The sequence below is a fragment of the Symphalangus syndactylus genome, chromosome X (assembly GCF_028878055.3).
Source record: "Symphalangus syndactylus isolate Jambi chromosome X, NHGRI_mSymSyn1-v2.1_pri, whole genome shotgun sequence".
Classification (NCBI taxonomy): domain Eukaryota; kingdom Metazoa; phylum Chordata; class Mammalia; order Primates; family Hylobatidae; genus Symphalangus; species Symphalangus syndactylus.
The window spans coordinates 156246162-156313559 of record NC_072447.2 but is presented as its reverse complement, the minus strand read 5'-3'; the positions used below and the strand labels follow the sequence as shown (position 1 = coordinate 156313559).

The 67398-nt window shown below is 55.2% G+C and overlaps 3 protein-coding genes across 12 annotated transcripts in view; 2 read left to right on the top strand and 1 right to left on the bottom strand.

Moving 5' to 3' along the window:
- Window positions 1–7248, top strand: part of ARHGAP4 (Rho GTPase activating protein 4) — an 18132-nt gene extending 10884 nt beyond the window's left edge. For 3 of the 7 annotated variants that reach the window (XM_055267803.2, XM_055267802.2, XM_063635107.1), the window contains 15 exons: window positions 731–832; window positions 1001–1192; window positions 1299–1383; window positions 1533–1560; window positions 1801–1903; window positions 3432–3492; window positions 3622–3699; window positions 3787–3921; window positions 4011–4116; window positions 4217–4450; window positions 4537–4610; window positions 4698–4884; window positions 5099–5191; window positions 5467–5566; window positions 6677–7248. In XM_055267803.2, the coding sequence (XP_055123778.1) occupies window positions 731–832; window positions 1001–1192; window positions 1299–1383; window positions 1533–1560; window positions 1801–1903; window positions 3432–3492; window positions 3622–3699; window positions 3787–3921; window positions 4011–4116; window positions 4217–4450; window positions 4537–4610; window positions 4698–4884; window positions 5099–5191; window positions 5467–5566; window positions 6677–6910 (1812 nt within the window). In that variant the 3' untranslated portion in view covers window positions 6911–7248. The remainder of the gene's footprint in view (window positions 1–730; window positions 833–1000; window positions 1193–1298; window positions 1384–1532; window positions 1561–1800; window positions 1904–3431; window positions 3493–3621; window positions 3700–3786; window positions 3922–4010; window positions 4117–4216; window positions 4451–4536; window positions 4611–4697; window positions 4885–5098; window positions 5192–5466; window positions 5567–6676) is intronic. The other 4 variants (XM_063635109.1, XM_063635108.1, XM_055267806.2 and 1 more) reach the window with 2 other exon arrangements.
- A 371-nt stretch (window positions 7249–7619) lies between these two features.
- On the bottom strand, window positions 7620–9502 carry AVPR2 (arginine vasopressin receptor 2). The gene is made up of 3 exons (XM_055267807.2): window positions 9478–9502; window positions 8219–9103; window positions 7620–8111 (listed from the first exon to the last, which is right to left on the bottom strand). Exons 1-3 carry the CDS (start codon window positions 9500–9502, stop codon window positions 7906–7908), a joined length of 1116 nt encoding a protein of 371 aa, XP_055123782.2. The 3' UTR covers window positions 7620–7905.
- Window positions 9503–31990: 22488 nt separating this feature from the next.
- Window positions 31991–57038, top strand: L1CAM (L1 cell adhesion molecule). 4 transcript variants are annotated; one of them, XM_055267999.2, is made up of 29 exons: window positions 31996–32105; window positions 42569–42752; window positions 45259–45273; window positions 45809–45914; window positions 46152–46354; window positions 47344–47466; window positions 47563–47733; window positions 48024–48135; window positions 48278–48462; window positions 48584–48715; window positions 48855–48998; window positions 49568–49679; window positions 49793–49959; window positions 50062–50218; window positions 50398–50522; window positions 50610–50720; window positions 50975–51172; window positions 51404–51474; window positions 51657–51879; window positions 52696–52811; window positions 53015–53216; window positions 53305–53427; window positions 53521–53694; window positions 53810–53929; window positions 54037–54192; window positions 54505–54639; window positions 54973–55045; window positions 55143–55154; window positions 55645–57038. In XM_055267999.2, the coding sequence occupies exons 2-29, from the start codon at window positions 42677–42679 to the stop codon at window positions 55874–55876; spliced, it is 3774 nt and encodes a 1257-aa protein (XP_055123974.1). In that variant the 5' UTR covers window positions 31996–32105; window positions 42569–42676; the 3' UTR covers window positions 55877–57038. The 4 variants fall into 4 exon arrangements, with proteins under 4 accessions (XP_055123977.1, XP_055123974.1, XP_055123976.1 ...); XM_055268001.2 differs by lacking the exon at window positions 45259–45273 and having other exon boundaries at window positions 32002–32105; XM_055268000.2 differs by lacking the exon at window positions 55143–55154 and having other exon boundaries at window positions 32008–32105.
- Window positions 57039–67398: the final 10360 nt, after the last annotated feature.

Here is a 67398-nt window from a genome sequence, read left to right as displayed (position 1 = left end):
TCACTGCAACCTCCGCCTCCTGGGTTCAAGCGATTCCCCTGCCTCAGCCTCCCGAGTAGCTGGGACTACAGGCGCACGCCACCATGCCCAGTTAATTTTTTGTATTTTTAGCGGAGACAGGGTTTCACCATGTTGGCCAGGCTGGTCTCCAACTCCTGACCTCAGATAATCCATCCGCCTCAGCCTCCCAAAGTGCTTGGATCACAGGCGTGAGCCACTGCGCCGGGCCACCATTCTGGTTTAAATAAAGAGTTTTATTAAGGTACGATTCATATACCATAAAATTCACCATTTTAAAGTGTACAATTCGGTGGTTTCTCGTATATTCAGAGTTGTGCAGCCATCACCATGTAATTCCATTAGCCACTACTCCCCGTTCCCCTCTCCAGCCCCACTCTGCTTCCTGTCTCTATGGATTTGCCTGGCTGGACACTTTACATAAGTGGATTCATTCCTTCTCGTGGTGAATCCTCTTCCATTCTGTGGGTAGACCGTGCTGAGTTTAGCCATCCGTCAGTTGGATGAGTGGTGCCGCCATGAACCTCCGTGGACAAGTCTTGGTTTGGACGCGTGTGTTCAGTTCTGCCATTCTTCAGCTGAGTGTCTGGGCTGGTGGTCCTGTGCCCGGCCGCCAGGCCACAAAAGGGTGCTTGCTTCCCTTACGCCCCGGGGATCTTGGCACCTACTGCCCAAGCCCAGCCCTTAGCCCCCTGGCCGCCGCCCTCTGCAGGTGGCTGAGATCTGCGTTGAAATGGAGCTGCGGGACGAGATTCTGCCCAGAGCCCAGAACATCCAGAGCCGCCTGGACCGACAGACCATTGAGACAGAGGAGGTCTGGGCAGCCCACCGGGGGTTAGAGGGAGACGAGGGCCTGGAGCCTGCTGTTGGAAGTGGCTGCCCTGCCTGCCCCCCTCCCTTTGGCCCCTTCCTTCTGACTTGGACTTCCTGTCTCCCTCCCTGTCCCCTACCTCTTACTACCCTGGTGTGGTCTCCTCTGCAGGTGAACAAGACTCTGAAGGCGACACTGCAGGCCCTGCTGGAGGTGGTGGCCTCGGATGACGGGGATGTGCTTGACTCCTTCCAGACCAGCCCCTCCACCGAGTCCCTCAAGTCCACCAGCTCAGACCCAGGCAGCCGGCAGGCGGGCCGGAGGCGCGGCCAGCAGCAGGAGACCGAAACCTTCTACCTCACGGTGGGGAGGGCTGGGCTGGTGGGTGGGACCCGTGGGGGCGTTGCTGGGGCAGAGTGAGGGGCTCAAGACAGGGCTAACACTTCGGGCTCTTCTTGGGGCTGCCCAGAAGCTCCAGGAGTATCTGAGTGGACGGAGCATCCTCGCCAAGCTGCAGGCCAAGCACGAGAAGCTGCAGGAGGCCCTTCAGCGAGGTGGGCCCAGTGCTGCCCCCTTCCCCGCCTCTCCCCTGCCCGGGACCCTCCCCTCCCGCCTGCCCTTGGCTCTTATCCACACCTTTCTCTCTGGGATGCCTTGAAGACCCCTGGCCTGAGAGGCAGACCAATGTTCTCCCACCCCACAGGTGACAAGGAGGAGCGGGAGATGTCTTGGTGAGTCCTTCCTGAGGGGCTGGCATGTTCTGAGGAGCTGGGGCCCTGTGACAGTCCCCCATCTCTTCTCTCCCTGGGGCCCAGCTCAGCTGCCCAATCCCCTGGGCCTCAATTTCCCAGTTTTCGCACTGGATTGTGGAATAACTTCAGAGAATTAGAGGCCTGCTTGGCTGGGCTAGGGGGTGGGGCACCCTATTCTCCACACCTGGCCCCCTCAGAGCCAGCTCCCATTCACCGCAGGACCCAGTACACGCAGAGAAAATTCCAGAAGAGCCGCCACCCCCGCCCAAGCTCCCAGTATAACCAGAGACTCTTTGGGGGAGACATGGAGAAGTTTATCCAGGTACTTGCTTTGCCCCACATGCCAGCTCACCTGTACATGCTGGTCTTTCTTCAGCTCTGGGTCACCTCAGTGGCCAGAGCAGCTGCCTGATCCCAGGGTCCTGCACTCTCAATCAGTCATCAACTGTCCCTTTCTGGGTGGGCCTCTTCCAGGCCGCAGTTGGGCTCCCCTGTAGCCTCCGCTGATTGAATGGAGCATCCTTAACTAGTAATGGGAACGTATAGAAAACCTGGGGCAGCAGCATTTTTAGGGGCGAGATATTGAGAGCTTCTCCCCTGCTACTTCTGGCCAGCATGGTACTGGGGGTCCTGGACAGTGAAATAAGGGGAAGCAAGAAAGATCAGAAAACTAATACTGAGATCAGAAAGCATCAGAGGGGGCCAGGCACGGTGGCTCACACCTGTAATCCCAGCTCTTTGGGAGGCCGAGGTGGGCAGATCACTTCAGCCCAGGTGTTCGAGACCAGCCTGGGCAACATGGTGAAACCCCGTCTCTACTAAAAATACAAAAATTAGCTGGGCATGGTGGCACGTGCCTGTAATCCCAGTGAAAGAAAGAAAGAAAGAGAGAGAGAGAGGGAAGGAAGGAAGGAAGGACGGAAGGAAGGAAAAGAGAGAGAAAGAAAAGAAAAAAGAAAAGAAAAGAAGCAAGCAAGCATCAGAGGGGGCCAGGCATGGAGAATACCAGAAGATCAGAACTGATATCGTCATTTTCAGTGATGTGGTTATGTGTGTAGAATATTCAAAAGAATCAACAGATTCTTTAAACGAACACTGTGAGTTTCTTTCTTTTTTCTTTTTTTTTTTTTATTTGTTGAGATGGTTCTTGCGCTGTTGCCCAGGCTGGAGTGCAGTGGCACGATCTCAGCTCACTGCAACCTTCACCTCCCACCTGCTGGGGTTCAAGTGATTCTCATGCCTCAGCCTCCCAAGTAGCAGTGTGCACCACCACACCTGGCTAATTTTTATATTTTTAGTAGAGGTGAGGTTTCACCATGTTGGTCAGCTTGGTCTCGAACTTCTGACCTCAGGTGATCCTCCTGTCTTGGCCTCCCAAAGTGCTGGGATTACAGGCATGAGCCACCACACCCAGCTTGAGTTTCGAAATGTTACTTGATTCAAGGTTGGTGTACAGAATTCAACTGCATTTTTATATTCCAGCAACAATTTGCAAATAAAATGTAAGGCACTGCCTAAAACCTCATCAAAAATATCAGACATCTAGGAGTGGATCTAACAGACGGCGTGCTAGGCCTCTATGCCGACAACGATGATGTGTTCTTGAGAGAAAATAAAAGCACTCAGCCTGGTGCGGTGGCTCATGCCTGTAATCCCACCATTTGGGGAGGTTGAGGCAGGAGTATCACTTGAGCCCAGGAAGTTGGGGCTGCAGTGAGCCGAGATCACACCACTGCACTTCAGCCTGGGTGACAGAGTGAGACCTTGTCTCAAAAAAAGAAAAAAAAGCAATTGAATGACAACACAGGGCATGCTGTGTCTATGATGAAGTAAACACCCTCTGTCCCCAGAGCTCAGGCCAGCTTGTGCCCCTGGTGGTGGAGAGCTGCATTCGCTTCATCAACCTCAACGGTAAGCAGGACCCAGCCCCTCCTGATGTCCTGGCACCCAGCACCCACCTCCCAGCACCTGGCATGGGAGGCCATCCTGGAGGGGCTGGGGAAGATGCTCAGTGCCCACCAGCTCCTTGTCCTCCCACAGGCCTGCAGCATGAAGGCATCTTCCGGGTATCGGGTGCCCAGCTCCGGGTCTCAGAGATCCGTGATGCCTTCGAGAGAGGTGGGGATGGGCAGGGCGGGCGGGGGTGGGGGCTCGGGCAGATGTCACCAGCTTCCTCCCCCTACCGCACCACTCGCCCATCTGCAGGGGAGGACCCACTGGTGGAGGGCTGCACTGCCCACGACCTGGACTCGGTGGCCGGGGTGCTGAAGCTCTACTTCCGGAGCCTGGAGCCCCCACTATTCCCCCCAGACCTGTTCGGCGAGCTGCTGGCTTCTTCGGGTGAGGCTGGGGCCTGAGGCCGGCGAGGGTAGGGCACTTGCTAGGGCAGCCCCACTCACGCGGCTCTCTCTGGGCGGCTTTGGCCACAGAGCTGGAGGCCACGGCGGAGAGGGTGGAGCACGTGAGTCGCCTGCTGTGGCGGTTGCCCGCGCCGGTGCTGGTGGTTCTGCGCTACCTCTTCACCTTCCTCAACCAGTGAGTGCTGCGGAGCGAGTGCTGGGGTGGGGCCAGGGGTCGAGGGGACAAGGGGACTCGGGGTGCGGGCTCTCTGCTTGTGATGTGCATGTCCCCCCAGCCTGGCCCAGTACAGCGATGAGAACATGATGGACCCCTACAACCTGGCCGTGTGCTTCGGGCCCACGCTGCTACCGGTGCCCGCTGGGCAGGACCCGGTGGCGCTGCAGGGCCGGGTGAACCAGCTGGTGCAGGTGCTCATAATGCAGCCCGATCGGGTCTTCCCGCCCCTGACCTCGCTGTCTGGCCCCGTCTACGAGAAGTGCATGGCACCGCCTTCCGCCAGCTGCCTGGGGTACACCCTTGGTGCTGCCGAGGGGACTGGGGGGGTCCACTGGAGAAGAGCCCCCCTCATCCACCTCGCTCTGCCCTGAACCTCAGGGACGCCCAGCTGGAGAGCCTGGGGGCGGACAACGAGCCGGAGCTGGAAGCTGAGATGCCCGCACAGGAGGATGGTGAGAGCGATGGGCAGAGAGCCCCACCCTGTCCCCACCCTAGTGTCCACACCCCCTCCCACAGCTTGGACCCCCTCTCCTCCCCAGACCTGGAGGGGGTCGTGGAGGCTGTGGCCTGCTTTGCCTACACGGGCCGCACAGCCCAGGAGCTGAGCTTCCGGCGGGGGGACGTACTGCGGCTGCACGAGAGGGCCTCGAGCGACTGGTGGCGGGGGGAGCACAACGGCATGCGGGGCCTCATCCCGCACAAGTATATCACGCTGCCACCCGCGGGGTGAGTGAGCCTCGCCCTCGGGCCCTAGGGCTCCCGGAGTGTCTGCACCTCCCCTTCATCCACCCCTCCCCCGACCCCAAGTTAGATTCTGAAGGTCTGGGCTGGGCCAGAGAATAGAGCCTCTCTGACCACTTCTGGCTGGCACGGAGGCTTATGGCCCTGGACCCCGTGCAGGGAAGGAGCACTCAAAACAGGCCGGTCCTTCCCACTGCAGGACGGAGAAGCAGGTGGTGGGCGCAGGGCCGCAGACTGCAGGGGAGTCTGGGAGCAGTCCCGAGGGCCTCCTGGCATCAGAGCTGGTCCACCGGTGAGCAAGAAGATGGGGCTCGGGGGGCCCACACGTGTGCTGTTCTAGGCCAGAGGGGGACTGGGTCAGGCTTTGGCTCCGTGGGAGTGGGAGGAGTTGGCAGATGAGGACGTGACAGAATGACCCAGCTTGTGACAGGGAGAGGCTCTAGAGGAGCTTGGGGACCACTGGGCCAGCCTCCTTTCCTTGGCCACACCCCAGGATGGGAGGAGCCACTGCCCAGTTAGCTCAGGGACTTCCCAGGGCCCCCACCAGGCTCCCCGTCTGTCCTGCAGGCCAGAGCCATGCACCTCACCCGAGGCCGTGGGACCCCCTGGACACAGACGACGCTGCTTGGTCCCAGCCTCCCCAGAGCAACACGTGGAGGTGGATAAGGTGAGAATGGGTGTGTGGCAGGTGGGGGACATCTGTCCTGGGGGATCTCTGCCTCCCCTTGGAAGCCAAACTCCTCCCTCCTCGAGGTTCCAGTCCTTGCCCTCCCTGGCCTTAGCTCAGGGGAACCTGCCGCCAGACACACAGGCCCAAAGCAGAGCCTGTGGAGGGCAGAAAGGCAAAGATGTGAGGGCGGGTGGGGATGGAGAGGGACGGCTACGGAGGCAGGGATGAGAGGGACAGAAGACACCTGGCCTGGCTGGAGCCTGGGGCTTGCACGTTGGGATTCATGTTCGGCTTCAGAGCAGGGAGTGGCAGGGCTGAGTTAAGGCTGTTTACCTGGTAGAGGCAAGGGACTCCAGGGCAGATTCAAAGCTGGCATCTGTAGCTGGGCTAGGTAACAGGCGGTGCCATGGCAGGCGCTTGGCATGCCAGGGAGGATGAAAGGGACAGATGGCAGGGAGGCAGGAGGGGGTGGCTGGTTGGGGATTGGGGTGGGGCAGCAGCGGCTCTCGAAGGAGCAGAGCAAAGGCTCAAGATGTGGCCCTGGCAGGCACACAACCTGGGGGACCCTGCTCCGTGCTCTGTACCATGGGCCCTGTGAACACTGTCGGGCTGAACGTGGAAGCCCGGGGGACAGTTGCTAAGCCCAAGGAGGAGAGAGCCCGGGAACATGCGGGTGTCCCAGGTGTGGCCAAGCCCCCAGGCCTAGGGAGCCCAGGGAGAGTCGGGTAGACACGCAGGAGCAGGAGCGGGAGCCAGGAGACGCCATGGGAGGACATTGACCTGGGAGTCCCCGCATGCTGGCGGTCCCTGAGGCCATGGGCAGGGGGCTGTGATCTCTGCCAGGGAAAGAGTCGGGGCGAGAAGAGGGGGGTCCCCACTTCCGGGCTAAACCAAGGAATTGCTGTCCTCAGAGGAGACCGTGACAGAGACACCAAAAGGGGCAGGAGGGATGCCAGGTGCAAAGTGGGGGAGAGTGACCTGGAGGCTGAGGGACTGGGGCTGTTGGCTGAGGACTTGCTTTGGGAGTGGGAGGAACTCAGGTGGGTCTTGGGCAGGGTCAGTGGGGGGAACTCACTGGTCACCCTCCCTTTCTTCCCCCTCCACTAGGCTGTGGCACAGAACATGGACTCTGTGTTTAAGGAGCTCTTGGGAAAGACCTCTGTCCGCCAGGGCCTTGGGCCAGCATCTACCACCTCTCCCAGTCCTGGGCCCCGAAGCCCAAAGGCACCGGCCAGCAGCCTCCTGGGCAGGAGCAAAGGCTTCTCCCGGGGCCCTGGGGCCCCAGCCTCACCCTCAGCATCCCACTCCCAGGGCCTAGACACGACCCCCAAGCCACACTGAGGTGCTGCTGCTGGAGATGTGTGCCCCTGGCGGCTACCCGCTGGACCGGCCACTCTCCCCAGCCCCCTTCCTGTCCAGCAAGTGCAGGGTGCCCGCACTTCACCCTGTGCAGAGAGGTGGGATGGGGCCGCGCACACAGGGATGCCCGCTCCACATCCTGCCTGCCCTTCAGCCCTGGCCCAGGCCCCTTTTGGAGGCAGCTGAGGAAGGATACTGGGGAAAGCCCTCTTCTGCAGCTTTGTGGAGGGCTGATCGGTGGCTGCTGGGTGGAGGGTACCCTTGCTCAGGTGCCTGGCAGGGCTGGGTGGTGATTCATAAAGACCTCGTGTTGATTCCCCGATGGCAGCCAGCTCTCTGTCTCAAGGGTGGGCAGGTGGGTGCTGGAGGTGAGAACAGCTTCCCCGGGGGTCCTGCAGCTTTGAAGACTTGGCTGCCTGCGCCATGGATTCCAGAGCTGTGCACATGACTGTGGGTGTGTGTGGGGAGTCTGTGTATGTCTCTGTGCTGCCTCCACACCCACCGTTACCCTGATCCAAGGAGACCCCTTGCCATGTGGAAAATGAGCTGCAATTTTTATTAGGGAGAGAATGCGGAGGGAGGGAGGGATTAGAAAGGCAGAGACAGGAAGGTCCCCTGGCCCCAGCCTGGTCCTTCCTTTTCGGGCCCCTGGGACTGTGGTCTCACCTGGGGGCACCTGCTCCCTCTTTCCTGCCACCCCTCGGCCCTCTGCTGCAGCCCCTCCTACACCCAGCACAGTGAGCTGACCTGAGGGGCCCCCACAGTCCTGGGGCCTGAAGCTCTCCTCATACAGCTGGGGATGTGGAGACCCAGGCAGGGGCTGTGGCTTGTCCAGGGCCACACAATGTCCCAGCCTCGGGGTCACAGGCTCTGGCCAATTCTCCATGGGTCCGCCTCCCAGTGGTCCCCAGGACCAGCCCCAGGAAGGCAGCTGAGCTTCTCAAAGCCTCTAGAGGCAAAAGACACCCAACAGCTCCTCAGGATGAAGTGTCCTTGGCCAGGGAGGAGCTGGCGGTGGTGCAGGAGTCGTCTTGGGGACCCAGGCTGGGTGGGGTGCGCCCCCGGGCACAGCAGAGCAAGCTTCGCAGCTCTGAGGAGACGCTGCTGCTGAAGGACGCATAGATCCAGGGGTTGGTGCAGCTGTTGAGGCTGGCCAGCAGCATGAGCAGCACGAAGGGCGCCCCTGTGGAGGTGGAGGATCCGGGTTGGGCTCAGGATGGCTTGTGGGGCACAGGGGCACGCAGCCAAGCCTGAGTGGCCCCCGACAGCCCTAGCCACGGCTACACCCACCTTCCAGAGGTGCCTCCGGGTCCCACGCGGCCCACAGCTGCACCAGGAAGAAGGGTGCCCAGCACAGCACGTAGACGACCACAATCACTAGCGTCATCCTCACAGTCTTGGCCACAGCTGCTGACACATGGGCTCCCTCACCGGGGCTGCCTGTCCGGCGTCCCCTGCGGTGCCCCCCAGGCCTCTCTGACGGCCCTGGCACCAGACTGGCGTGAATCTCCCGGAAGATGAGCACCTGGCAGGCCGCGATACCCAGGGTAGGTGCCACGAACACCATCAGGGCGATCCAGGTGACGTAGGTGCGACGGCCCCAGGGCTCCGCAAAGCAGGCCCAGCAGTCAGTGACCCCGCTGCCACCTTCCACGTTGCGCTGGGCGAAGATGAAGAGCTGGGGCAGGCTGAGAAGGAGCGAGAAGGCCCAAGCCACCAGCACCGGCCGGTTCCAGTGAGCCCCACCTCCATGGCGGTACGCCAGCATGGGGCGGCAGATGGCGCGGTGGCGGTCCAGCGTCATGGCCAGGATCACGTAGGAGGAGGCATACATGCCCACCATCTGCAGATACTTCACGGCCCGACACAGGGCATCTGGCCCACGGAAGCGGTCAGTGGCCTTCCAGGCCAGCTGGGGCAGCACTTGGAACAGAGCCACAGCCAGGTCGGCCAGGCACAAGTGGCCAATGAAGACGTGTATGGGTGCCCAGTGGCCCCGCCGGCCCCGCCGAGCTAGGGCCGCCAGCACCAGGCCATTGCTCAGGGCCACGGCCACAAAGACCATGGAGAGCAGCGCCAGCTCCGCCTGGGCTAGCAGCGGGTCCCGGGTGTCCGGTGGCCTCTCCTGGCTGCTGTTGCTGGGCAGGCTGGGCAGAGAGGGATGCCCAGGCACAGCTGGGCAGGGGTCGGGAAGAGAGCCTGGTTAGAGAGGGTGCTGTGCAGGGGGACTCAGGCCTGCCTCCCGTGCCCCCAATCCGGACACCCACTTCCTGGTTCCAACAGAGGGGACTCCAGAAAAGCCCTGTTATGAGGGATACACACCCCAGGCTCATGCACTCCAGAAGGACGGGCAGCCCCAGCCCCAGCCCCAGCCCCAGCCCCAGCCCCAGCCCTGGCGGGGAAGTGGGGCTGTGCTTCCCTCCCTGCTCATTGGCAGCCTGGAGAGGTGCACCCAGAGGTGAGGGTGAAGGAGGTCTTTAGAAAGAGGGGCTTCCCGGAATCATCAAACCCACTCTGCCCACCGGACTCATGGCGGGGGCAAGCCTTACCAGAAGTGGTGGACGCCATGAGCATGGTGGGGCCGGGGCAGGTGTTCTGAGGGCCTGGAGGCGATGTGCGGACTCAGCCTCTGCCCAAGGGGCAAGCTCAATGGCCCAGGGTCTCTGGACTGGAGCCCTTACAGAGATGCCAGCACAGCAGGTGCCTGTTGGCGTGTGTGAACGTGTGCGGTGGGAGTATGGCCAGTCCTGGGCAGGGAAGATTGAGAGGGATGGTCAGACAGATGGATGCACAGAACCCAGGATCCCCCAGGCAGCCCATGAGTCCCGGGTTTGGGAGTGGGCGCCCCAGGCAGACACGCAGAACTCCCCTGCCCCAACCGAGGCCGAGAGAGGCCACCATCCAAGAGCTGGGGACTGGGCAGGGGGGCGGGCAGGTGCAGCCCCTTACCTGGCTGGGCTCCTGGGCTCCTGGGCAGCTGGGCGGTGGCGTGAAGGTGGCTGGGTGCTCAGATCTGCTTTCCATCGGCTGCCCCGCCCTGGCCCAGCCCAGCCTCTGGGAGTGACCTGGCCAGGAGGGGACTTCCTCCCCCTCCCCCTTTCCCCCAGGCCTCCCCTGGCCTCCCGTTTCCCTTCCTTTCCCCAGGGCCTCCCTGGTCCGGGCCCAGGACTCCCTCCTCCCGCTGCCATAGCCTCCACGCCCACCCTCACCCTACCACGCCCCCCTGGTTGGATTGTCTGGGCTGGCAGTGCTCTGGGAGGTCACTTAGTTCGGCATTCCCATTTTATAAGTGGGGAAACTGAGGCCAGAGAGCGGTGGGTCTGGCCCAGGACTGCGCTGCTTTTTCGTGGGAGCTTCACGCCCCCTTCCCAAGTTGGGGTCCTCCTGCTCCTCGTTGGGCCCAGGCAAGGAAGGGGTGAAAACACTTTCGCTGGGCCCCTCCCAGGCCCACGCAGGCCCCTCCTCCTTCCCAGTTAGGGCCCAGTTGGCAAGAGATGAGGGACAGGAAAGGGAGGAGTGGGGCAGGGGCCAAGCCAGGCTTCATGAACCCCTGTGAGATCCAGGGACACCCCCACCCTCTTACTCCTGCCCCACCTGCAACTACCTGTCCTAGGAAGAGGGGCTGGGGACCCCATATGCTCACGGGCTCCCTCCCACCACACACACCCTCACATACATGATACAGCCACACAGCCACAAACACACGACACAGAGATGCTCGCTCATGTTCTTGAACATGCCGTGAGTGTGGACGCACCTTCCCTGTACCTGGGCCCTCCTCCTCCCTCCCCCAACACCTCTCTCCTTCCCCTGTCCCCACACCCCCTCCAGCCCTCATCCCAGTAGTTCTCTTTCCACTCCCCCCGCACCCAGGCCTGGCTTGGCTCAGCTGAGGCCAGCCCAGCCCAGCCCAGCCCAAGGCAGCTGCTTTCTTCCTGTTTGTCTGTCTTCTCTGTTGCCCTGTGAAGCCAGAGACCAAAACAGCCTCACGGACCAGGCCCAAGTCCGGCCCTCGGCCAAGGCCTCCTCTTCCTGCCCAGGGAGCCTGTTAGGGTGGTGGGAACACAGGGTGAGCATTTTCCAGAGACAGCGCACACACCACACCACATACATACGTGCACACAGCCACACACCACACACACATGCACCCACCACACACCCATACGCCACACCACACACCACGCCATGCACACATATAGTACACACCACACACGTGCACACATCACACACTCCCATACGCCACACACCCACACATGCACCCACCACACAACCACACCACACACCTGCACGCACCTGCACACCATACCACACCACATACACACGCACAGCCAACACCACGCACCCACACACATGCACACACCCGCAGCACACACAGGTGCACATCACACCCCGCATGTTTGCCATGTTTTTGCAGAGCCCCTTGGGGGCAGGCTGCAGAGTGCTGGCACTCTGGGCCTGACGCTTCAGCTGCATCTCCTCAGCACATGCACGTCTTCATGCTGTCCCCAATAACCACATGCTGTCACTAATCTAGGAGCATAGAAAAGGCTTTCCTGATGCCACCCAGATTAATGGAATCGGAGATGGCTCCCCTCAATTGGCAGAGAATTTGGGGACCCTGGCTGGGGAATAGGCCACGCCAGCTCTTAACACCTCAGCTTCCCCTCCTGTGCAATGGGACTTGATGATTGAGGGGGACTATGGTGGTAAGATGGGCAGGGCTGGGGACTGGCAGGACCTTGGGAAAGCCTTTGTTCCCTCTGTCTAAAGCCGGCTAGGCCGAGGAATCCATGCCAACCTTTTGGGGTGAGCAGGCAACCATCTCCTTATCAGTTTCTCTGCCTGAACGAGGCTGTGCGGTGCCGGATCTCAGCGGCGGGCTGGGACCTCCCCTAGCAATGTGGCCAGGCCCATGGCAATCTCTGCCCCCTGGACTCCTCGCTTCCTGTTGTTAAACTGGGGAAGAGTCTGGAGGAAGGGCCCCATGGCGGTCTCCTCTGGGATACAAGCACTACTCTGCTCAGCCAGGACCCCCGGGAGGAACTGGGAGCCACATGGGCAGGCACTAGATGGAGCTGTGCCAGGAGAGAGGCCCTGGGCAGCCACCCTTCGGGGGCCAAGAAAGATGGGGCTGGGCAGCAGCTCCCATGGGAAGAAGGGCAGACTGTGCTGCTTCACGCCAGGCCCACATGAGTCACTCAAGCCCCTGCCTTTGGGCGTTAACAGGGGCAAGGCATCTACCTGGGGGTGTGCCAGGCCCCCACTCCCACCAGCACAGCCCCCCTGTCCACGCCTCCCACTGGTCCCTCTAAGACTTGCAGAAAGGGCTCTGTGAGTGCCAAGGTGTGGCTCCTGATCTTCCAGCCTAGTGTCTGGGCAGAAGAGGACAGGAGGCAGATTGGGGGGACACTGTTTGTCCCTCTCTATCTACCAGTTCCCCATGATCAGAACCCTCCATTCACCAAACTGCAGGTGCCACTGGCCCAGCACTGTGGCTGCAGAGATGGAAGGACCTGGGCTCTGCCCCAGGAGCACATGGGCTTCTGCAGAGAAGAGTGGAGGCAGGGAGGCTGGTGGAAGCTGTGCCTGTCACCCAGGAGAGAAATGGTGCGACCCACTTAACACTGGGCAGCGGGGCTGGAGGGAGCAGGCAGGTGGAAAAGGCATTTAAGGGGCCCTGAAGGATTTGCAAGGGGTAGAAGACAAAGAGGAGGCAGCCAAGGACATGGAGAAAGAGGCCCCCGATTGGGTGGGAGGGGTGCATGTGCAGATGGCGGAGCCTGTGGGCAGTGGGAAAGACGAAGGAGCCAAGCGCCTGTCAACAGGAAGAGCCCTCACAGGGACTGTGACCCGAAGGAGCAGAATATGTAGAGCCCAGGAGATAGGGAGGAACAACGGGTTGGAGGATGGGATTGAAGGGGACAAAAACAAATTTAATAAAAACTCAAGTGCACATGTGTGAATGTGAGGGTGTGTGTGTGAGGGTGTGCGTATGTGTGATGGTGTGCAGGTGTGAGGGTGTGTGAGGGTGTGCGTGTGTGAGGGTGTGCGTGTGTGCGACGGTGTGCGTGTGTGAGATGTGCGTGTGAGTGCGTGTGTGTGAGGGTGTGCGTGTGAGGGTGTGCGTGTGTGAGTGCGTGTGTGTGAGGGTGTGCGTGTGTGAGTGCGTGTGTGTGAGGGTGTGCGTGTGTGAGTGCGTGTGTGTGAGGGTGTGCGTGTGTGAGTGCGTGTGTGTGAGGGTGTGCGTGTGTGTGAGTGCGTGTGTGTGAGGGTGTGCGTGTGTGAGTGCGTGTGTGTGAGGGTGTGCGTGTGTGTGAGTGCGTGTGTGTGAGGGTGTGCGTGTGTGAGTGCGTGTGTGTGAGGGTGTGCGTGTGAGGGTGTGCGTGTGTGAGTGCGTGTGTGTGAGGGTGTGCGTGTGTGAGGGTGTGCGTGTGTGCGACGGTGTGCGTGTGTGAGATGTGCGTGTGAGTGCGTGTGTGTGAGGGTGTGCGTGTGAGGGTGTGCGTGTGTGAGTGCGTGTGTGTGAGGGTGTGCGTGTGTGAGTGCGTGTGTGTGAGGGTGTGCGTGTGTGTGAGTGCGTGTGTGTGAGGGTGTGCGTGTGTGAGTGCGTGTGTGTGAGGGTGTGCGTGTGAGGGTGTGCGTGTGTGAGTGCGTGTGTGAGGGTGTGCGTGTGTGAGGGTGTGCGTGTGTGTGAGTGCGTGTGTGTGAGGGTGTGCGTGTGTGAGGGTGTGCGTGTGTGCGACGGTGTGCGTGTGTGAGGTGTGCGTGTGAGTGCGTGTGTGTGAGGGTGTGCGTGTGAGGGTGTGCGTGTGTGAGTGCGTGTGTGTGAGGGTGTGCGTGTGTGAGAGTGTGCGTGTGAGGGTGTGCGTGTGTGAGTGCGTGTGTGTGAGGGTGTGCGTGTGTGAGTGCGTGTGTGTGAGGGTGTGCGTGTGTGTGAGTGCGTGTGTGTGAGGGTGTGCGTGTGAGGGTGTGCGTGTGTGTGAGGGTGTGCGTGTGAGGGTGTGCGTGTGTGAGTGCGTGTGTGTGAGGGTGTGCGTGTGTGAGGGTGTGCGTGTGTGTGAGTGCGTGTGTGTGAGGGTGTGCGTGTGTGAGGGTGTGCGTGTGTGAGGGTGTGTGTGTGAGGGTGTGCGTGTGTGAGTGTGTGCGTGTGAGGGTGTGCGTGTGTGTGAGTGCGTGTGTGTGAGGGTGTGCGTGTGAGGGTGTGCGTGTGTGTGAGCGCGTGTGTGTGAGGGTGTGTGTGTGTGAGGGTGTGCGTGTGTGAGTGTGTGCGTGTGAGGGTGTGCGTGTGTGAGGTGTGCATGTGTGTGAGGGTGTGCGTGTGTGAGGGTGTGCGTGTGTGAGGGTGTGCGTGTGTGAGGGTGTGTGTGGTGTGTGAGGGTGTCTGTGGTGTGTGTGTGGTGTGGGTGGTTGTGTGTGAGGGTGTGTGCGTGTGCCAGTGATGACAGGAAGACAGTCTGCGGATGATCATCTCGTTGTGTCCATTCACCTAAGTGAATAATTACTGGGAAAGCTGGACAGAGCCTGTTTATAGCTGCGAGAAGGCAGCCCATGGAACTGGATAGATTAAGAGCCCCGCGGAGTGGAAGGGAGGGCCAGGGTCTCCAGCAGGTGCTGGGGTGAGGGGCAGGGGGTAGAAGAAGGGTGAGCTTTGAGGGCTTGAGGGCTGTACCCATAGATGGCCTCCAGGTCATCATGTGAAAGTCAGGCAGGAGGCGGCTCCCTGGCAAAACTGCAGAGTTTTTTTTTTTTTTTTTAAAGGCAGTGGCCCTTCCCCCTTTCCTCCCCAGAGGTGGCCGACTGCAGTTGCTGTTAGTGGGCTGTTTGGGTAACTGCCTCGGGGTTTCCCAGTCTGACTTCCTCGTGCTGTCTCTGCCTGCACGTTCCTCCCCCAGATTATTGCAGCAGCTGCTCCGGGTATCTTCAGTGCTCCTGCACTCACCACCCTGGAACGGCCCTCCGCAGGCGATGATTTCTCTCCTCTCATTTCTCTTCTCCAGAATGACTTCCTTTTTTTTCTTTCGGCTTTATTGAGGCATGATTAGCATACAGTAAAATTCATTAATTTTAATTGTGCTGTTCAATAAGATTTGACAAATGTATACTGTCATGTAACCACAACCACAATCATGACATAGAATAAATATTTTCGACATTCCAGAAAGTTCCCTTGTGGCCTTTTGCAGTCAAGCTTCTTCCCCTACCTGAAAGCCTAGCAACCACTGATCTATCACTATAGATTTTCCTTTTCTAGAATTTTATATAAATAGAATCATAGAGTATGAGGTATTTTCAAAAATTAGCCGGACGTGGTGGTGCACGCCTGTAATCCCAGCTACTCAGAGGCTGAGGCTGGAGAATCGCTTGAACCCAGGAGGTGGAGGTTTCAGTGAGCCGAGATCTTGCCATTGCACAACAGAGCAAGACTCCGTCTCAAAAAATAAAATAAAAATAAATAAATAAATAAGTAAGTAAGTAAGTAAATAAATAAGAGTACGTAGTATTTTGTGTGTAACTTCTTTTTTAAAAAAATTTTTTTGGTGGGGAGGAGGCATAGTCTCTCACTCTGTAACCCAGTATACTGAAAGCTTTTATCACAAATGAGTATTGAATTTTTTTCTTTTTTTTTCGAGTCGGAGTTTCACTCTTGTTGCCCAGGCTGCAGTGCAATGGCGAGATCTTGGCTCACCGCAACCTTCGCCTCCCAGGTTCAAGCGATTCTCTCGCCTCAGCCTCCCAAGTAGCTGGGATTACAGGCATGCGCCACCATGCCCAGCTAATTTTGTACTTTTAGTAGAGACAGGGTTTCTTCATATTGGTCAGGATGGTCTCGAATTCCCGACCTCAGGTGATCCGCCTGCCTCAGCCTCCCAAAGTGCTGGGATTACAGGCATGAGCCACCGCACCCAGCCAATTTTTGTATTTTTAGTAGAGACAGGGTTTCATCGTGTTAGCCAGGATGGTCTCGATCTCTTGACCTCTGATCCACCCACCTTGGCCTCCCAAAGTGCTGGGATTACAGGCGTGAGCCACTGTGCCTGGCTGTTTATCATTTTTACATCTGTATTAATGATGTAATCCCCTCCCAAGTAGCTGGGATTACAGGCGCCTGCCACCACGCCCAGCTAATTTTTGTCTTTTTAGTAGTGATGGGGTTTCACCTGTGTTGGTCAGGCTGGTCTCGAATTCCTGACCCCAGGTGATCCGCCCACCTCGGCCTCCCAAAGTGCTCAGATTACAGACATGAGCCACCGTGCCCAGCCCCATTTACTCCTCATTTGTTGTTTTGCTTTGTGGTATTGTTTGGGTTCTTTTTTTCCAGTTTGGTTAGAGACAGGGTCTCACTCTGTCACCCAGGCAGGAGTGCAGAGGTGTGATGATAGCTCATTGCAACTGCAAACTCCTGGGCTCAAGCAATCCTCCAGCCCCAGCCTCCCCAGTAGCTAGGATTATAGGTAGTTACCACCACACCTGGCTAATTTTTTTTTTTTTTTTTTTTTTTTTTTTCTGAGATGGAGTCTTGCTCTGTCTCCCAGGCTGGAGTGCAATGGCATGATCTCAGCTCACCACAACCTCTGCCTCCGGGATTCAAGGGATTCTACTGCCTCAGCCTCCTGAGTAGATGGGACTACAGGCGCATGTCACCATGCCTGGCTAATTTTTTTTTTTTGTATTTTTAGTAGAGAGAGGGTTTTACTATGTTGGCCAGGCTGGTCTTGAACTCCTGACCTCGAGATCCACCCACCTTGGCCTCCCAAAGTGCTGGGATTACAGGCATGATCCACCTGGCTAATTTTAAAATTTTTTGTAGAGGTCAGGCGCAGTGGCTCACGTCTGCAACCCTAGCACTCTGAGAGGCTGAGGCAGGTGCATCACTTGAGGTCAGGAGTTTGAGACCAGCCTGGCCAACATGGTGAAACCCCGTCTCCACTAAAAAAAAAAAAAAAAAATTAGCCAGACATGGTGGCACACACCTGTAGTCCCAGCTACTTGGGAGGCTGAGGCAGGAGAATTGCTTGATCCCTCCTGGGAGGCAGAGGTTGCAATGAGCCGAGATCGCACCACTGCACTCCAGCCTGGGCTACAGAACAAGACCCTGACTCAAAAAAAAAAAAAAAAAATTAGCCAGATGTGGTGGTGACTACCTGTAATCCTAGCTACTTGTAGAGACAGGGTCTCACTCTGTCACTCAGGCTGGTCTTGAGCTTCTGATCTCAAGTGATCCTCCCACCTTGGCCTCTCAAAGCACTGAGATTACAGACGTGAGCCACTATGTACTGCCTACTTTTTAAATTTTTTTCTATTTTACTGATTTCTACTCTTTAACTTTATTATTCCCTCCCTTGTGCTTATTCTGGATTTAATTAGCCCTTTCTTTTCTAGTTTCTTTTTTCTTTTCTTTTATTTATTCATTTATTTATTTGAGACAAAGTCTCGCTTTGTTGCCACGCTGGAGTGCAGTGGTGCGATCTCGGCTCACTGCAACTTCTGCCTCCCAGATTCAAGCGATTCTTCTGCCTCAGCCTCCTGAGTAGCTGGGATTACAGGTGCACACCACCACGCCCGGCTAATTTTTTTTTTTTTTTTTTTTTTTTTGAGACAGAGTCTTGCTCTGTCACCCAGGCTGGAGTGCAGTGGCGCCATCTCGGCTCACTGCAAGCTCCGCCTCCCGGGTTCACGCCATTCTCCTGCCTCAGCCTCTCCGAGTAGCTGGGACTACAGGCGCCCGCCACCACGTCCGGCTAATTTTTTGTATTTTTAGTAGAGACGGGGTTTCACCATGGTCTCGATCTCCTGATCTCGTGATCCGCGCGCCTCGGCCTCCCAAAGTGCTGGGATTACATGTGTGAGCCACCGCGCCTGGCGCTAATTTTTGTATTTTTTAGTAGAGATGGGGTTTCACCATGTTGGTCAGGATCATCTCGATCTCTTGACTTCATGATCCGCCCGCCTTGGCCTCCCAAAGTGCTGGGATTACAGGTGTGAGCCACCGTGACCGACTCTAGTTTCCTAAAGTAGAAATTTAAATAATTATTTTGGGACCTTTCTGCTTTTCTAATATAAGTAGTTCATTTTCCTCTAATCAGTTGTTTTGTTGAATTCCCAAATTTTCATATTTTGTTTTCATTTCTATTCAGTGGAAAATACGTTCTACCAATAATTTTACTTGTGGTTCTTCTTTGGTTCTTGGGTTATTTGAAGTAGATATTTTTTCATTTCAAAATATTTAGAAAATTCCTAGATGTCTTTTTGTTGTTGATTTCTAATTCAACATCATTTTGGTCAGAAATCGTACTTTGTATGATTTTGACCGTTGGTAATTTATTGAGGCTCGATTACCCAGAAGTTGTCTATGTTGGTTGGGGTTCCATCTGCACTTGAGAGCAATATGTGTTCTGCTGTTGTTGGATGTAGAGTTCCATATATATCAATTGAGTCAATTAGGTTGATAGTGTTGTTCAAATCTATATTCTTCTGACTTTTTTCCTATTTGTTTTATCATTTACTGAGAAAGGAATGTTAAAGTTGGCCAGCATGTTTGGAGATTTATCTGTATCTAGAACCCTTTAGTCCTATAAATTTTGTTTCATATATTTGGTAGATTAGGTGCTTATGTATTCGAAATGGTTGTGTTTTCTTGATTATGTGTTCCTTTTCCATTATGACATGTCTCTCTTGATCTCTAGTAAACTCTTTGTCTTGAATTCTGCTCTACCTGGTATTAGTATGATGCTATGGCAGCTTTCTTATGCTCAGTGTTTGCTTGGTATATCTTTTTCCATACTTTTACTCTCAACATGTCTGTGTCTTTATGCTTCAAATGTGCTTCTTGTAAATAACATATAGCTATTTTATCTAGCCCAACAGTCTCTGCCTTTTAACTGGTGTGTGTGGCAGATTGTGTTTTTCAAAGGTAACCCCAACAATATCTCCCATCCCACATGCTCTCCTGGAACCTTGCCACTTCCCCATCGAGAGGTGGAATTTAACCCTCCCCCCTATAATCTGAGCAGGCTTGTGACTTTCTTGTACTCAAGATAATATGGTAAAATTGGTGCTGATTGATTTCCGAGGCTAGTGCACAAAAGGTAATGCAGCTTCTGCCTTGTTAACAGGGGCACTCACTCTTCGAGACTTTAGCCACCATGTAAGCATTCCAACTTCCCTGATGCTACAAGGAAGCCCAAATCAGCCATCATGGAAGGACCACACGAAATGGCTCTGAGGCCAGGCACGGTAACTCATGCCTGTAATCCCAACACTTTGGGAGGCTGAGGCGGGCGGATCGCGAGGTCAGGAGATAGAGACCAGCCTGACCAACATGGTGAAACCCTGTTTCTACTGAAAAACACAAAAATTAGCTGGGTGTGATGGCGTGCGCCTGTAATCCCAGGTACTCGGGAGGCTGAGGCAGGAGAATGGCTTGAACCCGGGAGGCAGAGATTGCAGTGAGCCGAGATCGTGCCACTGCACTCCAGCCTGGGGACAGGGTGTGACTCTGTCTCAAAAAAAGAAAAAAAAAAAGAGGGCCAGGCACGGTGGCTCACACCTGTAATCCCAGCACTTTGGGAGGCTGAGGTGGGTGGATCACTTGAGGTCAGGAGTTGGAGACCAGTCTGGCCAACATGGTGAAACCCCATCTCTACTAAAAATACAAAAAATTAGCTGGGGCATAGTGGTGCGTGCCTGTCCCAGCTACTCAGGAGGCTGAGGCAGGAGAATCACTTGAACCCAGGAGGCGGAGGTTGCAGTGAGCTGAGATCCCGCCACTGCACTCCAGGCTGGGCAAGAAAGCAAGACACCTTCTCAAAAAAAAAAAAAAAAAAAAGGCTCTCAGTTGCTCTGGCACCACACTGTTCCAGCTTCAGCCACCATCTGACAGCCACCACATGAAAGACCTGGGCCAGGACTACCTAGGTGAGCCCTTCCCAAATTCCTTTTTTTTTTTTTTTAAGGCAGGGTCTCACTCTGTCAGCCAGGCTGGAGTGCAGTGGCGTGATCATGGCTCACTGCAGCCTCGACCTCCCGGGCTCAAGGGATCCTCCCGTCTCAGCCTCCTGAGTAGCTGGGACTATAGACATGCACCACCACACCCAGCTAATTGTTGTATTTTTACAGAGACAGGGTCTTTCCATGTTGCCCAGGCTGCTCTCAAGCTCCTGGGCTCAAGCAATCCTCCCACTTCAGCCTCCCAAAGTACTAGAATTACAGGTGTGAGCCACCACACCTGGCCTATTTCTATTTTAAGAAGTAAATAATCATATATATTTATCCCTTCTGGGGTAAATATATGTAATAGAACAGTGGGGAAGATACAAATAAAATTATGCCCAAAAAAGGGCATGACCCTTCTTGTCAGGCCACTAGTGTGTGCGTGTGTGTGTGTGTGTTAGAGGCTGGTGTGTAGTTAAGCGGAGTCTGGGGTTTCTTGTTGCTTTGCGTAGACTCAGTTTTCTGTATACTTCGAATGATTTCAGAGCAGGATCAGAACATTCCCTTTGGCGGGACTTGTGATCTGAGTGGCTGGTAGACTTCAGCAGATCCCTGAGTGCACATTCCCGGGTGCCTATTGTAGGCCTTTTGCGTCCACTCGAACCACAGTTGGCCTCTGGTTTGTACTCAGTGTAAGGCTTAGAATCAACTGGAAGGTTTGTTTCAGTTCTTCTGTCCTGCCTTAAGACTTCCTAGTGCCGGGCGCGGTGGCTCACCCTTGTAATCCCAGCACTTTGGGAGGCCGAGGCGGGTGGATCACAAGGTCAGGAGATTGAGACCACGGTGAAACCCCGTCTCTACTAAAAATACAAAAAATTAGCCGGGCGTGGTGGCGGGCGCCTGTAGTCCCAGCTACTCGGAGAGGCTGAGGCAGGAGAATGGCACAAACCTGGGAGGTGGAGCTTGCAGTGAGCCAAGATTGCGCCACTGCACTCCAGCCTGGGTGACAGAGCGAGACTCCGTCTCAAAAAAAAAAAAAAAAAAAGACTTCCTAGAGCCTGGGGATGAACCCTGCTTCAGTCACCAGTTACAGCTGCTCTGTACTCTGTGGAAGGTCAGGAGCCCCAGGGGGGTTCCTGTCAGTTCCCTTGTCCTGCATCCAGACTTCAGCAGCCTGAGCACATGTCTACCTCGGAGAGTATCTCTCGGACCACCTGCTTTGCCTTCAAACTTTCTTGGTGAAGGCCCATGCAAAAGAGTTAGTGGGTGGATGTAAGCTCTCTTGAATCGGAGGCATTAGAGAGTCTATAGCCTCATGCCGTCACACACTCAGCCTTTTAAAATGTGTTCAGAGTTTCTCTGTTTCTTTTTTACACAAGTCTGTGGCAGCCTCCTCTTCCTGCTGCTGCTGTGCCAAAAATCAAAGCAGCTATGGGGCTCTTTTCTCCTAGAAAGGGATTTTCAAGATTTTGATTTTTTTTCCCCCAACCTCAACTTCCCGATAGCCTTAAAAGAAAAAAAAATTCTATGATTTGTAGGTTATCCAGCTTCTTGTAGCTAGGATGGGAGTGATGTTGTCTTGCAACTTTCTGTATTTTGTTAGAAGAAAAATATCCATCTATTGAATTTTTCATGTATGCTTCCACAAAAAACTCTTGTTTGTTCTCTGAATGTTCCTTTTTTATAGCATCCTATTCTTGTTTCATGGATATTTTTACATTCTATTATCTCCCTGAGTGAGTTAATAGCTTTAAAAATTCTTTTTTTTAAATTTTTTTTTATGAGACAGATGCTCGCTCTGTTGCCCAGGCTGGAGTGCCATGGCGCAATCTCAGCTCACTGCAAGCCCCGCCTCCCGGGTTCAAGCAATTCTGCCTCGGCCTTCTGAGTAGCTTGGATTACAGACATGCGCCACCACGCCCAGCTAATTTTTGTATTTTTTAGCAGAGACGGGGTTTCATCATGTTGGTCAGGCTGATCTCAAACTCCTGACCTCGTGATCTGCCTGCCTCGGCCTCCCAAAATGCTGGGATTACAGGTGTGAGCCACTGTGCCCAGCCTAGTTTTAAAAATTATTACCTCTCATAGTCGTGTTTCCCAACAATTGTTTTCCTATTTGTTTTGATCTTGATCTTTCCTGCTTTCATGCTAAAGGTTTTCCTCAGGTGTCTGGTGATCCTTGGTTGTCTTCTCATATTTAAGAATGGGGCAGGCTGGGCGCGGCGGCTCATACCTGTAATCCCAACACTTTGGGAGGCCGAAGTGGAGGGATCACCTGAGGTCAAGAGATCAAGGCCATCCTGGCCAACATGGTGAAACCCTGTCTCTACTAAAAATACAAAAATTAGCCATGCATGGTGGTACGGACCTGTAGTCCCAGCTACTTGGGAGCCTGAGGCAGGAGAATCGCTTGAATCCGGGAGGTGGAGATTGCAGTGAGCCGAGATTGTGCCACTGCACTCCAGCCTGGGCAACAAGAGCAAAACTCTGTCTCAAAAAAAAAAAAAAAGAATGGGGCACTAATGAGCTGATTGAAAAGGAAGGACATGTCAACTATGAGCTTCATCATAGGATGATCTAGCTGGGCTGGTTTTATTGGAGAACCCCAATTTTACTACCTTTTCGTTCACCTTGGGATGGCCAAATACCCAGAGATAGATCTTTAGCCTGATGCCTGAGGCTGGTTGTCAGCACTTGAGAAACAGAGTGGGCCAGGAGGGTCCAAAGTGGTCCAAATTCAGTAGGTAAATATTGACTTAACCCCTTCATTTTTAGTATGGTACCATCTAAGCTGTTCCTGGTACTCCCCACTTGAAACACTCTTTGTTTCATCATCTCTAAAGAATAAACATTCTGTTCTGTTGGGATGGGGAAAAGCATGTGGAGATCTAACTGTCTCCTCAACAGACTTTTAATGGCACTTCCATACTCACCCCCATTTTCTGGCTCCTGTCTAGGGTGTGTGTGGGTTCTGCAGTGAAATTCAGGTGGTGCTCAGCTTTCCCCACTGTCCCACTTTCCTGGGTCTGCTTCATCAGTTACTGTTCAGCTCCCATGATTTTGCTGCTGTTATCTATTTTCCCATTATTTCTGTCCTTGGGAGTTTTTCTTTTTAAAAAGTCATTTACTGTCATTTTGGTGGGATTTCATGAGGAAGACAAAGTGAATGTAGTGCTTAATCTGTCACTTTCTCCTTCCTTCCTTCCCTTCCCTTCCCTTCTTCGCTTCCCTCCTTCTTTCTTTCTTTCTTTCCCTTTCTTTCTTTCTTTCTTTTTCTTTCTTTCTTTCTTTCTTTCTTTCTTTCTTTCTTTCTTTCTTTCTTTCTTCTTTCTTTCTTTCTTTCTTCTTCTCTTTCTTTCTTCTCTTTCTTTTCTTTTCTTTTCTTTCTTTCTTTCTTTCTTTCTTTCTTTCTTTCTTTCTTTCTTTCTTTCTTTCTTTCTTCCTTTCTTTCTTTTCTTTGTCTTGCACTGTTGCCCAGGATGGAGTGTGGTGGCATGATCTCGGCTCACTGCAACCTCCGCCTCCTGGGTTCAACTGGTTTTCCTGCCTCAGTCTCCCGAGTAGCTGGGATTACAGGTGCCCCATCATGCCCGGCTAATTTTTTTTTTTTTTAACTTTTAGTAGAGACAGGGTTTCACCTTGTTGGACAGGCTGGTCTCGAACTCCTGACCTCAAGTGACCCACCCGCCTCGGACTCCCAAGGTGCTGGGATTACAGGCGTGAGCCACTGCACCCAGCCTGTACACTGAGTGGAAGGGAAGCATGGCTGGCTAGGGGCATGTGTCAAGATTGTGATATTCATGGGCAGCTTGTTTGGAGCCCATAAGTCCCTAGGGATACCAGTCTACACAGTAACATGATCACCTCCAGGCTGTGAGGAGGAGTGGTGAAGGCAAACAAGCAATTCTTTTCAAAGCATGGGGCTTTGTGGGCCTAGTATAAAGAAAAACAAGGGAATGCATGACTTCAGTGTGGTTAGATAGGAGAGGTTGAGCAAGTTGCCCACCAAGACATACTCCCTGCTGCAGCAGCACCACTAGCCAGTGACTTACCCATTGGTGGTGTCTTAGTCAGCTCCAGCTGCCATCACAAAATACCACAGACTGGGTGGCTTAAACAATGGAAATTTATCTTCTCACAATTCTGGAGGTTCGAAGTCCCAGATCAAGGTCTGGCAGGGTCCATTTCTGGTGACGGCTGTCTTCCTGATTTAGAGACAGCCACCTTCTCACTGTGCCCTCACATGGTAGGGGCAGTGGTGGAGGGGAGGGAAGAGTGCTTTTCTTGTGTTCTTTTTCTTTCTCTCTTTTCTTTTCTTTTCTTTTCTTTCTTTTCTTTTCTTTTCTTTTCTTTTCTTTTCTTTTCTTTTCTTTTCTTTCTTTCTTTCTTTCTTTCTTTCTTTCTTTCTTTCTTTCTTTCTTCTTCCTTTCTCTCTCTCTCTCTTTTTTTCTTTCTTTTCTTTTGAGGCAGGGTCTTACTCTGTCACCCAGGCTGGAGTGCCGTGGTGCAATCTCGGCTCACTACAGCCTCCCCCACCAAGGCTCAAGTGATCCTCCCATCTCAGACTCCTGAGTAACGGACTACAGGCGCGTGTCACTATGCCTGGCTAATTTTTTGTATGTTTTGTAGAGATAGGGTTTCACCATGTGGCTCAGGCTAGTCTCGAACTCCTGGACTCAGGTGATCTGCCCACCTTGGTCTCCCAAAGTGCTGGGATTATAGGCATGAGCCATCACGTCCAGCCTCTCTGTTCTTCTTTATCGGCTCCATCTGGGGGTTAGGACTTCAACATACTAATTTTGGGAGTACACACGCATTAAGTCCATAACAAATGGCCATACTGCCCATCACACAGCTTGAACCAAGCTTGGCCTCAGCTGCCTGGACCAGGAGCCCGCACCTGGCCAAGACTAGCCAGTCCATAGGCTGGTTAGTTGCCTAAGAAGTTACCTGGCATGAAGGCTCTGCCAAAATGAGGATAATGAGTATTTGGGCCCATAAGTTTCTCTCTCTTGGAATTGAAACTGCAGTGAGATTAGAAGCCAAAAGTCATGTGCAGAAAAAGCCATGAGTATTTGTCACAAAGCAGGAGAATACCAGGAGAAGCAAAGACATGAAGAAAAGATGGACACAGAGGAGAGGGGACAGCAGCTGGTGGGTAGTGACAGGCACCGTGGGGGCTGCAGCACCATAATAGCAACTCAGGGGTGGGAGCGTGGGGGTGTTGGAGTGTGGGTAAGATAAGCTGGTCCCTAGGGCTACTGAAAACCAGCTTCCCAAAGCTCAGACGGCTGACTCTGCCTGGGTTCCTGTCCGCATGTCTGAGATCACTGCCTTCCTCGTTCCTACATGATAATAGGGTCCACCTCATGTGGCTAGTACATTATCCCAGGCCATGCATTGTGTAGGAGGAGGGAAGATGTATTAGTGATCTGTGGCTGCAAACCAAATCACCCCCAAATGCAGTAGTTCAAAATGACAGTAACCATTTATTATCTTATAATCTCTGTGGGTCAGGATTCAGGAGTGGCTTAGCTGGATGGTTCTAGCTCAAAGGCTCTTGTGAGGCTGCAGTGGGATTCTGGCCATGACTGCAGTCATGCAAAGGCTTGGCTGGGGCAGGAGGATCCTTTTCAAAATGGCACACTCATGGTTGTTGGCGGAAGACCTTTGTTTCTCTCCATGTGAGCTCCTCCATAGGGCTGTTGAGTGTCCTCACAATGTGGCACCTGGCTTCACCCAACAGAGCAATCCGAGAGAGAGAGAGAGAGAGAGAGAGAGAGAGAGAACAAGGAGGAAGCAGCAGTGCCTGTGTGACCTAGTCCCCACAGCTGCAGCCATTGCTTCCACTTTATTCTATTCATCAGAAGTGAGCCAGGTGTGGTGCTGTGTGCCTTTGGTCCCAGCTCCTCAGGAGGCTGAGGCGGGAGGATCACTTGAGCCCAGGAGTTCGAGGCTGCAGTGAACTATGAACATGCCACAGCACTCCAGCCTGAGTGACAGAGCAGGACCCCAACTTCTAAAATAAAATTTAAAAGAGAAATGAGGCCGGGCACAGCGGCTCAAGCCTGAAATTCCAGCACTTTGGGAGGCCAAGGTGGGCGGATCACCTGAGGTCAGGAGTTCAAGATCAGCCTGGCCAACGTGATGAAACCCCGTATCTACTAAAAATACAAAAATTAGCTGGGCGTGCTGGTGGGGGCTTGTAATCTCAGCTACTTGGGGGACTGAGGCAGGAGAATCGCTTGAACCCAGGAGGTGGAGGTTGCAGTGAGCCGAGATCACACCACTGCATGCCACCCTGGGCAACAGACTGAGACTCCATCTCAAAAAAAAAAAAGTGGGGGGGCTGGCATGGTGGCTCACACGCCTGTAATCCCAGCACTTCGGGAGGCCAAGGTAGGTGGATCACTTGAGGTCAGGAGTTCGAGACCAGACTGACCAACATGGTGAAACTCTGTCCCTACTAAAAATACAAAAATTAGCCAGGTGTGGTGGCACATGTCTGTAATCCCAGCTACTTGGGGGGCTGAGGCAGGAGAATTGCTTGAACCCAGGAGGTGGAGGTTGCAGCAAGCTGGGATCACACCATTGCACTCCAGCCTGGGCAACAAGAGCGAAACTCCATGTCAAAAAAAAAAAAAAAAAAAAAAGTGAGCCACCAAGTCCAGCCTATACTCAAGAGGAGGAGAATTAGGCACTACCTCTTGAAGGCAGGAGTATCAGATAATTTATGGACCTACATTAAAACCACCAGAGCAGAGGTATTAGTTAACCTTAGACTTTGTTAAGAATGCATGTTAAAATAGGTAGAGGAACTACTAAAAATTTCATAGAGCACTTCTAAACAAACAGAGGGGAAAATAGAATAAGAAAACAAATCCAGTCCATCTAAAAGATGACCAAGAGCAGAGCATCTGCCCGGGCATGTTGACAGCTCTCGGCACTTACTCCCACCTTGTGGGCTCTGCGTGGCAGAGGCTGGAAATGTTCCAGACTCCAGAGCAGCTGGACTTTGGGAAGCAAATTTAGTTTTGCCAATTGGGTGTGCTCACATGAAGTTTGGATAACTGAAGGAAGGGAAGCCACCCTTCTGCTGTGTGGGGCTGTGTTTCTGCTGGACATCAAAGAATTTCTGGGGTCTAACCTCCACTTCTTGGTTGTTGAGGGGCACTTGTGGCAGCAATGGCTTCCCGGTCCCAGCTTGCTGATCCTCAGGTCATGACTTTGGGGGCATCTTTTTGAACTCAAAGATTACACTGGCCGCCTCCCAATCCTCCACCTTGTGGATGGTGGCAGAGGTAGCAGCTCCCTTGGGGAGCCAGGTCTGCACTGGGGTTATCAACACCTAGCCCGGAGTCCACTCCTTTGGCCCATCCAATGGTCAGGTAAGCATCTAATCCCTTCTACAGAATCTCTTTCTGTTCAGGAGGAATTTCTGCTTCCTACTCTGAACCTTCGAGAGCTGAAGCCAGCTAGACTTCCTGGGTGGAGTGGGGGCTTGGATAACTTTTCTGTGTAGCTAGAGGATTGTAAACACACCAATCAGCACTCTGTGTCTAGCTAAAGGATTGTAAATGCACCAATCAGCAGTCTGTAAAAACGCACCAATCAGTGTTCTGTGTCTAGCTAGAGGATTGTAAATGCACCAATCAGCACTCTGTAAAATGGACCAATCAACACTCTGTAAAATGGACCAATCAGCACTCTGTAAAATGGACCAATCAGCAGGACGTGGGAGGGGACAAATAAGGGAACAAAAGAGCTGCCCCCTCCCCCGCCACCAGCAATGGCAACCTGCTTGGGTCCCCTTCCATGCTGTGGAAGCTTTGTTCTTTCGCTCTTCACAATAAATCTTGCTGCTGCTCACACTTTGGGTCTGTGCCACCTTTAAGAGCTGTAACACTCACCGCGAAGGTCTGCAGCGTCATTCTTAAAGTCAGTGAGACCAAGAACCCACTGGAAGGAAACAACTCCAGACACCTTCACTGAAACAAAGTGGGGGTGAGGCCAGGTGCAGTGGCTCACTCCTGTAATCCTAGCACTTTGTGAGGCCAAGGCAGTGGATCACCACTTGAGCCCAGGAGTTCAAGACCAGTCTGGACAACATAGTGAGACCTCACCTCTACCAAAAAAGAAAAAAAATTAATCAGGAGTGGTGGCGGCACATCTGTTGTCCCAGTACTTGGGAGGCTGTGGTGGGAGGATCACTTGAGCCAAGGAGGTCGAGGCTGCAGTGAGCCATGATCACACCACTGCACTCCAGCCTAGGCAACAGAGTGAGACCCTGTCTCAAAGTAATAACAACACTAATAAAAAAATAATAAAGTGGAGGTGAGGGAGAGAAATGGGGAAAGCAAGACAAATAGAAAGCAAATACTCAGCTGGTGTGACTACATCCAGAGATAGCAGCAGTCATCACCATGTGACCAGCTGACCTGCACAGTTCAAAGACAAAGGCAGGTTCAACATCAATCTACCACTTGACCGAACAATCCACTCCTAAGCGGTTACCTTAGAGAAATGAAGACGCGCATTTACACACAAGCTTGCACACAAATGTTTAGAGCTGCTCCATCCTAATCACACAAAGCTGGAAACCACCCAAGTGTCCTTGAGTGAGTGAATGGCTGAACAAACCCTGATCCAACCAAACAATGGAATACTACTCGGCAATCAAAAGGAAATGCACTGCTCTCTCTCTCGTGCGCGCTCTCTCTCTCACACACACACACACAAACACACACACCAACACGGATGAAGCTCGAAAAGTATGCTGCGTGAGCGTGAAAGAAGCCAGACAAAAGAATACATACTGTAGGATTCTATTTATTTATTTATTTATTTATTTATTTATTTATTTATTTTTTTTTTTTTTTTTTGAGACGGAGTCTTGCTCTGTCGCCCAGGCTGGAGTGCAGTGGCGCAATCTCGGCTCACTGCAAGCTCCGCCTCCTGGGTTCACGCCATTCTCCTGCCTCAGCCTCTCTGAGTAGCTGGGACTACAGGCACCGGCCACCACGCCCGGCTAATTTTTTTTTGTATTTTTAGTAGAGATGGGGTTTCACCGTGGTCTCGATCTTCTGACCTCGTGATCCGCCCGCCTCGGCCTCCCAAAGTGCTGGGATTACAAGCGTGAGCCACTGCGCCCGGCTATGATTCCATTTATAATAAAATTTAGAAAAGACAGAAATCAGATCAGTGGTGGCCAAGGGCAGGGGGTGGTGGGAGTGGTTGGCTGCAAAGGGCATGTGGGAATTTGGAGAGGTGATGGGATGTTCTAGAGCATGGTTTTGGTGATGGTTACACAACATTCACCAAAACTCATTGAACTGTAAACCTCAAAAGGATGAATTTTACTGTATGTAAATTATACTCCAATAAAGTTGATTTTTTTTGTTTTTGAGACAGGGTCTCACTCTGTCACCCAGGCTGGAGTGTAGTGGCGTGATCATGGCTCACTGTAGCCTCAACCTCTTGGGCTCCAGCGATCCTCCCACCTCGGCCTCCTGAGTAGTTGGGACTACAGACATGCACCACCAAGCCTGACTAATTTTTTTATTTTTTTGTAGAGACGGGATCTCACTGTGTTGCCCAGGCTGGTCACAAAGCTGATTTTTAAAAAGACAAGAATTGTTAGACAGAATCAAACTAAACCAAAACCCAACTATGTGCTGTTTCCAAGCGCTACTCCTGAGATATGAAGACACAGAAAGATTGAAAGGAGAACAGAGAAAGACATGTCTGGCTGAGCCCACCCCGCCTGCCTGCTGGCACTTCCTTCCTGCCCCACTGTCGTCTGTGGCTTCTGCGACTTCTGCATGCTCATCACAGGGTCAGAGTCTGGGACTTCCCTTGTCCAGTCCACTGTGTCTATGAGGGATGGGTCACAGGGAGCAGGGCTGTGAGAAGCACTTGACGTTGAAGGGAAAGAGACAGTCATCTGTCTACTTGGTGTCCCCCTAACCTCCACAGCAAGCACATGGCAGTGGAGGGGTGGCTTGCCTCTTGTTCAGGGCCAGTCCCTCCTCCTTCTCCTGGGACTTGCTCTGCCCTTGGTCTTCTTTCACTCTTGCTCTTGCTCCCATTGGCTCCTCCACCTCATTACAAGGAAGTGAGAATGGGCATCGTGGTCAAGCAGAAGGGAATTCAAGTCCCAGTTCTGCCATTTACCTTCTGGGCGATCTTGGGTGGGTCATTTGACCCCTCTGAACCTTGGTTTCCTCATCTGTGAAATGGGGGCACTGATAGAGCCAATTTCTTCCTGGTTGCATGATTGCCCCTTTCTGGACCTTGGGTACCTCTCTGGGAGAGTGAGGATAATAACAGCACCATCATCCGGGGTGTGTGTGTGGATGCAATGAGCCAGTGGAGAGAAAGAGACCTTCCTAACTGTGCTTGCTGGACCCAGCCCTTGAGCTCTGTGGGCTTTGGTTTTCTCATCTGTAACGTGGGGCGAATGCTTCAACAGACCTCCCCAGGTTGGTGTGCAATTTAAATGTGCAGGAAACGTAACGATGGCAGGTCCATGGCTGTGCTCAGGAAATGTGATGTCGTGTAATCCTAGTAATGAATTTTTTGTTACCATAAATGGACCCATCACTACACATTAGCAGGTGCATATAAACGGGCTCTATTCCCTGCTTACTTCACCCCTGTCAAAGTCATCATCCTGATAGGCACCAAACCCTAGATTAGGTAAAGGATTTGCAGAAGTTGGGGCTTGGAGAAAAGGCTGGGATCATAGGGAGTGAGTGGAGGCAGCAGCTGGAAAGGAGAGAGGCCTATCAGAGTTCAGATCAGCAAAGGCAGGAAGCCGACCACAGCTCAGTGCCTCATGGAAAATACGCCCTCTTGGCCCAGATCATGAGCCGGCTGGCCTCGTGACCCAGGCGGGCTCAGTTTCCTCTGCTGTCACCTGAAGATGCCCTGCAAGTGCCCCCACTCTCCCTAGCCGTCCGCCTTCACTTAGGTGCCTAGTCTTGTCCATTCTCCTCCTAAAGCCCGGCAAACATGGCATCCAGACCCTCTCTGAGCACAGGTGGGTCCACCCCAAGCTTCCCATTCCAGGGGAACTGAAGCTGGCACTATGCGGGTGGGGCATCCAAGCCAGGATGCCAGGGCTGCTCCCATGTGGGCCCTCCAGGGCCCGTCACCACTTGGGAAGTCTTGTGAGACTGAGTTGAGGGCCCCTGGAATGCTTCACTGGGCAACAGGCATGCCCATAAAAATACCGTGGCCACCAGAGCTGCAATCTGCCATCGGGGCCCTAGGCCTTCCTAGCCCTGAGGCTGCGGCCAGCTCGCCGGCTCCGGAATTCTTACCCCCTCCATTTTGCTTCCTCGCCTGTGAGGTCATGGCCTTGAGCCTAGGAGGGGGCGCTGGGGAGGAGCTCCTTCCTTCTCGATCCTGTGCAGGGCTTCGGGGGAGAGTGGGAGAGAGTGGGGTCTGCGGGAAAGGTCGAATGGGGCCAATCCCGAGGACAAAGAAATAAGACACTGGAGAGCTGGAGGAAAATCTGGGAGTTGGGGGTGGCAGTTGGAGGGATACCCTCTCCGAGACCCCTCTCCGCGGCGCCTCCCCAACACGCTGAAGACGAAGCCCCTGCACCCCTCCCAATAGGACCCTGACTGGGCGCTCAGGATCGGGGGGCATTCGGGAGAGGTCCCGGGAGTCCTGCCCTGTGTGTGTGTGTTAGGGGGGCGTTGCGTGCAGATGCCCATCGCTGGCCCGCGCCGTCGAGGGCCAGGCCGAGGCTAAGGAGCAACCCCTTCCTTGCGGGACTCTTTTCTCCACTGCCCGGCCCCAGGCCTCTGGGAGGACTCTCGCCCCGCGATTCCCGCTCCGAGCTTTCACAGCGGGCTCCCTTGCGCTGGGGCTGAGGACACTCTCCGGCCCGAGACTCCCGGTCTGCGGGGGAGGGGGTCTGGCGGGACCCGTCGGCTGGGGTCCCGCTGGGCTCCCGGAGTGGGCTGCCCGGGGGCCCCCAGCCAGAGTCGCATTCGGCTGGCACCAGGGGCTAGGGTGCGGCGGGGCGGGGCGGGGCGGGAGGCCGGGGAGGTGATCTCACTCCTCCCTCCCTCTCCTCCCCGGCGCTCCCCTCCCCCGCCCCTGCGCACACGCCTGCCCCGCCCCGCCACCGCCGCTGCTGCCGCAGCATCGGCATCGCAGACGCGCTCGGGCGGCGGGTCCGAGGCCGGCGTGCGCGGAGGCTGGGCGGGCAGCCCGAGCGGTGGCCGCAGCGCAGGTAAGGCGGGGTGGCCTCCCCGTGCGCCCGGGCCGCGGCCGCGATCCCCGGCGCCCCCACCCCCTCTGCCCGGGGTGCACGGACCAGGGAGCGCCGCCCGGCCCGGTCTGGCCCGCGGTAACCGGCGTTGCTGCCGGAGCCCCACCCATGCCGGGCGTCGGGCTCCGGGCACCTCGGGCGGGAGCGGGGCGGGGGAGGGAGGCCAGGTGCCCGAGCCCGACAGGTGAGGGGTACCTGGGTGACTCCCCAGATGCTGGCCTGGGCGGGAGAGCAGGGCGGGGGGCGTCAGGCAGGGTCTGTGTGGGCAGGCGGGGGCTGAAGTTGGCGGGTCCCCGTGCGTGTGTGCGTGTCTGAGAAAGGAAGCCAGATCGGGCCGAGCGCTCCCCGACAGGCCGCCGTGGGGTGTGGCCCTGGGCGTGGCTGCCCCTCATCCCCAGCCGAGAGCCCAGTTTGGTTGAAAACCCCGGCTGACAGCGTGGTGAGGGGTAAATTGGGATAAGCCGCCCCTGCAATGGGGGGAGGGGAGTGAACAGGACTGGGCGCTGCCTGCCCCTCCGCCCCAAGGTTGGGGGGGCTTTGTTCTCCTCCTTCTTTCCAAATCCCAGCCTGGGCTCCTCCGGGCTCACCCGAAAACCTGCCGCAGAGCCAGGGGCTCCTCCCCGGAGGCGCAGGGCGCCTCTGGAGCCCGTTTCCACAGGCTCTGTGGCCAGTCAGGGCTGCAGTGGGTGAGGTCGGTTCGGGCACCCACTGCTGCGCCTCCGGTGCATGGGTGTCCATCAGGTAGGGTCCATCAGGTAGGGGTGAGGGAAGGTGGGCCTCACTGGCTCAGGCGGTCCCTGCTCACTGCAGGTCTTTTGCCCACTGCCACATCTTCCCATCTCTGTGCGGTTATGGGAGGGGTCAGCGATTCCTATTCCCTCCATTCCAGGTCAGACTTTTGGGGCCTCTTGGTTGGCAGGGATTGCAAAGAACACGCACTACAATCCATTGCCCCCGACAGGGTATCTGGACCCCCCCACCTATCACTGTCCCTCTCAGGAAGGCAGGCCTAGAGCCATCTGCCCCCTTCCCCAGAAGGAGTGGGGGCCTGGCACCCTCCAGGTAGATACCCTGCCACTGTTAACCCCACCCTGAGGGCAGGGGCATCGGGGCAGCCCAGTGCCATCTCTGCTGACTCACGTGGCCCTGACGTAAATCAGTGCAGTCCACCCTTCTTCCCCTGGGGGCTGCTGCCCAGCATCATCTTTCTGGGGCGGGGGCCTCCCCAGGGCCTCTCCCCTCCCATCAGCTCCTTGCTGCAGGTGGTGGGACTTGGCCCAGCCTGGCCTCTCCCCTGGCACAGCTCCCATGCAGTGCCCACATGTGTACACCTGTGGGCTCCAGACCCTTTGAGGACTCGGCTGTCTTGGCCACATGGGAAGTTTGGGGCAGGGTTGGGCCTGGGACCTTCCCAGCTCCCTGGCTGCTGGTCATTTCTCTTTGCTGCATCTGAGTCTCTCTCCATATTTATTGATGTTCGTGTGTGTATGATCCCGAAAGTAATACATCTTATTGTAGGACACTTGAAATATACAGAAAAGAACAAAAGAAATTAAGAATCGCTAGTGATCTGATCACCAAGAGGGAAACATGTTCAGCACGCCCCAGCCTCTCTGGTTTGCTACACCGCACTCCTAAAAGGCTCCTCCCCCAGTTCCCAGCTGCCAGCCCCCTGCTGAGCATCAGGAGGACAATCAGCGCTTCAAGGTGGCGGGGTCCCCTGCCCTGCAGCCAGTGAAGAGCTTCCCTACCCATGCGCTCAGCATCCCAGCGATGGGCAGTCGTGTACTGGGCAGCTGCTCACTGCCAGTGCTCCTTTGGGCCGGGCTCTGGGCTGCCCATGGAAGAGCCAGTGACAAACTGGACCAGCATCGTCCCTGTCTTCGTGGGGTGTCACTTGTTTACTTTTTTCTTGATGATTATCTGAAGGGAAAAGGGAGGCAAAGAGTGAGGGAGGGCCTGGCCTGAGGGCTCCTGCAGTGAGCAGGGTGCCCAGGTTGTGCCCCCAATCGGCCTCTCCCAGGTCCGAGCCCTTTCCACCACTGGAACTATAGCTGGCGCCTTCCTTGGCACGCACCTGGCCAGGACTGGCAGGTGAGGTTCGAGGAGACAGGCCTGTGTGCCCTACCTTGATCACCAAGGTTGCTTTCAAAGCTCAAAATGGCTGCACTGAGTGCTTTTCTGGGTGTGAGGGTGATGCGGCCTCGCAGAGTGGCCCAGGCTCCAGGAGGACACGTTCATGGGAGAACCCGGGGTAGGGGTGGGGTCCTGTGAGGAGGTCTGCCAGGATGGGGATCCCAGCCAAGACCCTGGTCTGCCAGGCCTCCCTCTGTGGGCATGAGTGGGGGCCCTGCTTCCCTCCCCCGTGGTTCAGACAGTGGGGGAGGCAGGGGGTCTGGACGCCCCTCTAGGGTCCCCAGCAGGGTACTCATTGCCCCGTCCTCTGCCCCTGCGATGGGCTGGGGCTGGGGCTGGGTCCCTGGGTGGGGCCATCTGGAATGGGCCTGCAGCATCCCTGCTCCTGCAGTCGCTGTCTTACTTGCTCTGATCTGGCCCATCCCGGACACCTCCCTCTCCTGCTTCCCCCGCCCCACTGCTCTCTCCTCCGCAGCCTCCCACGTCTCCCTGCGCCCCACCCCCAGGGCCATCACCTTCCCCCTCCTTCTAGGCAGAAGCCTGCTGCTGCCGGGGATGGGGTGCACCACTCCCTGTCTCCTCCCTCTGCCTCTGCCTGCCTGGCCCTCCCTCCCCTCTTCCCCCTTCCCGTCAGGGCTCTGCTCCATCTCTTTGCTTACCCTTTTGTCTGTCTTCCACTGCTCTACTCCTCTCCCTGTCCCCCCTAGCTGCCCCTGCCTCACCCTTGAGGGCCCTGAGGTTGTGCCCTGTCCAGCAGCCACTCAGCACCCTTCTGCTGGACTCTACGCCTTGGGTTTGGGCCCAGACCCCCCATGGGGGCCTTGTCTGAGTGGAAGGCTGGATGGGGGGGTGCCTGGTGAGCAGCAGCCAGACGAGCACTGGGGGAGGTAGCCGACCCAGCTTGCCTCTTCCCCGGATATCAACAGGGTCTTTGTGGCTTCCTGAAGGCTGTGGCTGGAAAGAGAGGGAGGAGCTGGGGAGGGTCTGGCCGCTGTTCTTTCTAGAAGCTTTTCTTTGTCCAGTGGCCCCCACCCCAGGCCCCCGTGTTCTTCCCAGGTTGGAAAGCTGCAGATGGAGTGCCCAGCCACTGCCAGTCAGCAGCTCCTGCTCATCTCTGGCCCTTACGCCCAGCAGGGGCAGCTGCGAGGGCCACGGGTTGGGTGGGGCAGGAGGGTGGCAGCGTCCTGGACTCCATGCACTTGGCCAAGGAGGACTTCTGAACCCGTCCATCCCAGTGCGGGTCTGAGAGTGGAGCTTGAAGGAAAGGGACTGAGTCCCAGGAGCCCCTCTGCCCCCAGCCCTCCAGCCAGGCGGTCTTCCTATCTGCATGTGTGGGGTTTGCGTCTCTGCTTGTGTGTGTGTATTTGTGTGTGTGTAACTTCCAGTATTCCTGTTTGTCTGGGTGGGGTCATATATTTGGTTGCATGTATGTGTGTGTTCATGAACCAGCATGCACACGGATATTGTCATGAGGCCACGTGGGTCTCCTCAGATGCCCCAACAGGGCCTGTGCTGGGAAGGGGTGGGGCTGAGGGTGGCTGCTGCTGTGGCTGGAAGCAGCGCTGCATGATATGGGGACAGAGCCTCTGGCTAACCCAGGCTGTGCTTCAGTGGAGGGGGGTTCCCTGTGGCCCTGTCTCCCAGCCATCTGCGTCTGTGTTCATGACTTAGGAATGCCCAAGCCCTGGGGATCACAGAGGCTCCATTGTCCGCCCCCGGGCTTCCTGTGTCCCCCTCTGCCCTTTAACTCCTTGGGAGTGGGGCCCCTGGAGGGGGCCCGTGGGGCCTGGCAGTGTCTGAGCTGTTTCCAGGCACCCCCACCCTGCCCCCCGCAAACCAACACAGGCTAGGTATCCCAGGACTGGTGTGGGCCAGGGCCTCTCCCTGCCCCAGGCTGGGCTCCTTCCCTGCTCTCCTCTTCAGGCCACAGCCCCAGGAACTGGATGCACTCTGTTCCTTCTGGCCTGGCCCCTGAAGCCCCCTCTAGTGCTAGGGTCATCCTAGCTCCCTGAGGAGGCCTGGGGCCTGAGAGGAACCCTAGTTTTGCTGCCATCTCATTTCTCTCGCCTTCCAGGGGTCTCGGAGGCTGAAGCCTTGCTGCCTGCTGGGCATCAGCATCCCCTTCAACACAAGAATGGGGCCACTGCTGTCCCTAAATGCTGATTGGAGAGGGGCCTCTTTGGGAGGGGTTCTGGAGCCTCTGGTTGCAAGAAAGGTATCAGAACAAGTCCAGACTCCAGAGAGCAGAAGAGGGGACCAAGAAAGCAGCCTGTCCCCAAGCCCAAAAGGGAAAGGAGTTGGGGGACTTGGGGGTTCGTTTGGTGTCGGGCTTCAGCTCTGTGCTGAGACGTGATGTTGATCACATCCTACTTCCGCATGGCCTCCATCCCAAGATGTCACTCCCTGCCCCCCACATTTGCCTGCCATCTGCCTGGCAAATAAGCCCTCCCCTCGGGGCAGGATGGCTTGGAGGCCATCCTTACCCAGGCCCCTGGTCCCCTGGGAAGCCTAGCAGGCACACATGTTAGGATGCCAGAGCCTCTGAGAGGCAGCTTAGGGAGCCACCATGCCCTCTAGAACCCCACCCCTGCTGAGAGCCAGTGCCAGCTCTGTGATCTTGGCCACAGTTTCCAGTTTTCTGAGCCTCTGTGTCCTCATCTGTAAAATGGGGATGATGATAGCACCTCCCTTCCTGGGGCAAATCTGGGGAGGAGATGAGTGAATGTGAGTGGAAGTGCTCATGAGGCTTTCTGGTACGTGGTAAGTCCACGCTGTAAGTTGATTTAATAGAACAGACCACAGAGGGATGTGATTGTGGGGATGGAGTGGGGCTCCTCCCTCCCTTCCCCAGTAGTCAAGACCATCCTCCCTGAACCCCACAAAGGGTTAACCTCCTTCTCTTTTCCCCATCTTTTAAGGAGAATGGTCCATTACAGGTGAGCTGTAGTTGCCTTGGAGATTGAAGCCTCAGGCGAGATGAGGGGCATGAGGGCTCACTCTCTCCTAAGGGTACCCTCTTAGGGAGGGGTGAGGTTGGGACTGCAGGGACTAAGCAGCAGTCATAAAGGACTTCTGGGCCCCCAGGTACCTGTGGGGGCTCCCTGAAGCAGCCCCCTTTATGTGCTGTCTACATAACACATAACAAGGGTTTCCTCTGGCTTCCCTCACCTCGGCTAGCGAGGGACTTGGGCTGCATCACCATAGAAACCCGCCAGCCACGGCCTCGGGGAGAGGGCCAGCGGGAGCCTTAAAGGGACACAGTGCACAGGGTGTAGGTGACACCCACACCATCGTATACACACCAACAGGCACAAAAGCCCCCCAGGCTCCCAGGCCTGCAAGCACATGGGCCCAGCACCGCACTCTGACCCTCTCATGTGCCCTGTGCTGAGCCCCCAGCCCCACCCCCACTCTGGCCCATTGAGTCACCAGGCACCATGTCCCCAGGAGACAAGGGCAGGAGAAGCCGGAGATTCTCTGCTGTGCTATTGAAGGGCTGTCTTGTTGCTTCTCCTTTGAGAGGAACTCCAGGCAGAACCTGAGAACTGACAGGCAGGTGTGCTGGGCACCACTGAAGGTTCCCTTCTCAAGGTGTGTGGTGGTGGTGGTGATAGTGTGTGTGTGTGTGTGTGTGTGTGTGTGTTTTCAGGGAGGAGGCAGCCACTCCAGGTCTAGCCAGGCTCCATGACCTCCCAAGTCCCTCCCTGGCAAGCTGCTTCCCATCAGACGGAAGCAGGCACTTCGGAGCAGAGGACAGAGGACTCCCTGAGGGACCTGCGGGGGTAGTGGGAGGCCAGGTGGGGTGGGATGAGGCAAGGCTCTTCTGGGGCTGAACCCCTCCCTGTAGGCTGCTGGGCGTGACCCTTGCCTCCCTGGCCCTTTCCCACTGGGGAGGATGGGTTTGGGACCGGACTTACTCAGGAACGGCCCCACCTTCAACCGCCCCAGCACAGCGGCCACTGTCCACTCAGTGCATGGTCACACATGCTCACTCTTGGCCTAACACATGTGCGTCTCCTCCAGCCAGGTGGCCACTTACTCCCAGCCAGCAGCAATATTGGAAGGCTTCCCTGGGATTTTCTGGGTGCTTCCCCCTCCCCCATCCCTACCCATAGCAGGAATCCCCCCCCGACCTGTTCCCTGGCATGGCATGGGTCAGCCAGCAGTGTGCCATTCATCCTGTCTCACGGCCGTCCCTTGTTCAGTGCCACAAGTGGGCAGGGCCTTGATGCTGTGTTGCGTGGGGCTTTGTAGGCCCCTCTGGCCCCAGCTCACAGCTGCTCCACCCTCTGTCTGACTCTCTACCCTGCTCCCAGGCCAGCGTGACGTCGACGCCGGGAAGCCCCTCCACTGACCCAGGCCCATCTTCCCTCCTCCCCGCCCCTTGCCTGGCACAGCCCCCGGGGACAAGGACGCTGTGCAGGCGGCCTGCGCGCACGCGCACGTGCACACACCCACCCCCACCCCTCACTCTTCTCGCTCTTTCTGCCATTTCTCAGCAGCGCTCTGTATGGCTGCTCTCACCCTTTGTGCTCCGGTTTCCTCTTCTCTCCCTTTCTCTGCTGCCTGGGTCTCCGTTTCTGAATTTCCCCACCTCCCTAACCATCTCCATCGTAGTTAGCGCTGTCTTCCTACGTCTGTCTTTGTCTCCTGCTCCCTCCTGCCTCTTCTCACTCTGTCTGTCACCCTTGGCAGACCCGGCCTTGGCTCCATCTGTGGAACATTCCCCCCTCCCCGCTCCTTTGCCCTTAGTGGTGCTGGTGGGGGGTAGAGGGCCTGCTGAGCCGACAACCCTAGCTGCTTGCTCTGTAATTGCCTGAGGAATGGTGAGAGATCAGAGACCCAGCAGCAGTGGGAGGGGAGGAGGGAGCGCCCCCTCCCAGCTGTTATGCCTCGCAAACTTCTGGCTGCTTCCTGCTTGTCTCCAACTGCCCAGGGCGGTGGCAGGCTGGGTGGCAAATACTGGGAGACCAAAAAAGAAGTTGGATATGAGCCTGTGGGAAGATGGGATGGGGCTGGGGTGGGGCAGGGAGCGGGGACCAGGGGTTTGGGGATATTGTATTTCCCCTGAGTGTACATGCCGAACACCATTCCAGGATTCTAGATTTGGAGGACAAATAGAGGAACTTGCGTGGCAGAAATCGTCGACCTCCAGAGCACCCCAAAGCCTCTGACACGCAGGAAGGTCCTTCTTTGAGCTTCTCCTTGCTCCAGTTTCCTCCCCTCCCCCTCCTAAGACCAGTGCTCAGAGCTCCCAAGGCTGCTGTTTGATCATCTGCTCTCTGATCCGACTCTCCTACTGCTCCTACAGGCCTTGAAGTTGAGGCTAGTGCTGCCTGGGGCCTCCCCTGATCCACTGGCTTTGTGGGGAGAGGCCGGGGTGGAACAGATCCACTGTTGCTCTTCCCTTCTGGGCCCAGGTCCAGCTCTTGCAGGTTGGGAATCACACTTCTTACCCTCCGAGTCATCTCTTGGCCTCCAGGCCATGCACACTGACCCACCCTGCTGCTTCTCCACCACCCTCTGCAGCAAGCTCTTGCCCAGAGTCCCCACGGGATGTGCCGCATTCACAGCTCTTCTTGGGTCACTCTGTTACACAAAACTGACAAGGCCCAGAGCCTTAGCACAGCATGGCTGACTTCTCTACCATCCTTTCGGTGTTCTTGCTGAGGCTCAGTACCCGCTTTGATAAGGTCCTGGCTGGGCAGAGGGAGGATGTGCAGTATGGATTTAATGAAGGCGTCTAGTCTGGGACTTCAGCCTCCAAGCTCTGTCACCTAACAACACCCTTTCTTGCCTTGACTGCACTTTAACCACTTCCTGTTTGGAATTGAAGTGGTCTGGCCACTTGGGAGTCTGTTTCCTCCTCTTGTCATTGTCAGAGGAGCCCCCTCTTTCAGACCCTTAGTCTTTGGGTCCCCTTACTTGTAAGTGAATGTGGACATGGCTGGTGTGGCTTGGGTTTGGGGTGGACACATGCAGCGGTTGAGCTCTGAAGACTCAGAAAAAGACCTAGAAGTTGGGACTTTGAGACACACAAGAAGTGTTAGAAACACTGTCACAGAAAATATCCCAGAGCTTGTCCTGACCCCCTGTCCTGACCCCAACCTGGAGCATCTGGAAGGGAGGAGGCCTCAGTGGCCTCTCTTGACCCCCAGGGGGCTGAGGAACAGCAGGGGGTTGTTTTCCTCCTTTCTCTCCTCTCCCACACCAATTCTCAAGGGAAGGCTTCCTTCCCCATTCTTTTTTTTTTTTTTTTTTTTGAGACGGAGTCTCGCTCTGTCGCCCAGGCTGGAGTGCAGTGGCGCAATCTCGGCTCACTGCAAGCTCCGCCTCCCGGGTTCATGCCATTCTCCTGCCTCAGCCTCTCCAAGTGGCTGGGACTACAGACGCCCGCCACCACGCCCGGCTAATTTTTTTTTTGTATTTTTTAGTAGAGACGGGGTTTCACCGTGGTCTCGATCTCCTGACCTCGTGATCCGCCCGCCTCGGCCTCCCAAAGTGCTGGGATTACAAGGGTGAGCCACCGCGCCCGGCCACCCCATTCTTTCTTTCTTTCTTTTTTTTTTTTTTTTTTTTTTTTTGAGATGGAGTTTCGCTCTTGTTGCCCAGGCTGGAGTGCAATGGTGCGATCTTGGCTCACTGCAACTTCCACCTCCTGGGTTCAAGAGATTCTCCTGCCTCAGCCTCCCAAGTAGCTGGGATTACAGGAATGCACCACCACACCGGGCTAACTTTTTTTTTTTTTTTTGAGACAGAGTCTTGCTCTGTCGCCCAGGCTGGAGTGCAATGGCGCAATCTCCACTCACCGCAACCTCCGCCTCCTGGGTTCAAGTGATTCTCCTGCCTCAGCCTCCTGAGTAGCTGGGATTACAGGCATGAGCCACCACGCCTGGCTATTTTTTTTGTTTTGTATTTTTAGTAGAGACAGGATTTCGCCATGTTGGCCAGGCTGGTCTCAAACTGCTGACCTCATGATCCCCCTGCCTCAGACTCCCAAAGTGCTGGGATTACAGGTGTGAGCCACCACGCCCAGCCCTAATTTTGTATTTTTACTAGAGACAGGGTTTCACCATGTTGGCCTGGCTGGTTTTGAACTCCTGACTTCAAGTGATCCACCCACCTCGGCCTCCCAAAGTGCTGGGATTACAGGCATGAGCTCACTGTGCCTGGCCTTTTATTTTTATTTTTATTTATTTTTTTAAACAGAGTCTCACTCCATCACCCAGGCGGGGGTGCGGTGGCACGATCTTGGCTCACTGCAACCTCTGCCTCTCAGGCTCAAGTGATTCTCGTGCCTCAGCCTCCCAAGTAGCTGGCATTACAGGCGCCCACCACCACGGCTAATTTTTTTTCTTTTTTTTCTTTTTGTATTTTTAGTAGAGATGGGGTTCTGCCATGTTGGCCAGGCTGGTCTCAAACTCCCGACCTTAAGAGATCTAACCGCCTCAGCCTCCCAAACTAGTGGGATTACAGGCGTGAGCCACCACGCCTGGCCCTTTCCCCATTCTTTCTTCATTTTCCTGAAACTATTTTGTGAAATGCAGCCATCTTGGGCCCCTTTCCTCCCTTCTCTATCCCACTTTCCAAGCCCCCCATTAGCTTTTTAGGGCTGTACAGCACCCAGGCATCAGTTGGCTCTGAAAGCTATAGCAATGTGACTGCAAAAAGAGTTCTTCTCTACATATGTGTGCACACAGAGATAATAGATACAGGGATTCATCCCCACAGATACATAAAGACATACAAGAAGACACACGTAGCTAGCAGACTTGTGTGTTGATTCCCTCAGGCACACACACTAACACACCCACTCATGAGTGCAACCCCTCCCAGAGAAGACACACCACAGAAATACCAGCTCACGTACAGCTCACTCCCTGCTTGCAGATCCACAGCCACACACATGCCCACGGACACCTGCTCACAGGCACATGCAGACACATACGGGGATGGTGTGCACACAGCGGCCTGTGCCATGCACAGGGGAGCTGATGGGGCAACAAGTTGGTACTGGGGAGGCAGCTGGCAGGAAAGGTGCAGATAGAGAGTAGAGAGGGAATAAAAGGCAACCTAGAGGCCCAGCCAGGGCTACCTCTTCCAGATTTCTCCCTCCAAGGTGGGGAGGGGTGCGGATGGGGAGGGGAGGGCTGGAGAAGCCGGCCAGCTGGGGGCGGGGCTGAGGGCGGGGCCAAGAGCCCGGGTTTACCCAGATGTTAGTCACTAACGTCCTTCCGTTCTCTCATCTCTCTTCCCCCACCCTTCCCTTCCCTTCTCCCGTCTCCCAGTACCCCCACTCCCAACTCCCGCCCCAAGCCACCCACCGGCCCCCTTCCCCTCCGGCCGGAGCCTGAACCGAGCCCGGCTGGCTGTGCTGCGCGGTGCCGCCGGGAAAGATGGTCGTGGCGCTGCGGTACGTGTGGCCTCTCCTCCTCTGCAGCCCCTGCCTGCTTATCCAGATCCCCGAGGAATGTGAGTAGCTGAAGGGAGCCTGGGCGCCTCCCTTCGCCGTAATGTTGTGCCCCTCTTTATCTTCTGCCTCCTCACCTTCTCCCTGCTCCGGGCCCTGACTCCTCTCCCTGGCTTTTCCTGGGCACAGGGTGGGCAGGAGATAGCCAGGACGTTGGGTACCCCTGGAGAGAAGGGCAGGGTAGAAGATGCGGGGCGTGTCAGCACCACGGACAGGGACAGGCGCGGCCGCCGGGGCGATTTCAGCACCAGGGACAGCGAACCCGGAGTAGGGGCCCCGAGGTCTTGGGCCTCCTCCATGCTCTCCTTAGCCCTCCCCATCCCTGCCCGCTCCACTCCGACTCCTCCGCTTCCATCCCCCACCACAGGGGTGTGGCAGCAGGAGAATGGGGCCGTCCCCAGCCCTCAGCTGGCTTGTGCAAAGGCCCGTGTTCCAGTCTTGTCCCCATTTCTCTTTCCCCTCCTGGGCCCTTGGTCACCCTGTCTCTGAACTGAGACAGGGAAAGGTGGCTTGAAAAACCCTGGTCCCAGCCCAGCAGCCTTCTGGACCCTTTTTCCTGCGTAGTTATTTGGTGGGGGTGGGGGCAGGGCTGCTGGAGCATGTGTTTATGGTTGTAACATTTGTTGGGGGCACAAGCAGGTGAGTGGATGTTGGGGAGTGTGGCCATAGGGTTGTGACTAAGCATGGATACACTGTGTATGTCTGTGTGTTCTTGTGATTGACTGAGCGTAGATATTGGTGAATGTGATTTTGACTTCCTTACATGGGTAACTGTGTGAGTCACTCTGTTACTTACTGGCCAGGCTTGTGGAGGTCGGGAGGTATTTGACCACGACATTTGATTGCATCGGGTCATGTGTATGTGTGAGTGGGGCTGAATGTAAGTACACACTTGCATGTGGGGGGCGTTACCGTGATGGTGTTTTCTCCTGTAAGTAGCTGTCAGGCCGTGTGAGGGGCATGTCACAGGGTATCACGTGTGAGGTCGTTTGTGTCTCTTGAGCTACCAGGCTCCAGTCCCTTCCCAGCCTCACCTTGACACCTTTGTCTCTGGGCCTGGACAAGGAGGAGGCCAGTGCCACTGAGAGATGAGTTGGCAGATAGGGGTTGGGAAGACTGTCTGTGCCAGCAGTGGGACAGGGGCTGCGAGAGAGGCTGGGGAGGCACCTGGCATTGGGAGGCAGTGAGGGCTTGGAGGAGGTAAAGGGGCTGGCCCCTTAGACACATACATGGAAGGCCAGGGCCATGCAGACTCCCCTGGTACAGATGCACATGGACACATGCACACAGGTGCATGAAGACAAGCCAGGTAGAGGGATGAAGGAGCAGAGCCACGGAGGGGCCACACAAGTGGAAACACACACCAGTGAGGCTTTTAGACACAAAGGACACAGAGGTGGATACACAATATAACACTGTACAGTGGAATGCAAGTCATGCATTCTCTACAGAAAGATGGGAGTGGGGAGAGAGAACTAGGCCAAAAGGCCATGGCAGCTCCAAGGCTGCCCTGGGCGCTGACCAGCACTCGTTCTTGACCCTGATACGACACAGTGGGCAGTGGCAGGCAGCCGGCCCTCCCTGTTGGAACCTGTCTTCCATCTCTCCCTCCCCAGCCCCTCCAGCCCCCTTTGTCTCTTTTCCTGCTTCCTCCACCTAGTTGGCTTTCTGCATCCTGTCATCCCTGTCACCATCTCCCTCCCCAGCTCAGGGCCCTCTGCAGTGTCCCCAGGGAGCCCCCTCCTCCCTCCCTGGACCTTCACACTGAGGTCTTCTGCAGAGACAAAGCTTTCAGAGGCAGCCTGCTGCTCCCTCCCTCCCTCTTCTCCCTTCCTCGAGGCCGCCCTGGCCAGTGCTCTGCAGAGTCCTGGGGCTGGGCAGCAGCTCTGGCCTCTGCCCCAGAGAGCTTGGTGGCTGGCTGGGAGGAAGGAGGGAGAAGAGGAGGGCTGGCGCCAACCCCGCAGGCTATGGAAACTCAGAGGCAGCAGGGCCTTTGGGATAGTTTTCAGGGGGAGGGGGCAGCAGGGCTCTGAAGGCTGGGCCCTGGTAATTGAAAACACTCAGCTGTGCTAATTGGATTAGGAGGGAAGCAGGCTGGAGCAGGGGAGGGTGCCTTCCAAGGCATCCTGAACGGGTGGGGTCAGTTCTGCAGGCCCTGCCAGGGGGCTGCAAGGACACTCCTTGTTAAAGGCAAGAATTTCTCTCTCCCTGTCTGCTAGAGCTGGAGGCATGGCCTGGCTGCCTCTGGGCTGCACGCCCTGTGTATCTATCCAGTGGAGCTCTTCTCCCTGGGCATCTCTCTGTCCCATCTCCCTGGGCTTGACCTGCCACTGCTCCAGCCCGGCGTGTGCCCCCTTGTTGCCACTGCCAAGGCCTCCTCTCCTGCCATTCCCTCTCCACAGGGGCGCTGCAGGAGCTTACTGTGTCCCCTGCCATCTGCCCCACTCTGGGGCTGCCTGTCAGTATTTCTCTCCATTCCCTCCCTTGCTGCCTGTCTGGATTTCTCAGATGAAGGACACCATGGTAAGTTAGGGAGGGGTGAGAGTGTTTCCCAGAAGGCCAAGGAGAAGGGTAAGGAGGCCCTCGGCTGAGCCTGCGCCCCCACCCTCCTGAGTGCTTCTCTCACCTGTGCGGGGCTGGCTTTGTTCTGTCTCTGCCCCAGCCTGGGTACTCTGTCACCCTCACTATTCCTCTCTGCCATTCTCTCTGCTCCCTTCTCCCCTGTCTGGGGTTTGTCCTTCTTGGTTTCTGTGTCTTGGCTTTTGTTGCCCCCACTTCTTTCTGTCATGCCCTTTTTGTCTTTCTCAGGCATCTCTTTGTAACTTCCGTGGCTGTCCCCTCTGTCCCTGCCTCTCTGTACATTTTTGCATGTGTCCCTTTCTCTCTCTCCCTGTTTTCATGTCCCACAAGCCTCTTTTGTTCTTCCCCTCCATTCGTCCCCCTGTGGCCATGGGGCCTCCAGGGGCTCTGGACCCTGCTTCCCTCACGAAGGGACAGGGGCCGAGGCTATGACACCAGCCAGGCACCCTCACCACCGCTCTCTCCAACCTGTCTCCAGTGATGGAGCCACCTGTCATCACGGAACAGTCTCCACGGCGCCTGGTTGTCTTCCCCACAGATGACATCAGCCTCAAGTGTGAGGCCAGTGGCAAGCCTGAAGTGCAGTGAGTGATCTCTGCCGTCTCAACCCCTGTTGCCTGCCACCGACCCCGGCCTTGTGCCTCCCTGGACCGCCTAACTTCTAAGCCCAGAAGCCCCAAACCTTGCTAATCATCCCAAGTCCTCGCCATCTCCCAGTCCATCCCCTGGGGGCCCTGGCTGCTTTCACCTGTCCCTCCAGCCTGTTCCAGCCCCCGTTGGGTTCCAGGGCCTCAGGCCTCCGGGCCTTTTTCCGCCCACAGGTTCCGCTGGACGAGGGATGGTGTCCACTTCAAACCCAAGGAAGAGCTGGGTGTGACCGTGTACCAGTCGCCCCACTCTGGCTCCTTCACCATCACGGGCAACAACAGCAACTTTGCCCAGAGGTTCCAGGGCATCTACCGCTGCTTTGCCAGCAATAAGCTGGGCACTGCCATGTCCCATGAGATCCGGCTCATGGCCGAGGGTGCGAGGCGCTGCAGGGACCAGGGAGGGCAGGTCCCGGAGCTCGTGTGGGATTGTGGGCTGGAAGCTGCTGTCAGCCAGTTGTCTCTCGTGGCGAGGGGCCTGGGTGTCCTGCCAGCCCTCCACCCCACCCCAGCTTCTCCCCTGGCCCGTCTTGTTTCTTGTGCAGTCTCCTCCTTTGCCCTGTCTCTGTCTCCATTGCACTTCCAGTCATCTCATGCCTTTTCACTCCCTCAGGCTTTCCTGGTGCCTGCCTCGTGGCTGAGCAGGAAGGTGGTGGGGGGGCGGGGGCGGGGGGCGGGGGGCGGCGGGCTGGTGGGGCGAGTGACTGATTCTGGGCAGACCTGCCTGAGTCACTGCAGTCATCTCTGTCTACACCCGCACTCCATAGCAGGGCCGCTCTTCTCTGGCTTTTCCACTTGGCTCTCCATCTCTTCCTCTCCACCTCCGACTTGGTCTCTCTTGCTCCACGGCTCTCTCTTGATCTGTGTCGCCTTTTCCCTGGGGTTTTCCCTTCGCATTCCATCCTCCCTGAGCTTTCTGCCTCCTGAGCACTCTCCTCTCCCCTCCCCACCCCTCCGGTTACCTTGGGAACCGTTGCCATAGTTTCTGTGTCAGGATGATAGAAGGGTCTGTGACTCCTGCATCCCTCCACAGCTCCCCTCCCCCATCACTGCACCTCAGCCTCAGCCTCCCCCTACCCGTCCTTTCCTAGGGTGGGCAGGGAGAGCTGAGAACCGTGGAGGGTTAACCCTTCCTGGCCTCCTGGCCTCCTGCTCACCCTGGCCTCCCTAAGTGCTAGTCTCTGCTATGAGTCCAGAAGGTATCCAGAGTGTCTGCCTCCTTTGCTGTGAACCTTCTCCTGGCCTGACCCTCTCGCCCCCTCGTCCATCCCCGGTGTAGCCCGCCACTCCCCTGCCCCCACCTCCTTTCTCCTGCCTAGCACCGTCTGGACCAGGAGGAGAGTGTCAGACCGTCTGTCCCTTCTAGGTGCCCCCAAGTGGCCAAAGGAGACAGTGAAGCCCGTGGAGGTGGAGGAAGGGGAGTCAGTGGTTCTGCCTTGCAACCCCCCACCAAGTGCGGAGCCTCTCCGGATCTACTGGATGAACAGCAGTGGGTGCCAGCGAGTGGCTGCCTCGTGGGGTTGGGGTGTTAGCAGGGGTGTCTTCCTGGACGGGGTCATGACTTCGGCCTCCTTGCCCCCTGCAGAGATCTTGCACATCAAGCAGGACGAGCGGGTGACGATGGGCCAGAATGGCAACCTCTACTTTGCCAATGTGCTCACTTCCGACAACCACTCAGACTACATCTGCCACGCCCACTTCCCAGGCACCCGGACCATCATTCAGAAGGAACCCATTGACCTCCGGGTCAAGGCCAGTGAGTCTCAGAGGCTCTGCACTCTCTCCCTGACTCCTTTCACCCTCAGGCATGGCCCTTCCCACCATAGGTCCATCTGACAACTCCAGGCTTCCTCAAGAACAGCTTGGCTCCCACCTCTACCCTGCCCAGACTCCTTCCCAGGCATCGAGAGCAGAGACAGGACGCTCTCCTTAACGGAGGAAGACACAGAGGCCCCGGGGGCTGGCTGGAGTGTCGAGTCCCTCAGCCTTGCGATTCTGGGGTGGAGGGAAGAGTGGGCAGCCCACCCACCCACTTTCTCCTGGCAGCCAACAGCATGATTGACAGGAAGCCGCGCCTGCTCTTCCCCACCAACTCCAGCAGCCACCTGGTGGCCTTGCAGGGGCAGCCATTGGTCCTGGAGTGCATTGCAGAGGGCTTGTGAGTCTGGGAACCCAGGGCAGGGCAGGGCAGGGTGGCACAGCCCTAGCGGGGAGCTCAGACCACCGCGGGGTATAGGGGGCTGGGGCGAATGGCCTTGTCCTTTCTCCCTTCTGCTCTCTCCCCTTTGCCTCCCGGGCAGTCCCACGCCCACCATCAAATGGCTGCGCCCCAGCGGCCCCATGCCAGCCGACCGTGTCACCTACCAGAACCACAACAAGACCCTGCAGCTACTGAAAGTGGGTGAGGAGGATGATGGCGAGTACCGCTGCCTGGCCGAGAACTCACTGGGCAGTGCCCGGCACGCCTACTATGTCACCGTGGAGGGTATGGACCTCCTGGGACAGTGGCCTGTGATGTCCACTGTCATCGGGGAGGGGAGGGTCTGCACTGAGTCAAGAGCCAGCTGCCGGCTGTGGGCTCAGGGCGGCTCTCCCCTTCCTCCCAGCTGCCCCGTACTGGCTGCACAAGCCCCAGAGCCATCTATACGGGCCAGGAGAAACTGCCCGCCTGGACTGCCAAGTCCAGGGCAGGCCCCAACCAGAGGTCACCTGGAGAATCAACGGGATCCCCATGGAGGGTGAGCAGGGCCTCACGCAGGAGTGGGGAGTGTGGTGAGCCCTGGGCGCTGTGGGGGAGAGGAAGAGGAGGGTGAGGAAGGGCCTCAACGCAGCTCAATGCCGGGCTGGGGCCCATGGGCCCACCTGCTGCATGCACAGAGCTGGCCAAGGACCAGAAGTACCGGATTCAGCGTGGCGCCCTGATCCTGAGCAACGTGCAGCCCAGTGACACGATGGTGACCCAGTGTGAGGCCCGCAACCGGCACGGGCTCCTGCTGGCCAATGCCTACATCTACGTTGTCCGTGAGTGCCCTCCCTTCCTTACCTTCTAACTCCCAGTCTGTCCCTGCAGCCCACTGGGCCAGGCCACCAGAGTGGCTCAGCTGGCAGCTGATGTGTCCTCGGCCTACCAGGCTGGCGCCGACCTTTCTCCTTGCTGACACCCTTTGCCCCATCTCACTCAGCCTCATGATAGCCGAGGGAGATGTAAGAGCGGAAAGGTCTTAGCACTGTGACTGAGCGGAGGCTCACCCCGGACAGGATGTGACCAAGGCCAACCCAGGTGGCACCTCTCCTGGAACTTCAGGGAAGGCTGGGGACTAGGCCAGGAAAGCTTTTGGGGAGAGGTGACTGTCAGTTAGGCCTGGAATAATGTAAAAGTTGGGTGGCTGCGACCAGAGGCGCATCTGAGGCAGAGGGCAGTGTCTGAAGGCAGAGAGAGACGCAGCCTGGCGGGGGCCTCAGCTGGGAGCAGGGAAGCAAGACTTGCAGGGCTCTTGGGGGCCCGAGGAAGCTGTGCAGAGGGTCCCTGGCTCCTGGCCCAGCTGTGGCCCCAAGTCCTGCCCTGTCTCCCGAGACTCTTCCTCCCCTAGAGCTGCCAGCCAAGATCCTGACTGCGGACAATCAGACGTACATGGCTGTCCAGGGCAGCACCGCCTACCTTCTGTGCAAGGCCTTCGGAGCGCCTGTGCCCAGTGTTCAGTGGTGAGTGTCTTGTCCTGGTAGTGGTGAGTGTCGTGTCCCAGTGGCCAGGGAGCCAGGGAGGGCAGGGAGCCAAGGCCAGCCAGTCAGAGCCAGGCCCGCCCTGCTCCCTCCAGGCTGGACGAGGATGGGACAACAGTGCTTCAGGACGAACGCTTCTTCCCCTATGCCAATGGGACCCTGGGCATTCGAGACCTCCAGGCCAATGACACCGGACGCTACTTCTGCCTGGTTGCCAATGACCAAAACAATGTGACCATCGTGGCTAACCTGAAGGTTAAAGGTCAGGCGACCCTTGCCACGTGGCTGGCAGTGCCTCTGGGAGGGAGGGTCCGGGCCTCTGGAGGACAACAGAGTGACTTCCCCATGCGCGCATTACCCTCAGATGCAACTCAGATCACTCAGGGGCCCCGCAGTGCAATTGAGAAGAAAGGTTCGAGGGTGACCTTCACGTGCCAGGCCTCCTTTGACCCCTCCTTGCAGCCCAGCATCACCTGGCGTGGGGACGGTCGAGACCTCCAGGAGCTTGGGGACAGCGACAAGTGAGGACAGTGACGGTGAAAGGGGGCACAGTGGGAAAAGCTGGAAGTCCAGACCTCTTGGCCTTGTGCTTGCTTTGATGGGGAAGGCTCTGACAGGAGCGGGGAAAGGAGACAGGAGGGAGGGATGGGAGGGGAGAAGAACTCAGATGGCAGGAAGGACAGACACGGCTCCTCCACAGGTACTTCATAGAGGATGGGCGCCTGGTCATCCACAGCCTGGACTACAGCGACCAGGGCAACTACAGCTGCGTGGCCAGCACCGAGCTGGATGTGGTGGAGAGTAGGGCACAGCTCTTGGTGGTGGGTAAGTCCTAGGGTGGAAGCCTCCACTCCAGAAGGCCGGGGCTCACATCCCTGGGCCCTTTCAAGCACCGACCCTCCCCACCCTCAGGGAGCCCCGGGCCGGTGCCATGGCTGGTGTTGTCCGACCTGCACCTGCTGACGCAGAGCCAGGTGCGCGTGTCCTGGAGTCCTGCAGAAGACCACAATGCCCCCATTGAGAGTAAGAGGCTTGAGCTTGGTGCCACCCCACCATCACCTCTGCCAGCCCTGGTCCCTCCTGGGATCCTCCCTCCTCCTGGAGCCTTCCTGGGGGCACATGGTGACATGGTTTGGGGGGACTCACCGCTCCTCATGGGAATCTGGAGATGCCAGTTGGCCTGGGTACTCAGGGACCCAGACTATACCCAACCCCTCCACAGCCCTTCCCCCAAAGCCACACGCTGATCACTCCATTGTTGGTTCACTTCTTGGCAGAATATGACATTGAATTTGAGGACAAGGAAATGGCGCCTGAAAAATGGTACAGTCTGGGCAAGGTTCCAGGGAACCAGACCTCTACCACCCTCAAGCTGTCGCCCTATGTCCACTACACCTTTAGGGTTACTGCCATCAACAAATATGGTCCCGGGGAGCCCAGCCCTGTCTCTGAGACTGTGGTCACACCTGAGGCAGGTGAGTTAGGGTGGCACCCACTCCCATGCCACCTGGAAGGGGCTCCAGGCTGTGAAGGGAGGGCTTAGAGAGGTGCCGGGCCCAAGTTCCTCTGCTTCCAAATTTTCAGGGGCAGCGCAAGGGGGCTGGACTCCCCTGGTGCCAGAATGAGCCACTTGTTCCTTGGCCCTCAGTCCTCGTGGCTCTCCAAAAGAGGCTGCAGCATTGATGTGTTAATACTTTCCTTTCCAGCCCCAGAGAAGAACCCTGTGGATGTGAAGGGGGAAGGGAATGAGACCACCAATATGGTCATCACATGGAAGGTGAGAGTCCCTGGGCTGAGCTGCCTGGGGGACATGAGGCCGTGACCTGGGTGTCTGTTGCTCCCCCTTGGCTGTGCAAAGGAAGGGGCTGATGTCTGGGGATGCTGGTTTGCGCTGGGGGGCGGGCCAAAGAATGCTGGTGTTCTTGGCCAACCAACTCCTCTTCTGCTGGCCTCCTCCAGCCGCTCCGGTGGATGGACTGGAACGCCCCCCAGGTTCAGTACCGCGTGCAGTGGCGCCCTCAGAGGACGCGAGGGCCCTGGCAGGAGCAGATTGTCAGTGACCCCTTCCTGGTGGTGTCCAACACGTCCACCTTCGTGCCCTATGAGATCAAAGTCCAGGCCGTCAACAGCCAGGGCAAGGGACCAGAGCCCCAGGTCACCATCGGCTACTCCGGAGAGGACTGTGAGTATCCGGCAGAGCCCCTCGCCCAGGGTTGAGCTCGCCTGCTTCCACCCAGCCCATGTCCACACCCCTCAGCGCTGGTGTGCGCCTTTCCTAAGGATGAGGATATTCTCTTACATAACCAGAGCGACGTTATGAAATTCCCCACACTTCACATTTCTATAATTGGCAGCGGTATTCCAGTTATATCAGCCAATGCTGCTTCTTTCATTTCCTTGAATCTGGAACATGACCAGATGGTAACTTGAAGTACCCCGTCAAGTTTTTTCTTCTGGTTTCTCCTTTTTTTTTTTTCTTTTCTTTTCTTTTTTTTTTTTTTTTTTGAGACGGAGTCTTGCTCTGTCACCCAGGCTGGAGTGCAGTGGAGCCGTCTTGGCTCACTGCAACCTCTGCCTCCCGAGTTCAAGCGATTCTCCTGCCTCAGCCTCCTGAATAGCTGAGATTACAGGCACTTGCCACCACACCCAACTAATTTTCATATTTAGTAGAGATGGGGTTGCACCATGTTGATCAGCTTGGTCTCGAACTCCTGACCTCAAATGTTCCACCAGCCTCTGTCTCCCAAAGTGTGGGGAATACGGGTGTGAACCACCACGCCCGGCCATGGTTTCTCCTTTGTATAAGCTACTATTTTCACCTTTGCAACTAATAAGCAGTCCAGGCAGAGATCTTGAGACCATGCAAACACACCTCTCCTCCTCAAACTGTGCCTCATAAAACATCCAAATCCATCTTCTCTGTGTGTGGGGGCTTGGGCCTGGCCTCAGGGCTGGGGTGAGAGCCTATGGCTCTTTCCAAGTCACTGGTGGTTTTCAGACCCCCAGGCAATCCCTGAGCTGGAAGGCATTGAAATCTTCAACTCAAGTGCCGTGCTGGTCAAGTGGCGGCCGGTGGACCTGGCCCAGGTCAAGGGCCACCTCCGCGGATACAATGTAAGGGTTGAAGGCATGGGGGCCCAGGAGGGTGATCACTGAGGTAAAGTGACAGGATGGTGAGGGGGCTTTGCCACCTGCCAGCCGCTCTCCTGGAAGACTTGGGTTGAGAGGAGGGTCCCCATCAAGGGTGGTGGGGGCATGCGCTGGGGGCCCTGCTGGGTGCCTTCTGCCCCCGCGAGGTCTCCTGTCTGCTTGTGCAGGTGACGTACTGGAGGGAGGGCAGTCAGAGGAAGCACAGCAAGAGACATATCCACAAAGACCATGTGGTGGTGCCCGCCAACACCACCAGTGTCATCCTCAGTGGCTTGCGGCCCTATAGCTCCTACCACCTGGAGGTGCAGGCCTTTAACGGGCGGGGATCGGGGCCCGCCAGCGAGTTCACCTTCAGCACCCCAGAGGGAGGTGAGTCCTGCACCCCACGCCTCATCCCCTGTCCTCCTCCCCAGACCTGGGCGAGGACCTACCTGCCACTCGTTTCTGTGCCTTGCAGTGCCTGGCCACCCCGAGGCGTTGCACCTGGAGTGCCAGTCGAACACCAGCTTGCTGCTGCGCTGGCAGCCCCCACTCAGCCACAACGGCGTGCTCACCGGCTACGTGCTCTCCTACCACCCCTGTGCGTGCGCTGCCCCAGCAGGGAAGGGAGGTGGAGGGGCCACGGGGAGGGGGCAGAGCTGCAGCCACAGCCAACCCCTGTCTGTCCCCACAGTGGATGAGGGGGGCAAGGGGCAGCTGTCCTTCAACCTTCGGGACCCCGAACTTCGGACACACAACCTGACCGATCTCAGCCCCCACCTGCGGTACCGCTTCCAGCTTCAGGCCACCACCAAAGAGGGTCCTGGTGAAGCCATCGTACGGGAAGGAGGCACTATGGCCTTGTCTGGTAAGCCGGAGGAATGACCTGCCAACAGGAAGGCCCCGGCCAGCCGGGTCCAGGAGGGAGGGCCTTAGACTTCCTGGCAGCTGCCACACTCTCCTCGTGCCCCTGCATCCCCCAGGGATCTCAGATTTTGGCAACATCTCAGCCACAGCAGGTGAAAACTACAGTGTCGTCTCCTGGGTCCCCAAGGAGGGCCAGTGCAACTTCAGGTTCCATATCTTGTTCAAAGCCTTGGGAGGTAAGCGTGAAAGGGGGCCTTGGGGCGAGGTGGGGAAGGGGGCTCTAGGCCAGAGGGGCTGCCTGGCACTCCGACTCACCCCGGCTGCCACCCTCTCTCCCTCGCAGAAGAGAAGGGTGGGGCTTCCCTCTCACCACAGTATGTCAGCTACAACCAGAGCTCCTACACGCAGTGGGACCTGCAGCCTGACACTGACTATGAGATCCACTTGTTTAAGGAGAGGATGTTCCGGCACCAGATGGCTGTGAAGACCAACGGCACAGGTGAGGCGCCGGGGGCCCACCATCGCCTGCCAGGGAAGCATGGGGGCTGCACAATTCATGTCCTTCTGTCCCCTGAATGGCCACTACTGCCCAGGCCCCCTCCACGGCTCCTGTCTGCTTCTTCCCCCAGAATCCGGGTGTCCCCGAATCAGCCCCCTTTCATACCCTTTCCGCAGATGCCCTTTTCCCTATCTCCCTGTCCCTGTCACTCCTCAGCCCCCCAGAGGGCCCCGACTTTAAGAGCATACTTCAGGGCTTCAGGTCGGGTTCTGGCTTGGGCGGCAGCACGGGGGGCTGGTGTCTCACCCTCAGGCCGCGTGAGGCTCCCTCCTGCTGGCTTCGCCACTGAGGGCTGGTTCATCGGTTTTGTGAGTGCCATCATCCTCCTGCTCCTCGCCCTGCTCATCCTCTGCTTCATCAAGCGCAGCAAGGGCGGCAAATACTCAGGTAGCCTCTGAGCCCCACGTGATGGGGGTGGAGCCGAGGGCATAGAGGAGCACCTCGCCCCTTCCACTCTTCTGCAAGGCCTCCTGGATTCCCTGAGCTCCCCACAAGATGACAGGCGCATGGTGGGGGCAGGCAGGGGGATCATCCTCCCAGGCTGGGGTTGGGGAAACAGGCAAGTGGTGGCTGGACCGCAGGGGGCGAGCGGTTTCTTTCAAGGCCTCTTGCCTCTGGACATTGTTGAGACAGAGCGCTGGGGGTGCGGGGCGTAGAGGGGCCCGGAGCCCCGGGTCAGGCTGGGGCGGGAGAAGAAGCTGTCCTTCTCTGTGTCTCCAGTGAAGGATAAGGAGGACACCCAGGTGGACTCTGAGGCCCGACCGATGAAAGATGAGACCTTCGGCGAGTACAGGTGAGCCAGGGCAGGCGTGGGTGCTGGCACTCAGCTCCACCCTGGCCTTCACATCTCACCCCCTCTCTCTCTTCTCTGTGCTGCCGGGTGACTTCAGGTCCCTGGAGAGGTAAGGCAGGGGCGTGGGGCGTTGACCCCCCTAAGGGAGGGGCCAACAGCAAGGACTCCCTATAGACAATGTGCGCCTGGTGTGCCATTGTCCCCTGGCTGCCGGGGCTCTGACAGGACTCTCACTTCCCAGCCCCCAGGCCCGGCACCTCCTCATTTCAGGGAGATGCCGACACTCCCCAGCCCCTCCTCTCCACACAGATACCTTCACTGCTCCCCTCTCCCCAAGGGAGGCCCCAGACAGTTTCCCAGACAGGAACCAGGCCCCATAATGCCCTGGCCGAGTGCACACTTGCTCCCTCACAGTCCCCAGGATCTGGGGAATGCCCAAAGATGACAGCCTCAGACCTGCCTGCCAGGGTGGCCAGAGCTGCTCTTTCTGAGCACATTCTAAGCAAATGGAAGGCAGGCAGGCGTCTGCCTCACCCCCAGCCAGGCTCCTGCAGGGGCTCCGCAGTGCTCTCACTCGCACCTGCCCTGTGCCTCTGCAGTGACAACGAGGAGAAGGCCTTTGGCAGCAGCCAGCCATCGCTCAACGGGGACATCAAGCCCCTGGGCAGTGACGACAGCCTGGCCGATTATGGGGGCAGCGTGGATGTTCAGTTCAACGAGGATGGTTCCTTCATTGGCCAGTACAGTGGCAAGAAGGAGAAGGAGGCGGCAGGGGGCAATGACAGCTCAGGGGCCACCTCCCCCATCAACCCTGCCGTGGCCCTAGAATAGTGGAGTCCAGGACAGGAGATGCTGTGCCCCTGGCCTTGGGATCGAGGCCCCTCCCTCTCCAGCAGGCCCGTGGGAGGCTGGAGTTGGGGCAGAGGAGAACTTGCTGCCTCGGATCCCCTTCCTACCACCTGGTCCCCACTTTATTGCCAAAACCCAGCTGTACCCCTTCCTGGGCACACACTGCTCTGCCCCAGCTTGGGGGCAGATCTCCCACATGCCAGGGGCCTTTGGGTACTGTTTCGCCAGCCCATTTGGGCAGAGAGGCTGTGGTTTGGGGGAGAAGAAGTAGGGGTGGCCCGAAAGGGTCTCCGAAATGCTGTCTTTCTTGCTCCCTGACTTGGGGCAGACGTGGTGGGGTCTCCTCAGGACCAGGGTTGGCACCTTCCCCCTCCCCCAGCCACTCCCCAGCCAGCCTGGCTGGGACTGGGGACAGAACTCGGTGTCCCCACCATCTGCTGTCTTTTCTTTGCCATCTCCGCTCCAACCGGGATGGGAGCCGGGCAAGCTGGCCGCGGGGGCAGGGGAGGCCATCTGGAGAGCCCAGAGAGTCCCCCCACTCCCAGCACCACACTCTGGCAGCATCGCCTCTTCCCACGGCCCAGCCCACCCCACGGCCGGCTTTCAGGAGCTCCATACACGCGCTGCCTTCGGTACCCACCAGACAACATCCAAGTGGCCTCCGTCACTACCTGGCTGCGGGGCGGGCACACCTCCTCCCACTGCTCACCGGCCGGCCTCTTCCAGCCGCCCTCACCCCCCAGGACCCCTTAGCAGCCCTGCCCTCCCTATCGTCTGAACAGTTGTCTTCCTCAGCCTCCTCCCGCCCCCACCTTGGGAATGTAAATACACCGTAACTTTGAAAGTTTGTACCCTTGTCCTTCCCTTTACGCCACTAGTGTGTAGGCAGATGTCTGAGTCCCTAGGTGGTTTCTAGGATTGATAGCAATTAGCTTTGACGAACCCATCCCAGGAAAAATAAAAACAGACAAAAAAAAAGGAAAGATTGGTTCTCCCAGCACTGCTGTGCCCCTGCTCAGCAGCCACAGCCTCCCTGTATGCCTGTGCTTGGTCTACTGATAAGCCCTCTACAAAAAAACAAAAGTATATATATATATGTACATAATATCAGAATTATAACAGGCAAATAAAACCTGAAAATCAAGAGCACCTTTTGTCATTTCACGGAACACTTACTTCCCCTGTCCACGTCACACTGTGGGAGGTGCTAAGAACAACCTGCCAGGCGGGTCCGGGTGTGGCCCAGCCATGCAGTCCTGATGCTTCCCTGCCCTTCCCAGAGCCTCGGCCTTCCACCCACCCTGCCAGGCCTGGCTGTTGGCTACCTTGGGTGTTGCTGTCACATGGTTGCTGGGACTCAGGATCCTCGCCTCTGCTGGCCTTCTGAGACCAAGCTTAGCTGTCCCCACGGCCGGGCCCTTCACTGCTCAAACATGAGAGTAGAGTGTGGCCAGCGGCAGGAGCCTCTTCCCCTGCCTCAAGGGACACAGCTCCATGGCTCAGTGGAAGACTCATGATGTGCCCCGGTGGCATCGTTCTCTCTGGGGTACCCAGCCCTCTAAACCAGTACAAAGCACCTTATTTATTTTTGGAGACAGGGTCTCACTCTGTCTCCCAGGCTAAAGTGCAATGGCGTGATCAGGAGCAGGTGAAACCATCTACAGCCATAGATGGCAGGACAGGGCTTACCTCTGTAGCTGGGGATTGGCTGCCTGGAAGCACAAAGGCATTCTCTGTGGTGATGCAAATGTTCTTTAATTTGGTCCAAGTCGTGGTTGCATGTGTGGATAGGCAGGTAAAAAAATCAGGTTGCAGTGACCTGAGATTGCACCACTGCACTCCAGCCTGGGTGACAGAGCGAGACTCTGTTCAAAAAAAAGAAAGAAAGAAAGAAAGGAAGAAGGAAGAAAGAAAGAGAGAGGGAAAGAAAGAAAGAAAGACAGAGAGAGAAAGAAGAAAGAAAGAAAGGAAGGAAGGAAGAAAAGAAAGAAAGAAAGAGAGAGGAAGGAAGAAAGAAAGAAAGGAAGAAAGAAAGGAAGGAAGAAAGAAAGAAAGAAAAAAGAAAGAAAGAAAGAAAGAAAAAGAAAGAAAGAAAGAAAGAAGAAAGAAAGAAAAGAAAGAAAAGAAAAGAAAAGAAAAGAAAAAAGAAAAGAAAAGAAAAGAAGCCAGCACAGGTGAGCCCTTCACTTCCTGGGCTCAAGAAATCCTCTGGCTTCAGCCTCTCAAGTAGCTAGGACCATTGGAGCACGCCACCACGCCTGGCTAATCTTTAAATTTTTGTTGTAGAGATGGGGTCTCCCTATGTTGCTCAGGCAGATTTCGAACTCCTGGGCTCAAGCAGTTCTCCCACCTCGGCCTCCCAATAGTGCTGGCATTACAGGCGTGAGCCACCACGCCCAGCCCAGGACTAAGCACCTTAGATTTATGACCACAAGCCTCAAGTGGACCCAGGCAGAGCCAGCCTTCCTTGGGAATTCTGGAGTTTCCTCCCTGGTTCTCCAAGGCCTCACACCTTCCCCTCAGCCCCTAGGCCTTGCACTTTCAAGGTGAGAACTTTGTTTCATGTTTCACTGAGCAAGTTGAGAGCATCTGAAGAGAATTTCTTTCCTTGAGTTCCCATCATCAAATCTGTCCCCTCCCCAGCCCTAGCCCCCTCAGGTGAACCCCTCCCACCATGTGCAGTGGTCTCTGCCACCCCTGAGACCCCCTCTCTCCTTCTGTTTTCTGCATCTGTAATTTTTCTGTCTCCCTGTGGGGTCAGGCCCAGCAGCATACCAACATGCCCTCGGAGCTTCTATCACCGGAAGCTCCCGCTCCTGCCTGCGCATGCCTCCTGGCTCCTGCCCCCTTTCACTGCTCCTGTTTACAGCAAAACCCCTCAAGACTCCTCTACACTCATTGTCCCCCGTGATCCCCACCTGTAACGGCGTCCACTTATCTCCCTCCAATATCTGTTTTTCTGTTCTTCCATAACACTAGATTTGTGTCTTGGGGACATGGCAGCTCAGCTGAAGACCCATTTCCCAGCCTCTATGCACCCAGTAGGATGGTCGGGCATGAGTGCGCCTATATCTGCAGGGCAAACCTGTGCTGGCCCCTTTCTTTCTTCCTTCCTTCCTTCCTTCCTTCCTTCCTTCCTTCCTTCCTTCCTTCCTTTTTCTTTTTTGAGATGGAGTCTCGCTCGGTCACCCAGGCTAGAGTGCAGTGGCATGATCTTGGCTCATGGCACCCTCCGCCTCCTAGGTTCAAGTGATTCTCTTGCCTCAGCCTCCAGAGTAGCTGGGACCACAGGCGCCCGCCACCACGCCCAGCTTATTTTTGTATTTTTAGTAGAGACGGGGTTTTGCCACGTTGGCCAGGCTGGTCTCGAACTACTGACCTCAGGTGATCCGCCCGCCTTGGCATCCCAAACTGCTGGAATTACAGGTGTGATCCACCACGTGTGGCCTTGTGCCAGCCACTTTCTGTCTCCTTACAGTTGAAAGGCAAATGTGATCTGTGATCATGGGGAGAGCTACCTTGTTGCACCAAAGGGAAGTCGCACGTTGAGGATGGCGGAACAGCAACAAAGGCAGCCCGAGGGCCTGAGGACCTGGAGCTGCCACATCCGCCCTGGGCTGCTTTCCTGAGTTTTTAAAAAATTAAGGCATTTTGTTTTTTAGAGCAATTTTAGGTTTGCAGAAAAATTGAGCGGAAAGTAAGGAGTTCCCGCAGACCCCGTCACTCCCCCTACACCTCCCCATGATGAACATTTCGAGTCAGTGTAGTACATTTGTTACAACTGGTGAGCCACAGTGAGAAGCTCGCGTGAACTAAAGCCCATAGCTGACGTCGGGGTTGACTCTGGTGTTGTCCGTTTATGGGTTTGGACAAATGTATAATGACATGGATCCACCATTACAGTATCATACAGAGTAACTCCACTGCCCTAAAAATCCGTGAAACATGTCCTTATTGAGGGTTACTGTGCAGAAAATCAAGTGCATGCCTGGTTTTTTCGCCTGCCTATCCACACATGCAACCACAACTTGGACCAAACTAAAGAACATTTGCATCACCACAGAGAATGCCTTTGTGCCTCCAGGCAGCCAATCCCTGGCGGCAGATCTAAGCCCTGTCCTGCCATCTATGGCTGTGGATAGTCTCACCTGCTCCTGACGGGTATGCAAATGGAACCACATGCTCTGGAGCCCTTTGTGCCAGCCTCTTTCTCGAATCACTTCCATGAGGAGGAAGAAGGGACCTGCTCCTTCCTGTGCATATCATCTAGCAAGGCTTCTTCACCCTTGCAGCATGTGCTTCATTTCTGTGGCACCGCCTGAAGCCAATTTTCAGATCTCTCAACACTTGCAAGACCAGCTTCATTGCATCCCACCTCTGAGACACCACCACCAGACACCCACTGCCCTATGCTCAAAAATCTGAGTACTAGGCCATCCCCTGAGCTCAGAGACCCCAGTGTCAGCCAGACCCCTGCTCCTTAGAGGTCTGGATCCCAGCCCCACAAGTCCCTCTACTGAGCTGACTCCTTCACAACTAGCTAGACCATGCCCCCACCTCAGACTTCAGAGACCCAGCTTCAGCTCTGTGGGCCTCTCTCTAACCAACCTTCCTTCCTTCCTTCCTTCCTTCCTTCCTTTCTTCCTTCCTTCCCTTTCTTACCTTTCTTCCCCTTCCTTCCTTCCTTCCTTCCTTCCTTCCTTCCTTCCTTCCTTCCTTCCCTTTCTTCCCCTTCCTTCCTTCCCTTCTTTCTTTCTTTTTTCTTCTTTCTCTTTCTTCTTTCTTTCTGTTTTCTTTCTTCTTTCTTTCTGTTTTCTTTCTTCTTTCTGTTTTCTTTCTTCTTTCTTTCTTTTTTCTTCTTTCTTTCTTCCTCTTTTCTTCTTCCTTTCCCTCTCTCCTTCCTTTTTTCTTTCTCTCTTTCTTTCTTTTCTTCCTTCCTTCCTTTCCTTTTTCTTTCTTTCTCTGTATTTTCTTCCTTCCTTCCTTTCTCTCTCTCCTTCCTTCCTTTCGTTTTCTCTCTCTCCTTTTCTTCTTTCCCCTCCCTCCCTCCCTTCTTCCTTCCTTCCTTCCTTCTTTCCTTCCTTCCTTCCCTCCTTCCTTCCTTCCTTCTTTCCTACCTTCCTTTCTCTCTCTCTCTCTCTCTCTTTCTTTCAACAGAATCTCCTCTGTTGCCCAGACTGGAGTGCAGTGGGACAGTCATGGCTTACTGCAACCTCAAACTCGCAGGCTCAAGCGATCCTCCTGCTCTCTCACAGCCTTGATCTAGGGCTTCTTCCCTGCAGAAATGTGAGAGAATCCATTTCTGCTGTCGAAGCCACTTGGTTTGTGGCACTTTGCTATGGCAGCTCCAGGAAATTAACACAGCCCCTAAGGCTGGGGAACGAAGGGAGTTAGAACTCTTCAAACAGAGGAGGCTGGGCGCTGTGACTCACACCTGCAGTGCCTGCACTTTCAGAGGCTGAGCTGGGAGGATCACTTGAGCCCAGGAGTTTGAGACATCTGTCTACAAAAAATACAAAACGTAGCCTGGTGTGGTGGCACGTGCCTGTAGTCCCAGCTACTCAGGGGGCCAAGGCAGGAAGATCACTTGAAATCTCAACTGCATGCACCAGGGGAGGAGCTGTCATCCTTTCTACTTCCTGATCAGATCCTGACTGATAGCAAAATTAGCAGCTGGAGTGGTGTCAAGAATCATATCCTGAAAGATGGGGTTTGGAGATTGGTTTGTTTGCATCCTTGAGCTTGAAAGCAGTGGTAAGTTTCAGGGTCTCGCTCCTCCCGACCACTGCCTGACATTTCGTGTGAGACACGTGGTGAGGCTGGGAATTCAACTGACCTTGCGATTCTGTAACCCAAGCAATCAAAGTTTGTGTTTGATTTAGCACTGTTAGCCCTGCAGGTACAAGGAGTAAGAGGATTTTTAGGGCTGACCTGGTACCCATTCTCCTCTCAGGACCCACCACAACCACCCCCATCCCATAATGAGGGTGCAATCCACCACAGGTGGACAGGTACACACTAAAACACAAGAGGAAAACCCATACACCAGAACAATAACATGATTTTTGTTAAGAAATATTGGCAAAAACCTGGGCGAATATGTGTGGAAGTGGATTCTAAGGATGTTCTACCAAAAGGGATGGATATAACATTGGATTGGGCACAATTTCTTGAGCTGGGGGCATTTACCAAAGGGCCTATATTTAATGTTGGTCCATGCAGCTGAAAGTGACTCTAACAGCCTATGTGGTTGGTTGACTTAAACTGGAACTCAACTGTGGCCTAAATTCAACGATATTGAGATGCCAGAACAACCCTTGCCTAATGGAGAGAAAGGAACCCAATGTCACGATTCTGAGGGAAATTGCAGAGATTAGTGCCTTGAACTTGCAGGTTGCAGTCATGATGTCTCTCACATGCTATTTGTCTATTTGGCGCTTGGCAGAAGGTGGATGGCTCTTCAAGAATGACCGCAGGTGAATTGATTGCAGCTGCTGTTTCAGACGCGTCACTTTACTGAAGCAAAGCATCATAGCCCCTGTCAAATAGTGTTAATCCATAGCAATTTGCAAAGACCACCAGAGCACTTTTTTTATTGCCCAGGGTTGAAAAGCTCACGTATTTGCACTTCAAAGACCACATTTCTTTCAACTTGGCAGGGCCAACAGTAGGGCCAACAGTATATCTTCACAGTCTTCCCTAAAGGCTCTGCCATCTCTCCTCCTCTCTGACACGAAATGGTACTTACAAACTTTGATTCTCTTTCTCTCTCTCTCTCTCTCTCTCTCTTAATTTGAGACAATCTTGCTCTGTTGCCCAGACTGGAGTGCAGTGGTGTGATCTTGGCTCACTGCAACCTCCACTTCCTGGGCTCAAGCGGTTCTCCTGCCTCAGCCTCCTGAGTAGCTGGGACTACAAGCATGCGCCACCACACTGGATAATTTTTTATCTGTAATATTTTGTAGAGACAGGGTCTTGCTGTGTTGCTCAGGTTGGCCCCAAACTCCTGGGCTCAAGCCATCCTCCTGCCTCAGCCTCCCAAAGTGCTGAGATTACAGGCGTCAGCCATCGCACCTGGCCAATAGCAGTTGTTTTGATGGTAAACGTTACAACTTAGCCTCTAGGTCACAGAATAGTTAAGTGGTACTATGACTTATTTAAAGGAGAAATTAATATCATCAATACCGTGACTGTAATTTGGAGATGATTACAAAGACTGTTGGGACTTTATGTCTCCCCTCTTGAGAAGAGGGTAGGAGCATATTTGCATGAAGGATACTGGCATCTTGTTACACAGAAACATAAAGTTGTCATTACTGCTGAGGGAAGTTCAAATTACGCAAGAAGGCTTCGAACTGACGTTGCGAAGCCAAAGGGGCAGGGGCGGGGAAGGTGCCATACTCTGCTTTGTGAGGCTGGTGCTGGGACTCTGAACCTACATTCCTTCTTTGTGGTCTGGCTGGTTGTCAGTTTCCACCAACTGGGACACTAGAGGGAGACTGGAAGGCTGGGAAGGAGAGAAGGGTCTTGCTCCTTCCTGTTTGCTTTCTATTCCCGTTGCTGTAGCGCCAGTCTTAGCAGCAGCAGTGGTTTCAGGCTCCAGCTCATTTCAGCCTTCTCGGAACCCGCCAGATGACACCCCTTCCTCAGAGGTCGGAGGCCCAGCTCTACATGCCCCACCAAGTGTTGGCAGCACCAGCAGCAGACATTCCACACCCAAGATGTGCAAGCCCATTGATTATCAGAGGAATGCAAATCAAAACAACAGTATCACTTCATACCCATTAGATTGACAAATACGCACACACGTAGAAATGCAGGCAATAGCAAATCCTGGCAGGGATGTGTGGCTAGAGAGCGCTCATGTACTGCTGGTGGAGATACAGACCAACACAGCCATTCTGGAGAACAATATGTCAGTATCTCGTCAAATTAAGTATACACTAGATTGGGTAATTTTGGTAATTCTCTGTAATTCTGCTCTTGGGTATACATCACAAAAATTCTTGGCTGGGCATGGTGGCTCACGCCTGTAATCGTGGCACTTTGGGAGGCTGAGGTGGGAGAATTACTTGAACCCAGGAGTTTGAGACCAGACTCAGCAACATGCTGAGACTCCATCTCTACAAAAAATACAAAAATTCGCCGCGTGTGGTAGCTCATGCCTGTGGTCCCAGCTACATGAGAAGCTTAGGCAGGAGCATCCATTGAGTCCAGGAGGTTGAGGCTGCAGTGAGCCATGTTCATGCTACTGCACTCCAACCTGGGTGACAGAGCAATGGCCTGCACGACAAAGGTCATGGCAGCATTATTTGTAGTGACTGAGGAAGCAGATAAAACATTAGGGAGTGTTATGCAGTACTTGGAAGCAAGATTATATGTAGACTCAACAATATAAATAGAGCCTAAAACCTAGTGCTGAATGACTTCTGTGTCTGGCAATGACAAAATAAGTAATTTGAACCACAACCTCCACTGAGAACAACTAAACAGACTCAATAAAACAGGGAAAATATTTGCTTGAAAATATCCAAGTGATAATAGGCAGTGAAGCATATGGGACCAAGATATGGGAGAAAGGAAATGAGCTGAGAGATGAGCTCAGCATTTAAGGCTGCTTATCCCCTATGGCCATCCGCTAATTCCAGCAGAGACAGCTGAGGGCCCAAGAAGCTGAGCAGAACAGTTAGCAGACTTATGAGGTAAGGGGTCAAAAATCAGAGTGCAGGGCTCACCAAGGAGGAGGGTCCTAGTAAGCCCCTCGTGCTTTGGGTTGGAAACCCAAAGGTCTAGGAATAAGTGTAAACTGGAAATAGAATAGCCCTCTAAAGGACTGCATCCCTGTCCCCTAAGGGACTGTAGTCAAGATTTGAGCTCTTTCAATCCCTGAAAATTGGATTAAGGTGATCAGGATTTCTAGTGCCCCAGCTGCCTGCCAGAAACAAATGTAAATTTTCTCTGCAGGAAGATAACATTGTCCTTGGCTTCAAATGATTTATAGTTTTCCATTCACAATGTCCAGCACTCGATAAAAAATAACCAGGACAAGGCCCGGCATGGTGGCTCATGCCTGTAATCCCAGCACTTGGGAGGCTGAGGCAGGTGGATTGCTTGAGCCCAGTAGTTCAAGGTTACAGTGAGCTATGATTGCACTCCAGCCTAGGTGACAGTGTGAGACCCTGTCTTAAAAACAAACAAAACATGTCATAAGGAGAAAAGAAAATGTAATAAAAATGAAATTAGAAAAGTAATATAATAAAAATAGAGCCACAAGGACTCCAAATAATGGCATTATCAGATACAGACTTTAAAATAATTATATTTAATAATTCAAGGAAACAAAAGACAGAATTGAGAAATTTGGCAGATAATTTGAAACTACAAAAAGAATCTAGTGAAAAATTTAGAAATATAAAACATACAAATTAAAATTAGGAGCTCAATGGGTGGGATATACAAGAGTTGAAGAGAGAATTGAACAGAAAGATAGTTGAACAGAAAGATAAGTCAGAAGTGGCCAGGCGCGGTGGCTCACGCTTGTAATCCCAGCACTTTGGGAGGCCGAGGCGGGCGGATCACGAGGTCAGGAGATCGAGACCACAGTGAAACCCTGTCTCTACTAAAAATACAAAAAAATTAGCCGGGCGTGGTGGCGGGTGCCTGTAGTCCCAGCTACTCGGAGAGGCTGAGGCAGGAGAATGGCGTGAACCTGGGAGGCGGAGCCTGCTGTGAGCCAAGATCGCGCCACTGCACTCCAGCCTGGGCGACAGAGCGAGACTCCATCTCAAAAAATAAAAAATAAAAAAAGATAAGTCAGAAGAAAATAGCCAGACTAAAGCTTGGAGAGGTAAAAAGGTGGTAGAAGACAAGGCAAAAGGAGGTAAGAGACATAGGGGATACAGAAAGAAGGTCTCGTATATGTGTGTGTGCGTGTATTTTTTTTTTTTTTAAGACAAGGTCTTGCTGTGTTACCCAGGCTGGAGGGCAGTGGCACAATCTCTGCTCACTGCAGCCTCGACCTCCTGAGCTCAAGCAATCCTCCTACCTTAGCCTCCTGAGTAGCTAGCACTACAGGCACATGCAATCATGCCCAGCTAATTTTGTTCATTTTTTTTTTTTTTGTAGAGATGAGATCTTACTATGTTGCCCAGGTTGGTCTTGAGCTCCTATGATCAAGGGATCCTCCTGCCTCGGCCTCCCAAAGTGCTGAGGATTACAGGCATGAACAACCATGCTTGACCTAATATATGCTTAATTGGAGTTCAGAAAAACAAGGTGAGAAAGAATGGGGCACAGGTAATATTTGAAGAGTTAATGGATGAAATATTTCCAAACTGGTGAAGGATATCAAGTCAGTTTCTAGGAGTCACATGAACCAAGAGCAGGATAAAACAAACTAACAAAAAACCACACCTAGGCACATCATAGTAAAACTGAGGGAAAGCAAAGACAAAGAGAAAATATTCAAAGCGGCCGGGCGCGGTGGCTCACGCTTGTAATCCCAGCACTTTGGGAGGCCGAGGCGGGCGGATCACGAGGTCAGGAGATCGAGACCACGGTGAAACCCCGTCTCTACTAAAAACACAAAAAAATTAGCCAGGCGTGGTGGCGGGCGCCTGTAGTTCCAGCTACTCAGAGAGGCTGAGGAAGGAGAATGGCGTGAACCCGGGAGGCGGAGCTTGCAGTGAGCCGAGATTGCGCCACTGCACTCCAGCCTGGGTGACAGAGCGAGACTCCATCTCAAAAAAAAAAAAAAAAAAAAAAAAAAAAAAAATTCAAAGCAGCTGGTGGGTGGGTTGATTACTTTTATAGTTATGCAGTTTGACTGACAGCCAACTTCTCAACACAAACTACAGAAGCCAGAAAACAAGACAATGGTATATTTGATGTGCTAACAACAAAAAAAATAACTGCCAGCCTTGAATTTTATGTCCAAGGACAATCTCTGTCCTTGGATCACAAAAATGGCCTCAAATTCATGCCATTCCTGGATGCATACCCTTTTGTGATGGAACTTTCAGCTCCTCCCTGCAAGAGGTAGAGTCCATTTTTCCACACTGTCAGATCTGGGCTTGGCCATGTGATTTGCTTTGGTCAATGGGACATTAAAAAACAAAAGGCTTAAAAAGTGCCACTATGGCTGGGCGCAGTGGCTCACACCTGTAATCCCAGTACTTTGGGAGGCTGAGGCGGGTGGATCACCTAAGGTCAGGAGTTCGAGACCAGCTTGACCAACATGGTGAAACCCTATCTCTACTAAAAATACAAAATTAGCGGGGCATAGTGGCGCAGGCCTGTAATCCCAGCTACTCGGGAGGCTGAAGCAGGACAACTGCTTGAAGCTGGGAGGTGGCAGTTGCAGTGAGCAGAGATGGTGCCATTGCACTCCACCCTGGGCAACAAGAGCAAAACTCTGTCTCAAAACAAGAAAACAAACAAACAACAACAACAACAACAACTCAAATAAGGGAAAAGGTGGTAGGATGGCAGGACTGACTATCATG

Coding starts and splice junctions, on each gene's coding strand:
- AVPR2 (XM_055267807.2), bottom strand. CDS start 9,502: ATGCTCATGGCGTCCACCACTTCTG. Junction 9,104..9,477: donor CATGGCGTCCACCACTTCTG/GTAAGGCTTGCC, acceptor ACCCCTGCCCAG/CTGTGCCTGGGCATCCCTCT. Junction 8,112..8,218: donor CCCGGAGGCACCTCTGGAAG/GTGGGTGTAGCC, acceptor CCACCTCCACAG/GGGCGCCCTTCGTGCTGCTC.
- L1CAM (XM_055267999.2), top strand. CDS start 42,677: ATGGTCGTGGCGCTGCGGTACGTGTGGCCTCTCCTCCTCTGCAGCCCC. Junction 49,680..49,792: donor CCTGTGCCCAGTGTTCAGTG/GTGAGTGTCTTG, acceptor TGCTCCCTCCAG/GCTGGACGAGGATGGGACAA. Junction 54,193..54,504: donor TGTGAAGACCAACGGCACAG/GTGAGGCGCCGG, acceptor TCTCACCCTCAG/GCCGCGTGAGGCTCCCTCCT.